Source organism: Bos javanicus, chromosome 7, assembly GCF_032452875.1.
Source record: "Bos javanicus breed banteng chromosome 7, ARS-OSU_banteng_1.0, whole genome shotgun sequence".
Taxonomy (NCBI): Eukaryota; Metazoa; Chordata; class Mammalia; order Artiodactyla; family Bovidae; genus Bos; species Bos javanicus.
Window position 1 is genome coordinate 19,254,727 of NC_083874.1, and position 59,429 is coordinate 19,314,155.

The window sequence follows — 59,429 nt, forward strand, 5'->3', positions numbered from 1 at the left end:
CTTGATTTAAATTAGTGATAGATGTAATGAAGGAAGGGGCTTCCCAAGTGGCTCAACGGGTAAAGAATCCACCTATAATGCAAGAGTCGTGGGTTCAGTCCCTGGGTGGGGAAGATCCCCTGGAGGAGGGCATGACAACCCACTCTAATATTCTTGCCTGGAGAATCCCATGGACAGAGGAGCCTGGCAGGTGACAGTCCATGGGGTCGCAAAGAGTCAGATATGACTGAGCCACTGACCACAGTTGCAGGTAATAAAGGAAAAATCAGATAATGTGTTGGGGGGGGCGGGGCTTCTGGAGGATCTGAGATGCGATGGGCTAGAAGGAGCACCTATGAGAACATGTGCAGAGAGAGTGTTCCTTGCAGAGGGAACAGCCAGTGCAAAGGCCCTGTGGTAGGAACAAGCTTGGAAGAGGGTGGAGGCAATTCGTGTGGGTGCAGCAGCCTGGATAAAAGGGGAGCAGCTGGAGGTGAGAAGGGTGAGGCACAGGGCCTCAGGCAGGCAGGGCCTTGCTAGTGAAGAGTGCAATTAATTTTTAATGTTGCTGCTGCTGCTAAGTCACTTCAGTCGTATCCGACTCTGTGTGACCCCATAGACGGCAGCCCACCAGGCTTCCCTGTCCCTGGGAGTCTCCAGGCAAGAACACTGGAGTGGGTTGCCATTTCCTTCTCTAATGCATGAAAGTGAAAAGTGAAAGTGAAGTCGCTCAGTCGTGTCCGACTCCTCGAGACCCCATGGACTTTTAATGTTAGCTCCCTTTTAAAAAATGTATTATTATTATTATTTTTTGGCTGCACAGGAAGCATGTGGGATCTTAGTTCCCTAACCAGGGATTGAATCCATGCACCTGCATTGGAAGAAGGGGTCTTAACCACCAAGGAAGTCCCTAAATTTTTTTAAACTGTGGTAAATAACATATACAATCAAATTTACCACTTGAACCATTTTTAAGTGTTCTGTTCAGTGGCATTAAGCACATTCACATTGTTGTTCAGTCAACCATCCATCTCCAGGATTTATCCGTCTTCCCAAATTGAAACTCTGTCCCCATTAAACCCTCCCTCCCCACTCCCCCCTCCCTCCAGCCTTCTGAATTTTAAGTGGGACAGGGAGCCATCAGAGACTTTTAAACAGGGGACATGATCTGATTTCATTTTAAGAAATTGCTTTAGCATTACATCGCTACAGTTCACAGCTCTTCCTTCCAGCCTGAGTCGATTAAGCACCTATTGTATGCTGGGCTCTGGGGACAGAGTCATAAACAGGACAGACATACCCCTGAACCCCACCATCCTCCCTTTTCATGGGAAGACTGATTTAAACAAAGACATACACAACAGCAAGACAGTATCCTGGCGGCTCCTTATGAACCTGTGTTTTCAGCTTGATTGAAATATATTTGACATATAATATTGTATAGGTTTCCAGTGAGTATCTTGATGATTTGATATATTTTATATGCATTGTTAAGATGATTATCACAATAAGGTTGACACATCCTTTACCTCACATACTAACTGTGTGTGTGTGTGTGTAGTAAGAACATTTAAGATATATTCTTAGCATCTTTCAAGTATACAGTACAGGGACTTCCCTGGTGGTCCAGTGGTTAAGACTCTGCCTTCCAATGCAGTGGGAGCAAGTTCCATCCCTGGTGGGAAGCTAAGATCCCACATGCCTCTCAGCCAAAAAACCAAAATATAAATAATAAAAGCAATATTGTAACAAATTCAATGAAGACTATAAAAAAGACTAAATGGGGGGGGGGGAACTCAAGTGTAACAGTGCAGTCTTGTTAACTCACTACCATGCAGTACATTACATTCCTGGAACGTATGCATCTCATAGCTGGAATTCTCTACCCTTCGACTAACATCTCTCCCTTTCCTTCACCTCTCCACCAGCCCCTGACAACCACCATTCTACACTTGGGGTTCAATGAATGTGGTTATTTTACATAACTGAGATCATTCAGCATTTGTCTTTTTCTGCCTGAGATGGTAAAGAATCTGCCTGCAATGCGGGAGACCTGAGTTTGATCCCTGAATCAGGAAGATCCCCTGGAGAAGTGAATGGCTACTCACTCCAGCATTCTTGCCTGGAAAATCCCATGGACGAAGGAACTTGGTGGGCTACAGTCCATGGGGTCACAAAGAGTTGGACACAACTGAGCGACTAACACTTTTACTTTACTTGGCATAACGCCCTCAAGTTTCATCCATGTTGTCCCAGTTGGCAGGACTGGCCTGCTTGTAGTGACTGAGTCATACTCCATCATATATATGCACCACGTCTTTATCCTCGCATCTGCGGATGGACACTAAGGTTGTCTCCCTGTCTTGGCTATTGTAATGAACTCTGTAATGAATATGGGAGGTCAGATATCTGTTCCAAGATACTGATTTCATTTCCTTTGGACACATACCCAGAAGTGAGATTGCCAGATCATATGGCAGCTCTATTTTTAATTCTTTGGAGGAACCGCTATACTATTTTCCCTAGTGGCTACATCAATTTACATTCCCACCAGCGGCATACAAGGGTTCCCCTTTATCTGCATCCTCACCAACACTTGTTATCTCTAGTCTTTTTTATGAAGTCATTCTAACAGGCATGGGTGACATCTTGTGGGTTTCTTTAAATTATTAGTATTTTATAATTTATATGTTTTGGATTGTGCTGGGCCTTCACTGCTGCACAGGCTTTTCTCTAGTTGTGCCAAGTGGGGGCTACTCTCTACTTGGAGTGCATCGTGGACTTCTCCTCACAGTAGCTTCTCTTTGTTGCAGAGCACAGGCTCTAGGGCACACAGGCTTCAGTAGTTGAGATATGTGGGCTCTGTATTTTCAGCTTCCGGGCTTTAGAGCACAGGCTCAATAGCTGTGGCACACAGGCTTAGTTTCTCCATGGCATGTGGGATCTTCCTGGATCAGGGATTGAATCTGTGTTTCCTGTATGAGCAGGCAGATTCTTTACCACTGAGCCACCAGGGAAGCCCCTCATTTTAGTTTTGATTTGCATTCTCCTGATGATTAGTGGTGTTGAGTACCTTTTCGTGTGCCTGTTTGGCCATTTGTATATCTTCTTTGGAAAGACATCTGTTCAGGTCCTTTGCCTGTTTTTGTGTGTCCATCTCTGCATATCTGTTGTTCTCTGCTCTGTGTCTTGTTCTGTCCATGTTTCTGGTTCTATGTATTTTCCCTGTCACTTTGTCACTGTCTGTCTCTGTGTATTTATGTAGGTGGTGATCTGTCCTTCTTTATCTGTGCCTGTCTATGCCACCCTGCCTGTTTCCCTCTCAGCCTCTGTGTCCACTTCATCATCCTCACAACCAAACAGGAACTAAAGACTGGGCTGGAGAAGAGAAGCCATGGCCAGGCATACAGATAAAGATAATAGATCACCAGCTCTCCCTGGCATTCCAGTGGTTAAGACTTGACCTCCCAATGCAGAGAGTGTGGGTTCGATGCCTGGTTGGAGAGCTAGGATCCCATATGCCTCGGGGCCAAAAAAACCCCCATAAAACAGAAGCAGTGCTGTAACAAATTCAATAAAGTTCTTTTAAAAAATAGGTACTACATCACACCTGAGTGCTTAGAACCTAGTGGGAATTAAAACACTGAATAGCCAAACCTGTGAGATGCAGCCAAAACAGTTCTTAAAGGGAAATTCGTAGCCTCCAGATGCATTTATTAGGAAAGGAGAAAGAGTCAAAGCAAATGTCACATCAGCATCAGCTGAAGAAATAAAGAAGAGAAGGGGCCCTCAGAGACTGAGTTCATCTTCACAGGTGGGGAAACTATGGCCAGGGAAATTTAAGCCACTTGCCCAAGTTCACAACACAAAGTGGTTACAGTGGAGCTGGAATTCAGAGCCAGGTTTAGTCCCTCCCAGACCATTGTGCTTCCCCAGTGGCTCAGTGGTAAAGAATTTGCCTGCTAATGCAGGAGATCTGGGTTCAATCCCTGGGTTGGGAAGATCCCCTGGAGGAGGACATGGCAACCCACTCTGTTATACCGAAACGCTCCGGGAAACAAACTCACTCAGAAGGACAGCATGGATTGTGGAATGTAGGACACCGGTGGGTCCTAGACAGTTTCCTCTTTAGCTAGGGACCCTGACTGACTTTTGTGAAAACCGTATATACTTGAAGTGTACATGCTCAAGCCCACATCCCCAGATTCCTTAAACTTAGCCTGGAAAATGTTAAAGGGAGATACAATCAGGTTATAGCCATGATTCATAATCAGAAGGGTCAGCTGGTTATTCATTGTAACCTACACCAATGGGTGCCATAAAGATTACAAAGTTGATTGACTACATACGGGATTATTACATTCTTTCTGGCGAACGGAAATCTTGGTATGGAATCTGGTGTCTACCAGTCTGGGAGGGCCATAGGTATGTGATCTCCATGGCTACCAGGCACATAGTCCAAAATTCACTATGAATATAAGATGGATTTTACTTCTTTTTCAAGATGGAGTCAGCTCAGCCTATTCCTTTCCTCCTTCATTACCCCCTTTTGATGCTCTCAACTTCCAGTGTGAGTATCACTCATAAGAATGTACTGCATTTTAGATTTCCTGGTATATATTTGGGTAAATGAAGTCAGCCTCTGTGATACAAAGTTAACAACACATTGGAGAATACACAGTCCACATAACAGAATCAACAGAACAACTATAACAATGGTTAAGAGAGTTTTCCACCAATCACCCTTTACCCATGATAGAACAGAAGTCCAAAAAGGAAGATTATCATCAGTCATAGCTTTTACCTGACCTTTCATGTCATCTAGGGTGGCTGATATATTGCCAGATAAATCAGGAATTTATACACCACATTCAACTTTAATTATAGCACAGGTCCCTCCTTGTGCTGAAACTATGGTTAGTCTCAAGATGATACCGGCAAGTCCTTGTAGCAGCAGGTGATTGTAGAGCTTCACCTCTTCTTCTTTAAGATGATCTTGGGTTCACGGGGATCAGCGGGGTCCTTTTGCACAGTCCACTCGGCGTCCTCCAGGCCTGTGTGGTATGCTCTCTTCACCCTCGTATGGCGGATCCAGGGAGTGATACCTGTACCTTTAACTACTGTAGGTGTGGTTAGAACAACAGTATATGGACCTTTCCAATGTGGGGCCAAGGAGTCATGTTTCCAGTCCTTGACCCACACCTGATCACCAGGCACGAACTCGTGAATCTGTTCCCCAAGGGGGAACGGCACTCTTGCTTGCACACACTTAGTCACCTGATTTATTACCTTAGCCAGTAGTTCCATCTGTGTGAAATCTCACCTCCCCTTATCTGTGCCAAGTTTGTCGTCACCTGTCTCTCTATAGGGGGGGACCTCCCGTAGATAATTTCATAAGGAGAATAACCGTGGGAACGCAGGGTTACTCTTAATTTGAGTAAGGCTGCCGGAAGCAAATCCATCCGTGAACAGTCTTTGTGATCCATTTTGAAAGTGACTCTTTAAGAGTTCGGTTGGTTCTTTCCACCATTCTGGAACTCTGGGGCCTAGATGCTATATGTAATTTCCACTTGATATTTAGAGCTTTACACACCTGTTGAATTAAGTCGGCTACAAAGGCAGGGCCATTGTCTGATCCTATACTGGTTGGGAACCCAAATCTGGGGATTATTTCCCAAAGCAGATTTATTTCTCAAAGAGCCACTTCATTTACTTTTTCAGTTCGGGTGGTGAAGGCCTCCACCCATCCTGAGAAGGTACATACCATGACCAGTAAATAACAATAGTGTCAGCAGGGTTTCATCTCAGTAAAGTACACTTCTAAATGGTCAAAGGGTAGAGTGCCTTTTAACTGTATTCCTAGAGGTTTTTATCTCCAGGGGCAGCATTGACCTGTCAGCAAGCAGAACATTTCCAGGATTCCATTCTACATAAGGAGGAAAGTCGTGGAATTAAGAAATATTTCGAATTAATTCTGGATTCGAGCATATAGTTCAGCCTGTTGAGCAAACCAGTGTGACGGCAGAGAGCTAGCCTCAGCAATGGTTTCTTCCGTGACTACTGCATATCCCGACAGTCGTTGCCCTTATTTCGCCAGGCTGGTGCCATTGGTGTACAGGACTCAATCTGGGTCTGGGATTGGCTGGTCTCTCAAGTCAGGTCTGCTGGCATAAACTTCTTCTAGGATTTCCTTGCAATCATGTGAGGGCCCACCTTCTCCCACAGGAAGGAGAGTGGCCGGATTTAGGGCCTGACAAGGCTCAATAGTAACATGGGATTTCTCACATAACAGTCCCTGGCATTGAGTAATCCAGAATGTCGACAGCCATTTATGGGAGTCCCCTCGCAGGAGAGTGTTGACCTCATGGGGGGTTTTTACGATCAAATCTTGGCCCAAAGTCAACTTGGTTGCCTCCCAGACCAGTAAGGCAACCGCAGCAACTGCCTGTCAGCATCCCGGCCACCCGGTAGCAACATTGTCCAGCCATTTTGAGAGATAAGCCATGGGTCTGCCCCATGTCCCCATGGTCTGGGTCAACATTCCCATAGCCACCTTGTCCTTTTCAGTCATGTAAACAGCTTAGCAAGGTCTGGCATGCCCAAGGCTGGTGCTGATGTAATTGTACCGGGTTTGAGTTATATTACCACTGGGGCTTGTTGTTTTGCAAGCCCGGGGCGGGGCGGGGTGGGGGTGGGGGGGTGGGGGAGGGGGTTGTCTTCTGCCTAGACCTCAGGGAATTGTGAACTCTCTCTCTCTCTCTCTCTCTCTCTCTCTCTCTCTCTCTCTCTCGACTGTTTAGCCCATCTGGTTTCCCTTCTGGGAGATGGTGCAACCTCCATTCATCTTGAGGGGTTACCGAGAGGGAGAGTAAATAGGTGGTAGAGCCCACTCAAAGAGTGGGTCTTTCGTGGGGGGAAAAGGCCACTTGTGCCCCCAGTTTAGACAGTAAGTCTCTTCCCAACAAAGGTACTAAGCATTCAGGGATGTATAAAAATTCATAAGTCACTTGGTGTCCCCTCATCTGACATTTTCGGGATAGGCTTGAGACACAAAGCCTGCATTTATTACCATCTGAGACCCAGTGGCCTCTGGATCTATTGGTGTATAAAGTCTATAGGCCTCGCACGGTCTTTAGTAGAACTCAGAGGGTGATTTGGTTTCCCTTTGAATCACTTTGGAGGGTTTTGCCACGTTCATAGGTTTTCCGGCCCCCTTCTTGAGGCCTTGTAAAATAGCCGCCCCATATCTCTCCAGGTGGCCCCTCCCTTCCTCTGTGTTACAGTCCAAGTTGGGCCTCTCATCCGGGCGGCTTGTTCTGCCCACTGCTGTGGGTTTACAGTACCCTCAGGTGCCATTTCTCCTAGCCATTTTCTAGCCTCAGTTAGGATCCTGTGTCTTTCTTCAGTGCTGAAACGGGAGACTAGTAGCTGGACTATGTCATCCCATGTAGGGCGGTAGGTTTGAAAAAAATAGTCTCCATTAGTCTAATCATACCGTGTGGCTCCCCTGAGTATGGTGGAGTGTGTCTGTGCCAGTTTAATATATCCATAGAGCAAAATGGTTGGTAATAATAAGCTACAGGAAGCTGGTGGTGGTGTCTGTTTGCGTCCTGGACCGGGGGCTGTTGTACCTCTGTGAGGGGCAGCTGCAGGGGGTGGTTTTAACCCCGTGTTCCTGAGCAGAACGCAGCCTCTGTCTAATTTCTGTGTTTCCTTCCCTCTTCTCGTCTGTACTCATCGGGATGGGCGGGTACAGCCTGGGAGGTCCGGCCGAGGCGGAATCCTGGGGCCATTGACCAGAGGCTCCTACCACCCAGACCGGAGCCTGCCAAATGGCGGCGCTGCGATCTCCGGGGAAGCTGGCGGAGGAGCAGGGGCTGCAGCAGGAACTTCACCTGGCCCTGGGTAGGGCATTAAGACGTGTCCGGTCCTGGTGGAGCACTCGGCGGCGGGCGGGGCAGGTCATCCCCATCCAAATCCTATAGAATTTCTTTTTTATCACCAGTTAATTTTTGTGTCATTAATATTTTTCCCTTTCCCTTCTGGATACAGACCCTCGTCCAAGGAGGAGGGTCTTGAACTAACCCTAGCCATGAGTCAATATATGGATATTGATTCGGGTGTCCCGGCTCTCCTGTGACTATTGCATAGACTGCTTCCACTATTTTTAAGTTCATGGTGTCCTCTGGTGGCCATCCTACTCCCATAGGGGCCATTCAACCTCACAGAGTATGTGGAGGTGGTTAGGTGTCACCTTCACCCCATCAGTTCAGTTCGGTCGCTCAGTCGTGTCCGACTCTTTGTGACCCCATGAATCACAGCACACCAGGCCTCCCTGTCCATCACCAACTCCCGGAGTTCACTCAGACTCACGTCCATCGAGTCAGTGATGCCATCCAGCCATCTCATCCTCTGTCGTCCCCTTCTCCTCCTGCCCCCAATCCCTCCCAGCATCAGAATCTTTTCCAATGAGTCAACTCTTCGCATGAGGCGGCCAAAGTACTGGAGTTTCAGCTTTAGCATCATTCCTTCCAAAGAAATCCCAGGGCTGATCTCCTTCACCCCATAGTCTCCTCCAAATCCCTTCTTTAAATGTTTAATCATGCACTCCAATACAGTTGCCTTAGATTCACTTCCCCCCATCTTGCTTACCCTCTCGGACCTTCTACTTTTCCTGTTCGTTCCGTCTACAAAGTTCTCGGTACCCTAAGTACTTCTGTTATTTCCACTCAATGAAACAATTAAATTGCCATTCCGCCTCCTTCCTGATTGGGGTGAGAAGAGCCTTACCTGCCAAATCCCAGAGGGAGATCTTCACCTGCTGGTCTGTGTGGCCAAACCAGAACACCACGTGGTCCAGGATTGTTTCTCCATTAACTTTTAAAGTCTATTCTGCCTTGGTGGGCTTGATTAGGTGCAGATGAAAACACAGATGGGTTAAATATCCCACATCCCAGGCTGTCTCCTGAAAAGCCAATTAGTACTCACTTATGTATCCCCCTCCTTCTAGCCTGACAATTCTGAGGGAGTCAAGAATTTCACAGCAGATGGGACACCTCCTCAGGGAGGGCAGAATATGAGCACACAAAGACCAAGTTTCTTCCCCCTAAATCCCTCTCGCAATCGCCTATTAATAATTTACCTCAAGACGACGCAGACATCATCTCCTTTGTAACATTCACGGTCAGTGTGCTTCCCGTTCCCTCCCAGGGGGTTTGATCATGCCCCCTCTTCTACCCTGCTGAGTGGGAACCTCCTTACCTGAGTGCTCAACTTCCCTGCTGCCATCCACTACCCGCTAATGTGAAAGATCCAGGCTTCGAGGAACGGAATCTTTCCAGAAGGGCAAGGCACCTTCTCCCCTCTAGAAGATCCGAGCGTGAGGCCTCGGAGTAGCCCCAAATGGGACTTGTCTCCTCAAAGTGAGGAGTTCCCCAGGTCAACTGCTTGGAGGGCAGCTATGCTTACCACTATACCACCAACACACTAAATGTTATAGCCAAACGCTCCGGGAAACAAACTCACTCAGGACACGTGGATTGTGGAATGCAGTTTACTACACTGGCGGGTCCTAGGCACGGTTTCCTCTTTAGACAGGGACCCTGACTGACTTTGTGAAAACCTTATGTACCTTAAGTGCACGTGCTCAAGCCCACACCCCCAAATTCCTAAAAGAAGGGAAATCTTGGTATGGAATCTGGTGTCTACCAGTCTGGGAGGCCTATTGGCCATAGGTATGTGATCTCCATGGGTACCAGGCACATAGTCCAAAGTTCACTAGGAATGTAAGGTGGAGTTTCCTTCTTTTTCAAGATGGAGTCAGTTTGGCCTGTTCTTTTCCTCCTTCAACTCCAGTATTATTGCCCAAGAAATCCCATGGACAGAGGAGCCTGGTGGGCTACAGTCCATGGGGTCACAAAGAGTCAGACACGACTGAAGCAACTTAGCACACAGCACAGGTTCAAAGACTGTGGGGACTTTTGTTTTGTTTTTGAGGGGACTTTTGGCATCACTTGCTTTTGAATTCTATTTTTAAAAATGATTTTATTTAAAATATGTCATGAATTTAAGACAAGTGTTTTGTTGTTGTTGTTATTCTCTCCACTGAGCTTCCAGGTTGCTCAAATTTATTGTAAATAGTACCTCTTGCTCAAAGAGATGTCCCCATCCCCCAGGACAGACTGGCACCTTGCAAACCTGACCCTTGATTCCTAGGTTAGGAGATGTGGGAACTCAGCCCCAGAGACCCTTCGGTACCCACTCTCCAAAAGCAGGACTCGGGGGAAAGAAAAACTAGGTAGAAACAGGATCAAGAAAGGGGTGGGCAGCCCCCTCCCTTCCTGTCCTTCCCTTGCCAGGAAGCAATTTTGCAATCCTGACCCCTCCCCTGCCACCGCCCCCCACCCCGCCCCCCACCTCTGCCTGGCTCAGGTCAGCCCCTATCAGGAATAGGATGTGGGTGGAGACTTCCCTACAGTTGCTGCTCCTGCCCTGAGCTTAGGCCGGTATAAGGCCACCTTGCCAGACCAAGGGAACCTGGATGAAAAAGAGAGAGGCCACCATGTCCTCTCAGAACCCAGAGCGAAAACAGAGGTAGGTCCCCACCCGACCCGTCCTGGGCAGAACGGACACCTGTTCCAGGTCCAGACATTGGCCTGCAGGCTGGAGCAGACTGACACTCAGGCTGCTCCAAAGGACAGACTCACTCCCGTATGTCGACATAGAAAATGCATAATGTGAGAGTTGCAAGTTAGTTTTATTTAGGGCAAAATGAGGACGGCAACCTGGGAAACAGCACCTCAGATAGCTCTGAGAGACTGCTCCAAAGAGGCAGGGGTGGGAGGTCAGTATAGAGGGAGTACATGCAGTCAAGCCTATATATATATATATTTTTTTTTTTTTCTGGTAGAAGCTTTCTGCTAGTCACAGGGAGCACTCATCACTAGGAAGGATTTTAGTGCTTTTCTAGATATAAGGAGATACAAGGACTGGGCTCATAAAACTAGCTCTCAAAATAAGTACCTGAAGACCTGTCCTGCCAGTCGCCCCCGCCCACTGCCACCTCACCCTTCACCCCCGAGCACAGAGCGCCTCATTTCTGCTCTCCACCCTGAACTCCTTTCAGGGGGTGTTGAAAATCAGCAGCTGCAGCAGCACGAGATTTAATCCTTGTAGTGGTAGATGGTAGGTGTCAATTTGTAGTTGACACATACACACAGCACAGGAACCCCAAGTGGTCCATGGCTTGTAGCAACCAAGGGTGTTCAGGTGGTCTCTAATGCTGCTGGGCTTGGGGCATCACTGTTGGAGGGCCCATGAGGAGCAGAAGCCCCAACTGTTTCCCAAGAGGAAACAGTTTTCTGCTTGGGAGAGTCAAGAAAGCTTTGTGGAAAGGAGGGGGCATTGGAGCTGACGGTTTGCAGGATGAATAAAAGTTTGTGGGCTCTGCCTTCAAAACACGGAACCAGGGAGATAAGAAATGACCCAGAAAACAAGTGAGAGCAGAAGAAATTAGCAAGTTAAACTGCAAATAATAGCGCATTGAGGTTGGACTGGCAATAGGAAAGGGTAGTATTTAAGGATCAGACTAAGAAACTCAGGCTTTTGTAGAATTATAATTCTTCCTGGAACAGGAGTTACTTCTGGCAGCTCTGGGGGGCGGGGGGAGCGAGGGTGGAACCTAATAGAGGAAGTGACTCCATTATTCCAGCCCAGCAAAGCAGTGGCAGGGTCCGGGTTGGTGAGAGTAGAGATGGTAAGAAGCAGGCAGATTCTGGGTGTATTTTTATCTTGCTGGGTATCTAATATCTTAGTTTTGACTTATTAAGCTCTTTTTTGTCATTGCCTGCAGCCTGGTGGGCTGGGACTCCCATCTTTCTAGAATCTTCCTATTGCTGCTATTTGTAGTCTCAGCCCAGGGGCTCACCCCAAATCCTGAAGCCTGTCTGGTGTTCTCCTCGGTCAATGGCAGCTCCATCTCCTGCCAGCCACCTGCCCAAATCCCCCACAGCCTCCCAGCTGACACCATCTTTCTGGCTGTGGAGTTCTTCAACCTGACTCAGCTGCCTGCCGACTTCCTCCAGGGCGTCCCTAACCTCCAGGAACTCCACCTTTCCAGCAACCGACTGGAGGACTTCTCCCCCAAGTTCCTGCTGCCCGTGCCCCAGCTAAAGGTGCTCGACCTGACCCGCAATTCCCTGACCGGGCTGTTCCCTGGCTTCTTCCGGGTCTCGGCTGCCCTCTGCACCCTGGTGCTGAAGGGAAACCAGCTGAAGTTTCTGGAAGCCTCATGGCTGCACGGCCTGAAAGCCCTACGACATCTAGACCTGTCTGAGAACCAGCTCCACTCTCTGCCCCCTGGGCTCCTGGAGAATTTCACCGACCTGCTCACCCTTGACCTTAGCAATAACCAGCTGCAGACATTGCCCCCTGACCTTCTGAGGGGCCCCTTGAACTTGGAACGGCTACATCTGGAGGGCAATAGACTGCAGGTGCTCGGAGAGGGCCTTCTGGCACCCCAGCCAAAACTGCGCTACCTCTTCCTGAATGACAACAGGCTGGCCTCGGTGGCAGCCGGCGCCTTCCGAGGTCTGCAGAAACTGGACATGCTGGACCTCTCCAACAACTTGCTGACCACGGTGCCCACAGGCCTCTGGACCTCCCTGGGGAAGGCTGCCAGGAACCTCAAGGATGGCTTTGACATCTCTAATAACCCCTGGATCTGTGACCAGAACCTGGCCGACCTCTATCGTTGGCTGGTAGCCAATGAAAACAAGATGTTCTTCCGGAATCACACACGCTGTGCCGGCCCTGAGGCCTTGAAGGGCCAGACGCTCCTGGCTGCGGCTGAGTCCCATTGAAGCCTGGGGCGGGGTCTGGGGCTGGGGTGGGGAGACAAGTCTTCATAGGCCAGTGCACCCCACTTAGCAAATACTCCCCCCTTCTAAGGGTGAGACTGGGCTTCCCATAGTTTCTGGAATCTGTTTCGTCCAGGCTTCCAGAAACACGCCTTGAACCTTCCTTCTTTATTGCCTTTGCTCATGCTGTATCCTCTTCCAGAAATTTCTTTCCCCCTGTCTCTCAGACCTCTTGGTCTCTGGCTCCTCCAGCCTGCCCTGGCCCCACACTGAAGTTGTGTCAATCTGGCTCTGTCTCCCCTCTTTGTGTGTGGTTTTCTGAGTGCAGGACCTCGGACTGGATTTCCTTTTATCCAGCATCACTCAGCTTGGAGTCAGACTGTATTGTTGTTGTTAAGCCCTGTCTGACTCTTTGCGATCCATGGGCCAGGCTTCTCTGTCTTCCACAATCTCCTGGAGTTTGCTCAAATTCATGTCTATTGAGTCAGTGATGCTATCTAATAACCAGATCATCCTCTGCTTCCGCCTTCTTCTCTTGCCCTCAATCTTTCCTAGTATCAGGGTCTTTTCCAAAGAGTTGGCTCTTTGCATCAGGTGGAGCTTCACTAATAAATAATTGTTGAACAGAAGTGGATGGTTTCATTGTGCTCCTTGCATCTCTCAAGTAAAATTTCTAGGTCTCCAGGATACAGAAGGAGGAAAGGAGAGGTATGCCATGAAATCCCAAATGGATAGCCATTGGGATTTGTTCTCCTCCTCCCCTCCCCATCCCTGGATTTAACTGGAAATAAAACCTTGACCATTGCCCAGGGTGTCATTTTACCAGTGGATTCCTGCCAGAGCTTGTGTCCTGGGGAAGGTTTAAATTAAACCTGATTGCTTCAGGGCTCCAAACAATTTTTCACGCTGGCCTGTGATAACCAGGGAAGGGTAGCTGCCCAGGGCAAGCGTGGGAAGGCTGGATGGGGCTGAACAAATGGGCAGGGGCCCAGGAGACTGTGTTTTCACAGCTCTGGAACCTCAGGGCCACCTGTCAACACAATGTTGTGTTTGGTGGGGCTCAAGGTCAGACTGGGGGGGTCCTTGGGATGTTTGGGGCATGCTCTTCTTTTGCATTTCCTTGGAAGGAGGGTCATGCCCACGTGGGTGGTCCTTCCAGGTGTGGGTGGTCATTCCAACTGTGGCAATGAACCCAAGGGTTCTGGAGTCTGGCAGAGCTGGGTTTGAATCAGATCCCCCAATCGCTGGGTGAGCCAAGGCAAGTGGTTTAAACATTTTTATTTTTTATTTTTTTGGCAGCGCTGTGTGGCTTACCAGGGATTGAACTCAGGCACTCTGCAGTGAGAGTGTGGAGTCTTAACCCCCGGACTGCTAGGGAATTTCCTGATTTAAGCATTCTGATCCTCACTTTGCTCATCTGTAAAATGGGGATGGAAAGGAATGAGCCAATCTCTCTCCTGGCTTAGTTAAGTGGCAGATTTTTAAAAGCAAAAAGAAAGACCTTGAGGACTTGCCCAAGGTCACTGGGTGAAGAGTTTAGGGGGCTGTGATGGCCCTCCACCGTCTCTGTAGCAACAGCAGTGAGGGCCAAGGAAAGTAGCTCAATTCTTGTGTAGCCAGCGTCCCCAAGTTGCTATGACAACTGCGGGGCGCTCTGGGAGCCCCTGGATAGAGCTGGGGGCCTGGAGGCCCGCCCAGGGCACGCCCCCTCATGGCCTCTCTCCATTGGTCAGTCCCCCGAGGCCCCGCCCCCAAGTCGCTATAAGGCAGGCGGGGCAGCCTGGGGGCGGAGACTGGAGTCCGAGTCTAGGGTCTGTGGCTGAACCTGGGGGCTGAAGCTGAACGCGCCCAGGTGAGTGCCGCGCGGGCGGCATCCAGGACGGCCCAGTAGATCCCCGGGGACCCCAGTGAGTGGGTGGACGGGCTAGCGTCCAGCGGCTTGGTAGGAGGTCGGGTGTGATAGGCCGCAGCAGGTGGCTGAGACCCTTGTCCCAGTTGGCAAAAGCTCAGGACCCTGTTGGGCGAGGACTAGGGCTCTGAGGATGCAGGGGTGGGGACAGGGGGAGAACTGCAGGCGGGGAGTCTTAGGTCGAACTCTCCCTCTGAGTCTACTTAGCTGAGTGACCTTGGGACCAGCATGGATCTGTTGTGTGCCTCAGTTTCCCTGTGTGTCAGACTGGACTGTGAGTTTACTGGTATTCTGTGGCTCCCACTCCACCTGCATCCCGGCGGGGGGCTGCTTGTACGATTCCATCCCTGGGCTGGGGGTAACAGAGATCTCCTTCACTTTGCAGAGGAGAAACCAGCCCACACAGGTGAAGGCATTTGCCCAAAGTCACACAACAGGTAATGGCAGGAAGGACTCGATCTTAGGTGTCTCTCCCCACAGAGCCCATGCTTTGAATCACTAACATGCCCCCATCCTGCCAGAGGTTTTCTGAAGTGAAAGTGTTAGTCGTTCAGTCGTGTCCGACTCTTTGCAACCCCATGGACTACAGCCCGCCAGGCTCCTCTGTCCATGGAATTCTCCAGGCAAGAATGCTGGAGTGGGTAGCCATTCCCTTCTCCAGGGGATCTTCCCAACCCAGCAGGTCTCCTGAATTGTGGGTAGATTCTCTACCATTTGAGTCACCTGGGAAGTACGCACCTACTGTGTGCAGTGCCCTGTGCATGCATTGTCCCTGCCCAGGATGCTCTGAGGTAGGTATCATCATTTTCGCATCTTGTAGATGAGGAAGCTGAGACCCCAAGAGGAGATGAGACTTGCCTGGGTCACCGAGCCCAGCCGGACAGAACCCAGGGCCTGGGCGGGAGCTGGGAGGGCTGGCATGCAAGGGCCTGTCACTCTGTCCTGCCCCCCAGGGTGAACCTGTTTGCAGTAGGCATGTCAGAAGACGAGGCGGCTCAGGCCCCCGAACCCAGCTTGTGGGAGCAGGATCAGCAGGTGAGGGGCTGTGTCTCCCACGGAGCTCAGCTCAGGAGAGGGTAGGGGGACAGCCCCTCAGGGGACAGTTTCAGACTGGGTCACCCCCCTCGCTTTGAGCACCTTGCTCTGAGGGCATTTTGGACCATAGCTGGGGGAGGGCCATTCTACCCATTTCCCAGAGGGGCAAAGTGAGGCCCAGGGAGGAGAGTCTCTCCAGACACTCCCAGCCAGCTTACCTGGCCTCTGCTCAACTCTCTCCCTCTCTCTGCCTGTACCTCTCTGTTTCTGTGTCCACCATCATGGCACTCTCCACAAAACAATAACAACAATAATAGCATCAATCACAGCATACAGTCTGCATCATTCACTGCTCCAAGCGCTTCATGTACAATGAGTCCTTGAATCCCCTTCACAGCCCTAGAAGCCCCTTTCACAGATAAGGAGACTGAGGCACAGAGCAGTTCACATAGTTGCCCAAGTCCATACAGCTCGAAAGCGTTGGAACCAGAACTGAACTCAGATGGTCCAGTGGCTATGCCCTTTGTGTGTGTGTGTGTGTGTGCGCGCACACATGCACATATGTGTTCAGTTGTGTCCAACTTTTTGTGACACCATGGACTATAGCCTTCCAGGCTTCTGGAGCAGACCAGTTCCTTCAGAACTAGCCCTGCTGTGTGTCTGCTGTTGGGAACTAGAGCCCTAAACCCCTGCATGAGGGTCTCCATTGTCTGTAGGCAGCTGCGCTCAATACACTTCCTCTCCCCCTCATCCTGGCCCAGAGAGGATGAGCGGGCTCTCCAGCTGGTGGCTGAGCCCCCCACCTCCACCTGGGACCCCTCTGATGCCACCCTTTCCTGCAGAGCGTGGTGCAGCGCGTGGCTGCCCTTCCCCTGATCAGGGCCACGTGCAGCGCAGTCTCTGAGGCTTACAGCGCCGCCAAGGACAGACACCCGCTGCTGGGCTCTGCCTGCCGCCTGGCTGAGCACTGCGTGTGTGACCTGACCACCCGAGCCCTGGACCATGCCCAGCCACTGCTCAGCCACCTGCAGCCCCAGCGTGAGTTCCCCCGGCTAGCGTCCTGAGTCCTCTGCTTTTCCCACTGCCCTGCCCTCTCAGGCTCCACTACAAGGAGCCCCCTGAGTTGAATGTGCCTCTGCAGTCCTTTTATCTTTTTGCCCACGCCCCTTATCATGTGAGGTCTTAGTTCCCTGACCAGGGATCAGACTTGCACGCCCTGCAATGGAGGGATAGTCTTAACCACTGGACTTGCCCAGGGAAGTCCTGCAGCACAGTATTGCCTAAACTGTGTGCCTTTCGTCTGCCTGCCTGTCTGTCCCCACCCACCTGCGTCACCCTCTCTGGGTCGTTCTGCCTGCGCCATCTTCCCCTGTTTGTTTCCCATCTTCCCCTCTGTTCCCCTCTTATTTGTCCCTCTGTGGTTTGATCACCTGCCCACCTGCCCTTAGCTGTTTCTGTGTCTGCCCCTTTGGTTCCCATGTGTCTGTCTCACTGTCCTCCTCCCTTTGACTAGCCTGATGTGCCTTGGGTCCCTCTGCCTGTCCTGTCTCCCTCCCCTGTCTGCCCCTCTGTCCCGGCCCCCACCCATCCTGAGCCTGTAACCAGCTCAGGGGTCCAACCCAGGGGTGTGGTGGCGGGCAGAGAGACCCCTGGTCTTACATCTGACTGAGGAAAGGGATCACCTGAGGGTCCCAGCCCGGGGCCTCCCTCTCCCTTCTTCTCAGCTGGTTTGTGTGATCTTGAACCTACTTGCTGAGGTGTCTGAGCTGGACATGGGTGAGGAGTCACTTTGGTGCTGGCAGCACTGATGGGAGAGCAGAAGCGGGAAGGGCAGAGAGGCAGGGTCCCGCCTGGTGGCCCACCCACAGCCTCAGGGCCCCCAGCCCCTTGCAGGGGACCAGCCAGGTGCCCTCTCCCTATTTCTTTCCCCCTGTGTGTGTGTCTCTCTCTTTTTTCCTGTCTCTCCCTCCAGCATCCCCTCCCTCCATGACTCTCTGTGTGTCCCTAGTTCCCTTGACATCTTCCTGATTCTCACTCCCTGCCTCTCTGTCTCCAGTGGCCACAGTGAATGATCTTGCCTGCAGGGGCCTGGACAAGCTGGAAGAGAAACTGCCCTTTCTCCAGCAACCTTCGGAGACGGTAACCCCCCCAGCACCGCCAGATCATGTGGGAACCTATGTGGGGGTGGTGGAGGTGGGAGTGAGAAATGCAGCCTCCTCCCAGACCCGACTTTGATACCTGGGCCAGGACCCAGTCAAGCTTCAGTCAATTTGAGACACCACCAGCCAGATGAAAATTAGATGTCAATTAGAGACCCATGTTAACTGAGCACTTAATATGCGCCAGCTGGTGCTAAGCCTCCCTTCAATAACGCCATGAGGGACAGACCTGATTTTCTCCCATTTTATAAAAGGGGTGGGACTTCCCTGGTGGCCCAGTAATTAAGACTTCTCCTTCCAATGCAGGGGGTGTGGGTTCGATCCTGGATTGGGGACCTGAGATCCTACATGCCTCCTGACCAAAAAACCAAACCATAAACAGAAGCAGTACTATATAACACATTCAATAAAAACTTTAAAAATGCTCCACATTAAAAAAAAAAGAAAAGAAAAATCTTAAAGGGGGGGAAATAGTGGCCCAGAGCCAGGCAAGGGCCAGGGGTCCTTGCCTCACAGCCCGCTGGAGCTGGGGGCAAGGGAAGGGAAACCAAGGCTGACAGCACCTGGAGCTCGGCTCCTCCTGCCAGGTGGTGACCTCGGCCAAGGGTGTGGTGGCCAGCGGCGTGACAGGCATGGTGGGCCTGGCCCGGCAGGGCCGCCGCTGGAGTGTGGAGCTGAAGCGATCTGTGAGCCATGCCATGGATGTCGTGCTGGAAAAGTCAGAGGAGCTGGTGGACCACTTCCTGCCCATGACTGAGGAGGAGCTCGGTAAGGCCAGCAGCCTCCCCATTCGCCCCTGAATCCTCCTGCCCAGGGCCCACCTCTAGAGGCTACAGATCAGAGAGGTCCCAGACTCACCCAAGGCCACACAGCACATCAGCAGGGAACACAGGGTTCCAGTCCACTTCCATGGCTCCTGGCCCACATCCTAGTAGAAATCTGACTGCCCAGACCCTCAAGAGTGTACTGGACTTGCAGACTGGAGGGCCACAGTCTCAAACTGGTGACCCTCCAGACCGTGGCGCTCCATATTGCAGTATTTGCCCTGTGCAGTGCCTTTAAAATGGTTTAATTCATCACATTCATTTAAAAATCAGGTTTCTAGGGACTTCCCCTGGTGGTCCAGTGGTTAAGAATCTGCCTTGCAATGCAGGGGACGCAGGTTTGATCCCTGGTCAGGGACTAAGATCCCCCACGCCTCAGGGCAACTGAGCCCACATGATGCAACTAAGACCCAAGGCAGCTAAATAAATAAATATACATAAAAATTAAAATCATATTTTGGGGATTTCCCCAGTGGTCCAGTGGTTAAGACTCTGCCTTCCAATGCAGGGGGCTCGGATTCGATCCCTGGTCAGGGAGATGAGATCCCACATGCTGTATGCTATGACAAAAAAGAAAAATCAGATTTTTGCCCTACAAAACCTGATTTCTGGTATGCCTTGGGGGGGGGGAGGAACTTGGGTTGAATAGCGTCCTCCCCTTTACATGGTTTCCTTAAACCCCACCATTCTTCAAGATTCTACATCTTGTCTTCTGGCCCTGGACACAATCTGACTTCTCAGGCCTGCTTCATAGCGCTAGAGGTACATGGAGCCGTACTCCCTCCTTGGCAGAAAGGCTGTGAAGCGTTATTTTTAAAGTTTACTTTATTTTTTGGCCATGGGGTGCAGCATACGGGATCCTAGTTCCCCAATAGGGATTGAACGTCCCTGCAATAGAAGCACGGGATCTTAACCACTGAACCACCGAGGAAGTCCCTTTGAGGCATTTTTGAAGCACCTATTGTGTGCCACGCACTCGTAATCAATTCTTTAATGTTATTAGCTCCATTTACAGATGAGGAAAACCGAGGTAAAGAGACGTGGTATTCGAGTAGACTAGTTCTGGTTGCCTCTGTTCGAATCCCAGGTCAGCCTCTTATACTCTGTGGGACTTCACCTCTCTGTACCTTGGTTTTCCTCGTCTGTAAATAGAACTACTAATCTTGTCTACATCGTAGGGTTTGGGGATGGTCAAATGAGTTGATATTGTAGAAGGGAACTATAAATTTGGGAGTACCCACCCCCACCCCCGTGTCCTGGCCTGCTAATCCACCCAGGAGCAGAGGGCGTGGCCACCGTGACTCCCTTCCCTCTTCTGTCCTCCAGCGGCGCTGGCGGCGGAGGCTGAGGGCCCGGAAGTGGGCTCGGTGGAAGAGCAGCGGAAACATCAGGGTTACTTCGTGCGCCTGGGTTCCCTGTCCACGCGGCTCCGCCACCTGGCCTATGAGCACTCTCTGGGGAAACTTAGGCAGAAGAAACACCATGCCCAGGACATGCTGGCCCAGCTGCAGGAGACCCTGGAGCTGGTGAGAGCTCTCTTCCCCACCCTGTGATGCAGGCCAGCACGCGTGGACTGAGTGCCAGCCGAGTCTTGTGCTAGTCTGAAGGTGGAGGTGGAAGCGTGTATGTGCAGGGCTGGGGCAGAGGAGGGCCCCCGGGGCTGGAGGCAGTCGGTGGGGCTCAAGGCTCAGCCTGGAGAGGCTTGGAGGGGCTTTGTGGAGGAGGGGAAGTAGGACCTGGAATTTACAGGTGGTTAAGGTAGACCATTACTTTGCCAACAAAGGTCCGTCTAGTCAAGGCTATGGTTTTTCCAGTGGTCATGTATGGATATGAGTTGGACTGTGAAGAAAGCTGAGCGCCGAAGAATTGATGCTTTTGAACTGTGGTGTTGGAGAAGACTCTTGAGAGTCCCTTGGACTGCAAGGAGATCCAACCAGTCCATTCTAAAGGAGATCAGCCCTGGGATTTCTTTGGAAGGAATGATGCTAAAGCTGAAACTCCAGTACTTTGGCCACCTCATATGAAGAGTTGACTCATTGGAAAAGACTCTGATGCTGCGAGGGATTGGGGGCAGGAGGAGAAGGGGACGACAGAGGATGAGATGGCTGGATGGCATCACCGACTTGATGGACGTGAGTCTGAGTGAATTCCGGGAGTTGGTGATGGACAGGGAGGCCTGGTGTGCTGTGATTCATGGGGTCGCAAAGAGTCGGACACGACTGAGCAACTGAACTGAACTGAACTGAAGGTAGGCGAAGGGCTTCCCAGCTGCTGCTGGTGATAAAGAACCCACCTACCAATGCAGGATATGTAAGAGATTTTAGTTCGATCCCTGGGTTGGGAAGATTCCCCTAGTGAAGGGAATGGCTACCCACCCTAGTTTTCTTGCCTGGAGAATTCCACGGACAGAGTACAGAGGAGCCTGGCAGGCTACAGTCCTCGGCGATGCGAAGAGTCAGATACAACTTTCATTTTTACTTTTCAGGGTAGATGGGAAAAGTGATGAAGGTACCTCAGGTTCTCTCATCACCAACCCCAGTCTTCCCCAGAATTTAGGTTCAAGTTCATAACCCAGCTTCTCCCCTCATTGTGCATCCTTCCCTCTCCAGAGGAACATGTTCTCTGGGCTTGATAGGTTCAGATGCCCCCAACCTGCTCCTCCTGCATCCTTCTCCTCATCTCAATTGATGGCAACCCTGTCCTAACAAGGGCTCAAGCCAAAACCTGGGAATCACCCTCAACTCCCCTCTTCTCCACCTCCTCTCCCACATCCGACACATCGGCCAGTACTGTTAACTCTGCCTTCAAAGTCTACCCTAAACCCGCGCACATCCTCCCCTTCCTCCACCTGGGTGCAGCCCCGGTGATGACTCACCTGGTCTTGGTTTCCCATCCTGGATCCCACAGTCTGTCCTTCCTGAAGTAGCCACCAGAGGGCACCTGTGAGCACCAGAGTCGGCCAGTTTCGTTGCACATAATGTCCTCAACAATGGACTGGGAAAGACTAGAGATCTCTTCAAGAAAATTAGAGATACCAAGGGGGAATTTCATGCAAAGATGGACACAATAAAGGAAAGAAATGGTATGGACCTAACAGAATTAGAAGGTATTAAGAAGAGGTGGCAAGAATACACAAAAGAACTATACAAAAAAGATCTTCATGATGCAGATAACCACCATGGTGTGATCACTCACCCAGAGCCAAACATCCTGGAATGTGAAGTCAAGTGGGTCTTAGGAAGCATCACTACAAACAAAGCTAGTGGAGGTGATGGAATTCCAGCTGAGCTATTTCACATCCTAAAAGATGATGCTATGAAAGTGTTGCACTCAATATGCCAGCAAATTTGGAAAACTCAGCAGTGGCCACAGGACTGGAAAAGGTCAGTTTTCATTCCAATCCCAAAGAAAGGCAATGCCAAAGAATGTTCAAACTACTGCAAATTGCACTCATCTCACATGCTAGCAAAGGAATGCTGAAAATTCTTCAAGCTAGGCTTCAACAGTACGTGAACAGAGAACTTCCAGATGGTCAAGCTGGATTTAGAAAAGTCAGAGGAACCAGAGATCAAATTGCCAACATCTGTTGGGTCATAGAAAAAGCAAGAGAATTCCAGAAAAACATCTGCTTTATTGACTACGCTAAAGCCTTTGACTGTGTGGATCACAACAAACTGGAAAATTCTTCAGGAGATGGGACTACCAGACCACCTTACCTGCCTCCCTGAGAAATCTGTATGCAGGTCAAGAAACAACAGTTATAACTGGACATGGAACAACGGACTCATTCAAAATTGGGAAAGGAGTACGTCAAGGCTGTATATTGTTACCCTGCTTACTTATATGCAGAGTGAAGTGAAAATGAAAGTCACTCAGTCGTGTCCAACTCTTTGTGACCCCATGGACTATACAGTCCATGGAATTCTCCAGGCCAGCATACTGGAGTAGGTGGCTGTTCCTTTCTCCAGGGGATCTTCCCAACCCAGGGATTGAACCCAGGTCTCCCATTTTGTAGGCAGATTCTTTACCGGATGAGCCATTGGGGAAGCCCCAGAATACTAGAGTGGGTAGCCTATCTCTTCTCCAGTGGATCTTCCCAACCCAGGAATCAAACTGGGGTCTCCTGCATTGCAGGTGGATTCTCTACCAACTGAGCTATTAGGGAAGCCCCTAGTAGTGAGTACATCATGCAAAATGTGGGCTGGATGAAGCACAAGCTGGAATCAAGATTGCTGGGAGAAATATCAATAATCTCAGATATGCAGGTGACACCACCCTTATGGCAGAAAACGAAGAGGAACTACAGAGCCTCTTGATGAAAGTGAAAGAGAGGAGTGAAAAAGCTGGCTTAAAATTCAGCATTCAAAAAACCAAGATCATGGAAGCCAGTCCCATCACTTCATGGCAAATAGATGGGGGAAACAATGGAAATAGTGACAGACTTTATTTTCTTGGGTTCCAAAATCATGGCAGATGGTGACTGCAGCCATGAAATTAAAATATGCTTGCTCCATGGAAGAAAAGCTATGACCAACCTAGACAGCATATTAAAAAGCAAAGACATTACTTTGCCAACAAAGGTCCATATAGTTAAAGCTATGGTTTTTCCAATAGTTATGTATATATATGAGACCTGGGCCATAAAGAATGCTCAGTGACGAAGAATTGATGCTTTTGAACTGTGGTGTTGGAGAAAACTCTTGGAGAGTCCCTGGACAGCAAGGAGATCAAACCCGTTAATCCTAAAGGAAATCAGTCCTGAATATTCATTGGAAAGTCTGATGCTGAACCTGAAGCTCCAATACTTGGGCCACCTGATGTGAAGAACTGACTCATTGGAAAAAACCCTGATGTTGGGAGAGATTGAAGGCGGGAGGAGAAGGGAATGACAAAAGATGAGGTGGTTGGATGGCATCACTCACTTGATGGACTTAAGTTTGACCAAGCTCCAGGAGTTGGTGATGGATAGGGAAGCCTGGTATGGGGCAGTCCATGGGGTTGCAAAGAGTCAGACACGACTGAGTTATTGAACTGACTGAATGTCCTCAAGGTTCAGCCCTGTTTTAGCCTGTCAGCACTTCCTTCCTCTTTAAGGTGACATAATACATTCATCCCTTGGAATCTGTGAGAGATTTGTTCTGGGACCACCCCCCCACGGATACGGATACCAAAATCCACAAATGCTGAAATCACTTCTGTAAAATGGCCTAGTGTGGTTTGCCCTCTGTATCCCCTGGGTCTGCATCTGTGGGTTCAAGCAACCCCAAATCGTGGTTCCATCCACAGATGGAGGACCCACAAATATGGAGGTAGACTGTGTTCTGTTGTATGGATGGATCACAGTTTATTTCTATTAATCATCTCATACCTGCCCTGTCCTGTGAACTAAAGGCACAGTGCCCCCCCCCCCAACCAGGACATTCACAGGGGGACAAGGGTCATGACAAGAGAGCATGCTGGATGCTGTGAGACCCAGAGGAGGGGTCCAAGAAGGCTTGGGGGGCGGCAGGGCTTCTTGGAGGAGGCAACCTTTACAATGAACTGGAGTGAACCTGGCGGGGAGGTGGGTGGCGGGGAGCGTGTACCTGAGACACCAGCCTGGGCAGAGGGCCGGCAGTGAGTCTGAGCTTCAAAACTTTCAGGTCACAGGTTTTGGCTAAGGTCAGGGAAGAGAATAGATGGGTCAGCCAAGCTGGATCAGCAGGCCATGAAGATTTGCATCCAGTGCTTTTTGAGGCCAGATCCAGACTGGGGCCCTGGTTCCCCCAACTCTCCAGCCCCTCCAGCTCTGACTATCATGGTCCTGGTTCGCACAGATCCACCGCATGCAGTGCGGGGTGACCCCCATCACCCCCGCCCGCCCCGGGAAGGTGCACGAGCTGTGGGAGGACTGGAGCCAGCGCCCCCTAGAGAACGGCCGGAGGCGTCACAGCCAGGTAGGATGGCGTGGGGGATGGGTGGGGGATGGGAGGAGGAGGGGAGGGAAGAGTGGGCTCTGGGTAGGTCCAGGGCTGCCAGGCTCCAACCAAGTGCTGAGGTCAGCTGGCAGCTGGTTGGAGTGTCTGCGGGGAAACTGAGGCAGACGGGGGTCCCGGCAGGGGTCCATCCGGGACACTGAGGCCCCGCCCCTCCGCTCACCACCCATCCCCACCCGCGCCCCCCGCAGGCGGAGCTGGAGACCCTGGTACTGTCCCGCAGTCTGATGGAGGAGCTGCAGAGTACCGTGGATGCGCTGGAGACCAGCGTGCGGGGCCTGCCCCCCAGTGCCCAGGAGAAGGTGGCCGAAGTGCGGCGCAGCGTGGACGCCCTGCAGGCCGCCTTTGCCGACGCTCGCCGCTTCGGAGACGTGCCGGCGGCCGTGTTGGCAGAGGGCCGGGGCAGCATGGCCCGGGCCCACGCGTGCGTGGACGAGCTGCTGGAGCTAGTGGTGCAGGCCGTGCCCCTGCCCTGGCTGGTGGGGCCCTTCGCACCCATCCTCGTGGAGCGGCCCGAACCCCCGCCTGACCTGGAGGCCCTGGTGGACGAGGTCGTCGGGGGGCCTGACCCCCGCTGGGCGCACCTGGACTGGCCGGCCCAGCAGAGAGCCTGGCAGGCCCAGCACGGGGAGGGAACAGTCCTCTCGGGGAACATTCCCGAGGAGGAACCTGAGCCCCCCAGCCGCCCCAAGCACACTCTGATGCCTGAGCTGGACTTTTGACCCGATGGGACCGCGTAGGCAGCTGGAGGCCCTCCTGCACCCCGAGATCCCTGCTGTCCCCTAGCGGCTATGCGTCAGCACTACTAGCCGAAGCCTTGGTCTTGGCTATTGCGTGGAGTTGGAGACTGAGCTCTGATGTCAGATCGCCCCCAGTCTTTCCCATATGAGGACTTGAATGTAACTAGCCCCAAGCTGGTTTCACTGGCTGTGGTTCCCATTGCTCCACTCTAAGAAGCTGATCAAAACTCCCCAGAGGATCACATGTTTTGCCCATGTGATAGAAGCATCTAGAGGCACATGCTTCTGTCTGGAGCTTTGAAAAGTAAGTGAGTGTCCTTTTCCTCCCCCAGCTTTTCTATCTCGGACTGAGGGGTCCTCAGCTGGACTTGCTGCCCCCACTTGCTTAGCCATTTGGCATTTACTCTCCAGAATAAAGACTATTGGTGTTGTCCAGAGGCCAGTGTTGCCTGCTTGCTGTTGTCCAGAGACCAGTGCCCTCTGTTCCAGCCGAGGTGGGTCTCAGTGGTGGGGTGCTGGGGGCTTCGGAGGTGTGCAACCATATGGCACGAGCCGGGGTTCAAGACTTGAATGATGCCACCCTGATGAGCTAGACCTCCTCCTGTCTGGAGTTCCACTGTGTGTGCCCCACCCACCTGGGTGAAGCATTCAGATGTCGTTTCCTGGAATGGAAGTCATTGACACTTTAGTATAAATGAATGTTTGGGAAACTGCAAGGAGCAGGATCAAGAGGAGGAGGGATCAGAGGAAGCAGCCGCTCCTATGCCCATCTCCCTGTGGCTTCTCTGGCTGCACTGGTCAGGATGGGGGAGACAGAGGCAGGGCAAGGGCCACAGGCTAGTCTCGTGGGGGCCCTCCTGTCCTCTGACCGCATTCTTGGCTGGCCCTGAGGTCCCCCCTGAGGCCACTCAGGGTGTTGGGAAACCGCAGTCTGATGTGGTAAGGTCAGGGTGGCCCCTGGCTTCCCTGGGATCTGGCCCAGGGGTGACTGTGGGAGTCCCAGCCGCTTTGCACCAGCTAGATTCACCTCCCTGCCACTCCTCAGGAACATCCCTGTTGCCCTCAGACCAACTATCCTCACTCCTCACCCTGGCATTTGAGGACTTCCAGTTTCATCCTTGGGATGACTCAGACACTGCTGTGGTCCCAAGGAGCTGTGCACATCTCCCCACCTCAGGGCCTTTGTTCAGGCTGTGCCTGGAACACCTTCCCACCCTCCCGTCTTTCTCTTGGCTACATCTCATCCATCCTCAAGCCCAGCCCCAGTGCCACCTCCTCCAGGAAGCCTTCCCTGACTCTACTCCTGTGGGATATCTCCAACCCTCTATAGCCTACCTTCTTGGAGCTCCAAGTCCTTTCTATCTGGATATAAACCACAGGCAGCCTTGGCTTCTCTTTCCCTGAGAGGCTGGGGGCTCCTGGAGGGCCAAGCTCGGTGAGAATGAGCAGAATGACACATGGAAAGGGCGTGTGGCAGAGGCTTGGCTGTGGGGCATCAGTTTGACTAGAACTGAGGGGAGAGAAAGAGCCTGAGGTAAGTCCTGGAATCTGGGGGAAGGGCACAGTAGTGAAGACCCTGGGGCTGAGTCCCTGCCTTGCCTACAAATGGATGGGTCAGCAAGTGAGCCTCTCTGAACCTCAGTTTTCTCCTCTGTGAAATGGGTATGAAAATAGGAGTAAGGCAGCAGTGCTCATGCCTGCGCAAAGGCCCTGGGGCAGGACAGTGCCTGGTGTCCCGAAGGAGCAGTGAGGAGGCCTGTGTGGAGCAGAGTGAGGAGGGGGAGAGAGAGGGAGGAGGGGAGGACAGGGAGGGGATGGGGCAGGAGTTGTGCAGTCTTGTGGGTGGTGGGTAGACTTGGGTTTTTACCCCCCAGGGAGGTGGGGAGGAGGGCTGTGGGCAGAGGAGGGACGGGACCTGACTCAGTGTTTATGATCATTTTTGTTATTTTTGCTGGGTTGCTCCCCGTTTGCTGCATTGCAGCAGTCCTGTGGGGAGGGGGAGGGGCTCACCCTGGTTTCCCACCCCCACTTCCCTGCCACCTTTGGGAAGCATTGGCTGGAGAGAGTTTGGGAGATGCCCTTGTTTTGCTCCCCAGCTGTTTGGCAAACACAGTGATGGCTCCAAGGAAACAACCCAGTGGTCATCAGGCCACCACTGGGTCTGTCTCCCCACCCCCACCAGCACACAGCTGGGATCCCTGTCCCAGGGGCAGACAGGGGCGTTCAAAGGGGGCTTGGCCATCATTTCTCTGCTTGCCTACCCACCCACCTGCTTCACAGACAACCAACCTGAAGGTCTAGGTTCAAATCTTGTCTTTGCCACTTCCCAGCTCTATAGCCTCAGGCACAGGATGCCTTTTCCAGAAGCCACCCTGGGTTGACCCAAGCCCACCAGGCCCAGATCTCACTCTTGGGGTACCCCCCAGTTCAGTTGGTGCCCTGTCTGGGTCTGTATTTAGGCCCTTTCTCAAGGGAAGTCCTTTCTGGAGAGTGACACATCCCCTCCCTGCCCCAGACAGACCCTGCTCCTCTCTTTCTCCCTGGACAATGCTAAGCTGATGTCTGTTGAACACCTGCTATGTACCAGACTCTGGGATCAACAGGTTACATGCATGACCTCATTTCATGCTCACAACCACCCTCTGAGTTGGCCCATTTAGCCAAACATTCCTTAAGTGCCACCTGTGTGCTGGGTGCCATCCTGTTGCAGGGAACAAAAGACAGCCCTGATGGATGTGAGGGTGGAAGCCATGGGGGTGTCTGGGGAAGATGCTCCAGGCAGAAGGAATAATAATAGCAGGTGCAAAGGTCCTGGAGCAGGACCAGGCCTAGCAATCTGGAGGAACAGAGAGGAGCCCTGGGTCGTTGAAGTGTGATGAGGGAGGGGGAAAGAGGGAGGAAGCAAGACCCTGTGGGCCATGGTGAGGTGTCTGGAGGGGCAGCTGAAGCACACAGACGGTAACTGGCCAAGGCAAGGTGGCCCCGCAAAGCAACTGGAACACACCCATCACCCAGGTGGACACCAGAGGCTGAGAGGGTAAGCAGGCTGTGCCTCGAGGGTATGGGACGACCCGTGAATCACTCAGCCTGGTGGGGGCAGGTGCTGTGGGCAGAGGCTGCCGGGCACTGGGAGCAGGGGAAAGGTGCTGGGCACTGGGCCCACGCTGGGCCGGTCGGGCAGGCGGGCAGTCACGTGACCACCCAGAGCCCTCCCCCAACCCACTGGCTGCCTGCCTCAGCCAGCCCGGCCCGCACCACCCCAGACCCTATAAGGCCTGGGAGCTGAGAGCCCAGCTGCCGGCTGCACCGCCTGTCACTCCAAGGGACCCCCACACGGTCCAGGTGAGCAATGCCAGGGGTGAGGCCAGCCTCCGGGCAGGAGCTGGGGGACTGCTCGGGGTTATGGGTGTTGGGCAGGAGGCCCAGGAGCCCCCATTCATGCCCCTCCCCCATCTCTACCTCCTTCCAGCTGCCTAGAGTGTTACCATGTCTGCTCGAGATGGAGGCCAGGATCCCCCCAAACCCAAGGGCAAGGTGAGGGCAGGCATGGGAGGAAACGACCCCAGCTGGGCCCTGAGAAGCCCCTGGAACCTTAGGGAGGTGAACTCCATAGTCTTGGGGTCTGCAGGGGCTTCCCAGGTTGGTTGGGAGGGCTCTGAGAGCCACCATGCCAGTCTTCCATCTGGTCCCCAGCTGGAGGGTGAGGGGTGGAAGGATGCACTCAAACCTCAGTTCTTCCCCTGCTATGTGACCTTGGGCCAGCCTCAGCCCCTCTCTGAGCCTCAGTTTCCCCATTTGTGAGATGTGGGCCCTGAAAGGAAAAGGTCTTTAGAGACCCAGAGGATTATTTCCTCTGTCCCCGGGAGGTAGACTGAACCTGCGCATTGCTCAGGTGAGGAAACTGAGGCTCAGAGAGGCTGGGACACTTTCCTGAGGTCACCTAGGAGGAAGGGTCTGGGGCGGTCTGGGAACCCAGGGCTGTCTGATGTGCCCCTTGCCCCACCCAACCACACTTGGCTCTACTCACACACCCCCTACCCCATGTAGACCCTGGGCAGCTTCTTTGGGTCCCTGCCTGGCTTCAGTGCTGCCCGGAACCTGGTGGCCAATGCCCACAGCTCAGCAAGAGAGGCCCAGCCAGCTGCCGAGCCTGCAGGCGCTCCAGCCGAGGAGGCCGCCCAGCCCCAGGCTCAGGGTGAGTGGACAGCTCCATGGACGAGGCAGGGGCTCAGGAGGTGCACCCCAGAAGGGACTTCTGCCAAACTTGGGGGTGCTTATGTGCCTGTGTCGCCTCAATAGACCCTGTGAGACTGGCATGCTCATTTAGTGCCAGGTGGGGACTCAGAGCATCAATACGAGTGACACGATGGGGCACAAGTCAGCCAGAATAGGGGCATGGACACAGCCGTGCTCCCATATTCTCAACGCCCCCTCCGCCTTCCATCACCCCATTTCTGATGTATCATGGACATTCCACGGGTCTAAGCTCATCTGAGATTTTGATCCTGGTTCCAGATGGGGACAGCGGCTTCCCTGGGGTCACACAGCCTCCAGTTGCTCAGCCAGAGTGCTCAGGGCGGCCCTAGCCCCAAGGCCCAAAGAGGGGCTGGAGCAGGGGAGTGCAGGCTGAGGTGGCAGCTCTGGGCCCAGAGCCCCAAGCAGCTGACTTCTGCTCTGTATATCCAAGCTGGGTGGGCAGCTGCCAGCTGTAGTCAGGCGCGGCAAGGCAGGGCCCCAACTCCTTTCCCTGCGGCCACCGCCCCCCTCCTCGATGGGCATTCAGCACCCAGAACCCCAGCAGAGAGAACTCTAGGGAACCCCTGTGCCAGGAAGCCAGTCCTGGGGGTTGAGGGAGCCCCCAGTGAGGTCAGTGACTGAGCTAGGCCCATGGTCATGGATATCACCTTCTGTTGTCCCCGGCAGGGTTGCTGGGACATTCCTGACCTTTCAGGCTGTGCCCGCTGATTGTGCAATGGGCTCCAGGGTGGTTGATGCTAGCCCGCGTCCCTCCCTGGGTTGCCTCACTGGCTTTTGTCCCCCCAGCACCCGCTGACCTGGAGCAGACGGCCAGGGGGTTAGAGAAGACACTGCTGCCTTCAGACAAGGTGAGAGGGGCTAGCTGAGCCTGGTCTGATGGCCTTGCCTCCCTCTGGGATACCTCTTCCCTGGATGTTTCGGTTCCTGCCATCCGGAGGGTTGTCATAGGCCAAGGAAAAAGCAGACACCCCTGTGTGTACCGCTGTGGGGTAACAGGCCAGTCTTCCCCTTGGAGCCTCTATTTCTGCATCTGTGAAATGGGTGCAGTACTCCCTGGCACCATCCGGTCTACAGACACCCCACTCCCCGCCAACTCCCACCCTGGTGCTGTACCCAGCACAATATGACCAAAACAGTGGCAATGCACTCACCACAGGTCAGGCTCTGGGCTAAGTGCTTTACATGTGCTGTTTAATAGTTAATCCTCCCCACTGCAACAGGGAGGGAGCAATAGCACCCCACATAAAAGCTGAAGCACGGAGAAGCCAAGCCATTTGTCAAAAGTCACACAGGAAGACAAGGTAGCTTGGGATGTGAACCTTGGGCAGTCGGAAGCTGAACAATGGCCAGCACTGCATCCACCCTCGGTCCTGGATGAATGGGAACCACCCACGCAACCTTGTCCCCAAGGTCAGGGCAGAGTGGCTGATGTCAGACCACTGAGGGCCACAGCAGGGTGGCAGAGCTCCAATCCAACCCTTGCACTCAGCACACACCCCACTCTAGAGTCTTCTTTGACTCCCCTCTGCCCTCAGCTTGGCCATATCTGAGCTCCTCGGAGGGCAAAGTACTGCTTGGTTTGCCCTCTGGCCCAAATTAAAGCAGACTCTAGCAGCTTAGGGCCCCTCTCCCCATTTTTTCACTCCTCCCCCTCCATCCCTCTTCACTTCATTAGTGGAGTGTCTGCTACCTGCAAAGTTGGTCAGGGACCTTGACTCCTTTTTTTACCAGTCTTTGAAGGAGGTGCTGTCTTAATCACCATTTCTGAGATGAGGCTCAGAGAGGGGGTGTGGCTTGCCAGAGGTCACACAGCAAGTACGGGAGAGAGCTGGGATTTGAACCCAGGGCTCTGCGGGCAAGGTACCCACTTGAGATGATGTTGGGCAGAAGGGCAGGTGGTGAGACTATTTCCGGGCTTCTCAACTTCGCTATCATGGCCAATTCAGATTCAGATCATCCTCTGTGGGGGGCTGTCCTGGGCATTGTGGGGTGTTTAGCAGCATTCCTGACACCCACCCACTCTATGCCAGGAGCATGCTCTCTTTGAAGTCATGACTACCACAGATGTCCCGAGACATTGCCCAGTGTTAGGATCATCGGGGCAGGATCACTCAGGTTTAGGAACACCTGAATTGGAAACAGCACACTCCTGGTTGAAGCTGAGTGGTAGCCATCTTGAGGCCATCACAACCCTTCAGCAGTTTGGAAGAACTAGCAGAAACTGCCCTGTGCTACCAGGTTTCCCTGGTGGCTCAGTGGCAAAGAATCTGCCTGCCAATGCAGGAGACCAGGGTTCGATCCCTGATTTGGGAAGATCCCACATGCCTTGGAGCAACTGAGTCCATACTCCACAATTATTGAGCCTGTGCTCCAAAGCCCGCTCCACAATAAAAGAAGCCACCACAATGAGAAGCCCACACCACAACTAGAATGTAGCCTCCACTTGCCACAACTAGAGAAAAACCCACTCAGCGACAAAGACCCAGCACAGCCAAAAATAAATAAATTAAAAAAAAATGACATACCAAGTTATCAACTTGGTTCCTATGGCTCAGACCCAATACTTGGCCCTGTACTTTTCTGGTTATTACTTTAAAAGATAATATTTATTTGGCTGCACCAGGTCTTAGTTGCTGCACAAGGGGTCTTTGATCTTTGTTGTAGCATTGGGGATCTAGTTCCCTGATGAGGGATCGAACCTGGGCCATCTGCATTGGGAGTGCGGAGTCTTAGCCACTGGACCACAAGGGAAATCCCCAGTTATCACTTTTCTAAACCTGGATCCCCTTCTTTTACTTGAATATATTCATGTTAACGAGCATTTGGTCACCCCAAATTTCTCCCTGTGATGGGGACAACAGGCTCAAAATTTTATGTAAACCGAGATTAGGCAAGATGAACAAAACATGTAATTCTAAGACTTGCTGAGCCCAGACTAAGGGATATTGGGCAAAGAGGGTGCTGCGGCATAGCTGTCAACAGTCAGGGTCTACCACATCTGGGCACCACAGGGCTCTGCGATGGAGCTTGATGGACTGTGTCCTGGGAGCCAGAGTAGGGGGTGTGTTGGGGTGAGAGGTGAGCTGGCCGGGTCTCCAGGGAGCAGGTCCCACTCCCCAGGGTATGTCAAGAATTGGGGGGAGGAGGAGATCTAGGGTAGGGAGGAGAGGTGTCTTTCAACTCTGCTTCATCACGAGTCTCTTGCCTCATCAGATGATCTCCGGGGCAAAGGAGCTGGTGTCCTCCCAGATGGCCAGGACCAAGGATGCTCTCTCCACAGGAATGGCTAGTATCGTGGACACGGCTAAAGGTGTGGTCCAGGGAGGCCTGGGGATGAGCCAATCCACACTAACAGTCACCAAGGATGCTGTGGCCAGTGGGGCAACTGGGGCAGTGGGTGTGGCCAAAGGGGCCCTACAGACCGGTATAGACACCGCCAAGACAGTAGTAACAGGCACCAAAGATGTAGTGTCCACTGGGCTCACTGGGGCAGTGAACATGGCCAAGGGCACAGTCCAGACTGGCATGGACACCACCAAGACCGTGTTGACTGGCACCAAAGACACTGTGTCCACTGGGCTCACTGGAGCCATGGGTATGGCTAAGGGGGCCATCCAGACTGGCATGGACACCACCAAAACCGTCCTGACTGGCACCAAAGACACCGTGTCCACTGGGCTCACTGGAGCAGTGAGCATGGCCAAGGGCACAGTCCAGACTGGCATGGACACCACCAAGACCGTGTTGACTGGCACCAAAGACACTGTGTCCACTGGGCTCACTGGAGCCATGGGTATGGCTAAGGGGGCCATCCAGACTGGCATGGACACCACCAAGACAGTCCTGACTGGCACCAAAGACACTGTGTCCACTGGGCTCACTGGGGCCATGGGAGTGGCCAAGGGGGCTGTCCAAACTGGCATGGACACCACCAAGACTGTCTTGACTGGCACCAAAGACGCTGTCTCCTCTGGGCTCACTGGAGCCATGGGTATGGCCAAGGGGGCTGTCCAGACTGGCATGGACACCACCAAGACTGTCTTGACTGGCACCAAAGAGACTGTGTCCACTGGGCTAACTGGGGCCATGGGAGTGGCCAAGGGGGCGGTCCAGACTGGCATGGACACCACCAAGACTGTCCTGACTGGCACCAAAGACACCATGTCCACTGGGCTCACTGCCGCAGTGAGCATGGCCAAGGGGGCTGTCCAGACTGGCATGGACACCACCAAGACCGTCTTGACTGGCGCCAAAGACACTATGTCCACTGGACTCACTGGAGCCATGGGAGTGGCCAAGGGGGCTGTCCAGACTGGCATGGACACCACCAAGACCGTCTTGACTGGCGCCAAAGACACCATGTCCACTGGACTCACTGGAGCCATGGGAGTGGCCAAGGGGGCGGTCCAGACTGGCATGGACACCACCAAGACCGTCTTGACTGGCACCAAAGACACCGTGTCCACTGGACTCACTGGAGCCATGGGAGTGGCCAAGGGGGCTGTCCAGACTGGCATGGACACCACCAAGACTGTCCTGACTGGCACCAAAGACACCATGTCCACTGGGCTCACTGGAGCCATGGGAGTGGCCAAGGGGGCTGTCCAGACTGGCATGGACACCACCAAGACTGTCCTGACTGGCACCAAAGACACCGTGTCCACTGGGCTCACTGGAGCCATGGGTATGGCCAAGGGGGCTGTCCAGACTGGCATGGACACCACCAAGACTGTCTTGACTGGCACCAAAGACACTGTGTCCACTGGACTCACTGGGGCCATGGGTATGGCCAAGGGGGCTGTTCAGACTGGCATGGACACCACCAAGACCATCTTGACTGGCACCAAAGACACTGTGTCCACTGGACTCACTGGAGCCATGGGAGTGGCCAAGGGGGCGGTCCAGACTGGCATGGACACCACCAAGACTGTCTTGACTGGCGCCAAAGACACCGTGTCCACTGGACTCACTGGAGCCATGGGAGTGGCCAAGGGGGCTGTCCAGACTGGCATGGACACCACCAAGACCGTCCTGACTGGCACCAAAGACACCGTGTCCACTGGACTCACTGGAGCCATGGGAGTGGCCAAGGGAGCGGTCCAGACTGGCATGGACACCACCAAGACTGTCCTGACTGGCACCAAAGACACCGTGTCCACTGGACTCACTGGAGCCATGGGAGTGGCCAAGGGGGCTGTCCAGACTGGCATGAACACCACCAAGACTGTCTTGACTGGCACCAAAGACACCGTGTCCACTGGACTCACTGGAGCCATGGGAGTGGCCAAGGGGGCTGTCCAGACTGGCATGGACACCACCAAGACTGTCCTGACTGGCACCAAAGACACCGTGTCCACTGGACTCACTGGAGCCATGGGTATGGCCAAGGGGGCTGTCCAGACTGGCATGGACACCACCAAGACCGTCTTGACTGGCACCAAAGACACCGTGTCCACTGGACTCACTGGAGCCATGGGAGTGGCCAAGGGGGCTGTCCAGACTGGCATGGACACCACCAAGACCGTCTTGACTGGCACCAAAGACACCGTGTCCACTGGACTCACTGGAGCCATGGGAGTGGCCAAGGGGGCTGTCCAGACTGGCATGGACACCACCAAGACTGTCCTGACTGGCACCAAAGACACCATGTCCACTGGGCTCACTGGAGCCATGGGAGTGGCCAAGGGGGCTGTCCAGACTGGCATGGACACCACCAAGACTATGTTGACTGGCGCCAAAGACACTATGTCCACTGGGCTCACTGGAGCCATGGGAGTGGCCAAGGGGGCTGTCCAGACTGGCATGGACACCACCAAGACTATGTTGACTGGCGCCAAAGACACTGTGTCCACTGGGCTCACTGGAGCCATGGGTGTGGCCAAGGGCACAGTCCAGACTGGCATGGACACTACCAAAACCATCTTGACTGGCACCAAAGACACCGTGTCCACTGGGCTCACTGGAGCAATGGGTGTGGCCCAAGGGGCTGTCCAGACTGGCATGGACACCACTAAGACTGTCCTGACTAGCACCAAAGATATTGTGTCTACTTCAATCACTGGGGCAATGGGAGTGGCCAAGGGGGCTGTTCAGGTTGGCATGGACACCACCACATCCATCTTGACTGGCACCAAAGATGTTCTGTCTACTGCAATTACTGGGGCAATGGGTGTGGCCAAGGAGGCTGTTCAGGTTGGCATGGACACCACCAAGTCCGTCTTGACTGGCACCAAAGATGTTCTGTCTACTTCAATCAGTGGAGCAATGGATGTGGCCAGGGAGGCAGTCCAGATTGGCGTGGACACCACCACGTCCATCTTGACTGGCACCAAAGATGTTCTGTCTACTTCAATCACTGGAGCAATGGATGTGGGCAATGAGGCCATCCAGACTGGCATGGACACTACCATGACCATCTTGACTGGCACCAAAGGTGCCATGTCCTCTGGGCTCAGCAGCGTAGGGCATGTGGCCGAAGAAGGTATGCACACTGGGGTGGGCATCATCCCAAACTGGTTACCTGATTCCAAGGCTGCCACCTCAGTTGGACTTGCCAGTTCCAGGGCCCCAGATGAAGGAGAACAAACCATCCCAAGCTCCCCTCAGGCTCAGCTCAGCAACCATGGACCTCTGTCAGCTGAGGCCGTGTTCAGCCAAGAGGCCACCCTGGGCAAGGTGGATGCTGCTCCCGGGGCCACCACCCATAGCCAGGAAGGAGCCCAAGGCTTTGCAGCACTCCGGGACGAGCTGGAGGAGCTGGGAGAGATCTTCCAGCCCATGAGCGCCGAGGAACAAGGTAAGGACAGCCCGGTCCCAGCTCCCAGGGCCACGGTTGTCTGTACACCCCCAGGCCCCTGACGGCCTAGGGGCCTCTCGTGAGGACTGAGCAACCCCGTCCTCCCTTTCAGCTCAGCTGGTTGCTACGCAGCCCAGGCGGAGGGAGGTCACGGCTGACCAGGGCAGCTACTTCGTGCGTCTGGGTGACGTGGCCCCTGGCTTCCGCCAGCGGGCTTTCGAGCACGCCCTCAGCCACCTGCAGCACAGCGAGTTCCAGGCACGGGACGCGCTGGCCCAGCTTGAGGACATCTTCAGGGAGGTAAGAGCCTTGCCCCTTCCCAGGCATGCTCCTCAGCTTCGGGTTGGGGACTGGACAGACACGCACTGAGCACCCAATACGTGCCCATCACCCACTTGGTCATGGGCCTGCTCTCAAGGAGCTTGCCTCCTGGGATGGGGTGGGGGAGATGGACACGTGACCCAACGCTCGCAGCCAGTGAGGCTGCAGAGAAGGAGACCTGACAGTCATGCAGAAATGCACACCAGGGCTGGGGCATGTCCATTTGGGTCACATCCTGTGCAAAGTGTTCTAAGTGGCCTGAGAACAAGCTAGGTGTGTTCTGAGGAGCAGAAGGGTGCCCGGGGTGGGGAGGGTAAAGTGAAGGGAGGGGCGGATGGGGTAGAAGGAACCCATGCAATCTGGCTGGAGTTTAGTGATGCAAGAAAGGGGGCCCAATCAAGGAGGACTTGTTTTTTTAATTTGGCATTATTGCTGCAAGCAGCCTTTCTCTAGTTGTGGTGTTCGGGCTTCTCACTGTGGTGGCTTCTCTTGTCGCAGAGCACAGGCTCAGTAGTTGCAGCATGTGGGCTCAGTAGTTGTGGCCTGCGGACTCTAGAGCCTGGTCTCATTAGTTGTAGCGCACAGGTTTAGTTGCTCCAAGGCGTGTGGCATCTTCCAGGGTCAGGAGTTGAACCTGTGTCCCCTGCATTGGCAGGCAGATTCTTAACCACTGGACCACCAGTGAAGTTCCTCAAAGGTGACTTGAATGCCCCTGTGGAGACAGGCACCAGCCAGCAGGGTTGTGCTGTCTCGCCGGCTCCACTCACTCCCCAGCCCCAGGCTTTCTCCCCTGCATCACTGCCAACACTCACGCCAACTCCTCATGGGCGGTGGGGCTGACCTGCTGTAGTAGGAAGTTAAGTGGCATCCAATCCATGGTTGATGTAGACGGTGATGGAGCCCCAGCTCTGAGGACCTCCAGGTTCTCAAGCTCACGGGTCTTAAATGTTGAGCAGCCCCACCTACTCAGGTGGCAAGGAACCCAGCCAAGCTGTTCAAGTCAGGATCCCTAAGATGCACTCGGGCGCCTGTATTTTCAATCAGCACCCAGGGGTCTGTGGTGAACCACATCTAAGGACCACTGCTCCAGCCCAGAGGGTCTCAACTGGGCAGTCCTGTCCCCAGGGAACACTGGGCCAAGCCTGGAAACGTCAGTGGTGGTCACTCGGCAGGACTCTTGGCATTGAGAGGCTGGGGGTGAGGGAGGCTGCTCCATACCCCACAGTGCCCAGGACTGTAAAGTGAAGATGGCCTGATCCAACAGAGGCTTTACTGAGGTGGATCGCTCTGGCTCCTGTGGGGAGGACAAGCCACAGGAGTCCAGGAATGGAGATGGGAGATGAGAGAGGAGGTTTGAGGAGCTGAGTTCTAGATATATTTCCAGAGCAAAGCATCCAGGTTAGACGCAGGAATTGAGAGAGCCAAGACCCTCTAAGGCCTTGGAGACTTTCAGCAGGAGATACTTCGGATTGCCCTGGGTATGTGGGTGGTGGACATTATGGCCTAAGTCTTCGACAGGGTAACCTGCAGATGAGCAGGAGCCCCCTGATGGAGTCGACTGCTGGGGCAAGGGCTGGGAGGGCGAGGGAAAGTTGAAGTGCATATTTGGTCCACTTGCTGAGGTCTCAGGATGACAAGAAAGATTAGTCAATGGGGATGGGGGGTTCCTATGTACCAGGGACCCAAAATACAAGGAGCAAACGGTCATGACAGAGCTCCAACCCAAGAGGGGAAATCAACACAGAAATTCATAACTGGACAGTGATAGCCTCTGAGGAGGGAAACAGAGATCTGATGCAGAGGGCCTGGGGCCTCCCGCACTGGGCCAGAGGAAGCACATTCCAGGCTGAGTGGGTGGCATGTGCAAAGGCCCTTGGGGCAGCAGCACACCGGACATGCTCGGGGACAAGAAGGGGCCAGTGTGGCCGGAACAGAACACTATGGGAGGTTAGCAGGAGGGGAGGTCACAGGCAGCCATGGTGAGGAGCTTGGTTCCAAGGCCTCTGGGAGATGTTGGGGGTGGGGGTGGGGGGTGCTGAGCTGGGGTGACGGTGCCGCTGCCATCCTGCTCTCTGAATGCCTGATGACCTCACAAGGCACCAGGATTACTGCCTCTTGACGCACCACCCTCTGGCTCCAAAGCACTCCCCCATGCCATGGGAAGGGTAGACATGAGACACTGGGCCAGGGAAGGCCACCCTGAGTGTGTCAGAGGCGGTCCCCGCTGAGAAGCCATCACGTTTGTGCTGGGCTCTTTTTTTCCTAGATTGAGGAGGCCCAGCAGGCTCCGGCTGGGGATGCGAGCAGCCAAGCAGAGGAAGCCGCTGCTGGGGAGGTGAGTACATACCAGCGAGGGGCTAGTGGGCCTGCCCCTTGCCTCCAGCCCCTTACCTCACTCCTTCTGTGCACAGGTGCTGGCCACCGGGGCTCTGTCCAGGGCCTGCGACCTCGTCCAGCAGCTCCATGTGGCCTACAGCCGCCTGGCCTCTGGCCTCCAGGGCCTCCCCACGGAGCTTCAGTGGCAGCTCCAGCAGGCTCGGCACAGCATTTGTGAGCTCTATGGCCTGGTCTCCTCAGCCGCCACGGTGGCGGAGCTGCCAGTCAAGCGGCTGGCTGAGAGCCGCCAGGGTGTGGGCCAGGCATGGCAGGGCCTGGAGCAGGTGCTGCGGAGCGTGCAGCAAGGCCCTCCGCTTGGCTGGCTGGTGGGGCCCTTCGCCCTGCCCGCCGATGGGCAGCCGCTGTAGGAGCTCCTCCCCTGCCCGCAACCAGCTCCAAGCCCCGGAAGCTCTGGGTCCTGGAGTTCCACCACACCATACACCCGGCGCCAGGCCTGTCTGTACCGCCCACCTGCCTCCCTGGGCACGAGCTCGGCTGGTCCTTCTGGCTGAGGAACCCCAGGCAGCTAAGACCCCTGGTGGTGGGCCTTAGCCTGAAGATCTCGAGCAAGCGCTCAAGAAAGGGTATGGTGCCTGCCTAGAAAGTTCTCCACTCTGCACCCTGACGAGGGCCATTTTATCTTTTATAAACTCTGGGGGTCTTCCACCCCAGCCAGGGTCCTCTAGCCACCAGTTAGCAGGCACTCCTGCTCCTCCGTCCTGGGTTCCAGGCAGCTCCATCCTTGTTCTGAAAGCACACGTCCAGCAGCTAACAGCGCACACCCCCGAACATACCAGAATGCTGTCGTCCTGGGGCAGGTGGGCTCCCGCTGCCTCTGCTGACCTGCCGCCTCTGCTGACCTTTGGGGGAGGCCACAGGGCTTTGTGAAGGCAAAGCTGAAGTAACTGCCACAACTGAGGGCCAGATGGTGCAGGTGGTGGGGGGGAGTGAGTACATGTCCCCTCCTGATGCACCCCCCCAGCCAGCAGCACCCCGGGTCATGGCTGATCACAGGGGTCCAGAGCTGATGTTCTGAGGCCCTGGGCCCAGAAGCTGCCAATGAAGGAATAAAGGGAGGGACCCCAGGGAACTCATGACAGAAGGTGCTCGAGGGACTTCCCTTGAGGTCCTGCAGTTTAGGTCTCTGGGCTTTCACTGCTGACGGTATGGGTTTGATCCCTGGACAGGGAACTAAGACCCCACAGCTACGTGGTGTGGCCAACCCCCTACCCACAAAACAAAAACATGTTTGATGTGTTCAGGTCCTGGTCACATGCTCCAGGCTGGAGACCAGGGGCTGGGTTGGCAGCTACTGGACACGCTTCCTTTCCAGCCATGCTTTCCTTGAGTCCTCAAGGCACCCTGGGAGGTGGGCTGCACACGGGAAGGTGGGGCCGTGGAGGTCCAGTCCCCCTGATCCTGCTCCCTGGGGCCCAGGAGATGCTGGGAGAGCTGCTGACCGCCAGTAGCCTAATAAGCCTTGTCAAGTGCCCCCCTCGCAGAACCCATCACACCTGCACCCCTCAGCTGGCCACCTCCCTGACAGAGGGCTCGAGATGCCCCCTCTTCTCAGAAATGATCAAGTGCTCTGAGCCCCCGACGAATGCACAAGCTGTCCCCAGAGGATCACGTCTGCCAGGGGAGCTGGCCAAGGCCGGACACCGGGACCAGTCTGGGACCTTCCCCAAGCCTTTCTTGCCTTTTTGCCCATCCCAGATGGTTAGCAGAGGGGGTGACGCTGGAAACGGTGGTTCACAGAATCCGAGTTCAGTGACGGTCTCAAGTCCAATCAAACCACAGTGGGGGGTGCCAGGCCCAGAAAGCAGAACCACACCCGGCCTCTAATCCACCAGGACAGAGAGGCTGGGCCACCAGCAGGACACACAACAGAGGCAACTGTTTAAACAACTGCCTGCAGGTGCTTGGTTGGGCAACACACACACAAACACACCACACACACACACCACCCACTACCCCCCCTTCCCTGGCCTAGAGAAACATACACACACACACCCCACCCACTACACCCTTCCCTGGTCTAGAGAAACACACACACACACACACACCACCCACTAGAGAAACACACACACACACACACACCACCCACTACCCCCTTCCCTGGTCTAGAGAAGCTCAGAATGGAGGTGCCACTCACCCCACGTCCACAATGAGGCCTGCCCCCCAGGCCTTCGCCCTCCGAATGTCAAGGACAACAGCCCGCAGCACCCCTCCTGGTATTTCGGGAAAGACCTCACTTACCCCATCTCCCTGCCCCTCATCAGCCCTGCAGGGCCATGGGCACCGTCAGAACCAAGTTCATATCCGCAACTAACAGTGACCTTGTGCTTTAAAACCCTCTGTCCCCGGACTGGCCCTTGACCACTACTTAGAAAACAAAGCCAATAAAAGTGACTTTTTTTTCATTATAAAAACCCTTTATAGTCATTTCATGTGGGTTGGAAACCACAGAAATTAGGCAAAAAAAAAAAACCCAGGGGGACAAATACAAACGAACAGCACAGCGTCTCCCCAACAGTTCTCTGCTCTCTGGGCACCAGGAAGGAGCCAGGCTGGCCACTGGGCAGCTGCTCAGGATGGCAGGGCCTGGCCGCAGGCTGCCCGGCTCAGCTCTCCTCCTCATCCAGGGACTCCGAGTCCATCCGCAGCCGTTCTCGGTCTAGCCACTCCTTCCCGGGCCCATCCAGGTTGGGGCCCTCCCTCACGGTGCTGGGGGAGGATGGTAGGGGCAGGGTAAGCAGGACGCCTGTCTGTCTGCCCCCGCCTACAGAGCCCAACTCGCTCCCCTTGCAGCCCCGCCACACACAGGCAGGCACCATTGCTCCCCACGGTGGGCATCAGGAGGAAGCCAGCCCACCCCCAACCCCAAGCCCAGGCTCAGGGCAGCTCTGAATTCAGAGCTCCCTCCATGGGGCTGGGGGGTCAGCATGTGGCACAGAAGTCCCTTTGGCCTGGACCCCACTGAGAGTGGCTCAGACTTGGGTGCCATCTCCGGAAATGGACCCTGTGGCTGGGGTGACACTTACTCATTGTGTAACAGGTCTTCGGAGGAGCCACCCCCCAGCCCCTCCTCCGAGTTCTGTACTTGCTCTTGCTCCTTGTCCTCGGTGCTCTCCCCCTTCTGGGACGCAGCCTCGCCGTTCACGGGAGCTGAGAGGTCTGTGGGAGAGAGGCTCATGGGTCACAGCAGGGGGCTACCATTGGGGACCCTGCAACCCTGTCTGAAGAGCATGAGCAACATGCAAACCTCAAGAGCCCTCAACCCGTTTGTATCTCTGCTTTCACCATTCCACCTGAGCCACCAGACACACGGGGACAGCAGGCTGCGTGTGGGTCCTTCTCCAGCCAGCCCCAACCATGCAGCCTAAAGATGGGACGGGCCGGTCAACTAACGGCCGACAACACCAGGAAAAACCCTGCCACGGCCAGATCCAAGAGACACAGGAAAAACACGGCCTCTACTGTTCCTGGGCAGCCTCGGCTCTGTTGACTCCCTGCCAATGCCCACCTGCCAGGCTGCTCCAAACATCTCACCAGGACCACATGACCCCTCTGCTCCCGGAAGACACGCCCTCCTGGCCCAACAGCCACGGCCCTTGCTCCTCTCGGCTCATCCGTGGCCCTCCCTCCTCCTAGACCTCCATGACCGCCTGATCCAGTAACACTCGCACACCTGGCAGCACACACATGGCCTCTCAGACTACCTGACTCTGAGGGTAGCGCCTGTGAGCAGCACAGGGGTGTGTGGCCCAAGCACCGGCCACCTTGTGGACACAGCGAGCCTGCACGGCCAGAGCCAATGGATCATGTCCCCAGGCAGTCTGGGGGGAGCACTGGCCCCTGCTCAGGGCCCTGCTGGCCACCTTGGTCCCTCCCTTGAGCTCCTCACCAGTGCTCGCTTCATCCTCCACCCTCTCTGTGGGGGCCTCCTCTCCAGCCAGCACTTCCTCGGCCTTTTCCGCCTCGGCCCTCTCCTTCTCTGAACCGGTTTTGGTCGCCTTCTGGATGGCCTCGATCTTTGGTCCCAGGACCCGAGACTTGAGCCGGGTGTAGACCTCTGCCGCCTTCTCCATCACCTCCTTGTTAGCCTTGTAGCGGCGGATCTGGCTCACCAAGAGGCCTGTCTCAGGAGGTGCAGCCGCCTCACCCCGGTCCTGAGACCCTCCCTCATCACCACCACCCCTGGCGGTGCCTCCCATGAGCACGGCTTCCTCCTCGCTGACCACAGGCAGCCCAGCTCCCAGAGCAGGCCCATGCCCCCAGCCCCTTCGATCCCTTGGCCCTGCCATACCTTTTTCAAAGTGGCCACAACATCCGTATTCTTCTGAAGGATCTGTGAGGTCACCTGCAGGGTCCCTAGTTCCTCCAAGGCATTCAGACACCTCTTCACATCCTGCAGGCGAAGAGAGCAGTCAGCAGCGTCAGCATCTAGTTGAGGGGGCTCTTGGGGCCCAAGAGGGTGGGGAGGGAGACCCTGGGGCTCCCCCTCTGGGGGAGGGCCAAGTTACAGGAAGCCCAGGACAGTGGGAAGGACCAGGACTCACGTGGCACCACCTGGTGGAGGTGCAGAGAACTACGCCCAATAGGCCAGGCTGGCCCTCATCTGGGGGGCACCCACCCCGGGTAGCCTGGTTTTGCCTCAGGGTTCTGAGACCTCTCAGGAAGCTCCAGCAGTCAGAGGATGGGGGACCTAGCTGTGACCTCTGTACCCCAAGGAAGGTCTCACCGGATTGTCAACCTTCAGGGCGAACTTGATCTCGCTGTGCAGCTTCTGTAGCTTCTCCTCCACGGAGGGCTCTGCAGGTAGGAGAGCAGGCAGCGCTGGGCCTGAGTAGAGTCTCCGCTGACAGGAGCCACTTGCTCTTCCGGGGCCGCCCCTCGTCCCTCCCGAAGACCCCAGGCTGCAGCCAGCGCTGTGCAGCCCCTCCTCACCTTTCTTCTTCTCAACCTTCCGGTCTGGCGGGAACCCTTCTGACCGCTTCCGGGTCCGCTCCACTTTCACAGGCCTGTGGAGAATCAGCCATGCCTTTAGCGGGCCCCTGATCCATGTCCCCGCCAGGGACCAGGGCACACCCGATCCAGTTGAGGGCAGCACCCGAGGGGACCAGAGAGAGCAATCCTTCCTCCAGGAAGCAGATAACATTTCTTTTTTCAACAGGTGACTAACGGTCAGAGGCTAGTTACATAAACCCCAGCACATGAGTTACTAGAGGCTCTGATGTGACACTAGGAAATGGCAGCAGACACATTACTGCAGCTCCAATTCCACGTCCTGCTCGGCGGTCTGGGCCGGGTCATCCTCTGCTGGCTGATCTTGGCGTTGTGGGATAGGAGCAGCCTCTGTGGCCCCCACCCATCAGATGCCAGGAGCCCCCCAGTGTGACAACCACAGGTGCCCCAGATACAGCTTGGTGCCCCGGGGATAGGGTCACCCAGGGGAAGGCTCCTGCACAACCTGATGGGGTCCTGAGAACCAGATACTTCAACTGCTGCAGTCTCCAAGACTGACTGTGGACCCCAGGGCCCTCCCCTGAGTTGTGGGGACCAGAGGAGCCTTGGGGGGGGGGGGCAGCATGGCACCAGACCTGGCGCGTGGCTTTTCCTCAGAACGCCCCCTCTTCTCCTTCTGGCTGGATCTCCTCGCAGGCTCTGTACTCTGTGGCTGCAGCTTCTTAGCTGATTTCTTCACCTGCAGCAACCAGGGAACGAAAGGGGCTGGAGCAGCGGGCAAAGGGAACTCGCTGGACTCCAAGCTGTACCCTTACAGATACAATTCATCACACCCTGCCACCATCTCCACCTGGATGGGAGCTGCTAGACCAGGTGGAATGGACCTTGTGTCCAGCCCATCCCCATGCAGAAGCTTCTCAGCCCTGAAAAGACTACCCAGCAGTGGGGGGCCCCACTGCATTCCTCTGGCTGAGCAGGACACTTCCTATGCCAGGGCACATGGCCCCCCCCCCCCACTTTGTGACAGAGTGGTGGGGAGAGAACAGGGCATTGTTCCCCTCCACTGTCCCTAGAGGGGGTTCCTAGGCTCACACCAAAAGGCAGTGGGCCCGGGAGCTCTGATTCCTGGGCTCAGGCTGGCCTGTGAGAGCCATGAGGCAGGGAGCTGACAGTCACAAGAGGCCTCATTGCTCCCTCACCCACCCACAAGCCATCCCCCAACTCGGCAGCCAGAGGGCACCTGTGCGCACCCACCCCATCTCTGCTCAGTCTTCCAGGGCTCCCACATAAACAACCAAGTCCTCCAGAGGGCTACCAGGCCCTGCGTGAGCTGCCCCATCCCCTGGCTGCCCTCCCTCTCTCTCCCTGGCTCACTCTGCTCCAGACACACGGGTCTCACTGTCCCTCCAGCACACCAGGTGCAGTCCTGCCCCAGGGCCTTTGCATGTGCTGTGCCTCTCTGCCTGAAAGCCCCTCCCCCAAGTGAGAGACCCTTCCCATATCTCTCACTTCACTCACCTCCTTACTTAATGTCAGCTGCCCACCTGCAGCCCACGAGGTCCATCCTATTTGAGATGGAAGCCCTGTCGCCCCAATTGTCACTCTGCCCGCCCCTCAAGGCACTGACCCCTCCGGTGTCAGCTCATCAGCAGGGGGTTCCTGCATTTCCGGGCCGGCCTTTGCTGCCCCGTCTCTGGTCCGGGCGCTCAGCCGGTGCTACACAGACATACCTCTCTGTCCAACTCGGCCTCGGGCTCCGAGTCGGAGGACGACTGCGGGCCCCGACCCCGGCCCTTGCGGCCACGCTTCTTGACCGGCTCGTCGTCGTCCTTGAGCTCGTCGCCGCTGCTGCCCGCGCTGCCCCCAGGCACCGCCTCCCCACGCTCGCGCTCGCGCCGCCGCTCCTTCTCCTCCTTCTCCTGCTCTCTCAGCCGCCGCAGCTCCTCTTCCTGTTCCCGGCGCCGCCGCGCCTCCAGCTCGCGCCGCCGCTCCTCGTCCCGGCGCTTCCACTCGCTGATGCGGTCCACCTCGTCGCTATCGCTGAGGGCGCGGGCCAGTGAGCACGCCATCATGGGGCCTCAAGCCACACCCGCCCGCCGCCTGCGCCCCCCCGGGGCCCTGCACCCACCTAGTGCTCTCTATCCCGGGCCCCGCACCCACCCGCCGCCTGCACCCCTGCCAAGTCCCTGCACCCACCTGTCGCTGCTGGAGCTGGTGGGCGGCCGCTCAGGCTTAGGTTTCCGCCCGCGGGGCTTGGGCGGAGGTTTCTCGGCTGCAGAAGAAAAGAGGGGTAAGCTCGCCCGCATCTGGGGCGGGAGGTTCATCTCTTGGAGGGCCTCTCCCAGCCCCACCCAGCCCCACCAGGCCAGACCCAGGCCCAGGCCCCGCGCGGCACCCCCAGCAAACCCACCTGGCTTCCGGCCCCGCGGAGGCTTCTTGACTGACACTTCCGAGTCCGAGGAGGAAGAGGAGGAGGAGGCGGAGGACGATGACGGCGACCTCACTGGGGGCACTGGCTCAGCCTTGGCCGCGTCCGATTCTGCTTTGGAGTCCGAGTCTGATGCAGACGGCGCCTTCTGGAGGAGGCCGGGCACGGTGAGAGTTGCGGGGAGGGGGGTGCACCCCTCCCCCAACTGGAGACCTTTCCTTCTGGCCCAGAACCAGGAAGCCCAGGCAGCGCGATTCACCCGGTGAGGATGTCGGCACCCCCCTGGACCACCCCCTCCTCTGCAGGAGACACAGTGATTGAGACATGCTGACACACACAGGTACATGCACACACAGGTACATGCACACACAGCCCACGCTCACACACTGACACACACACTTGTACAGACACACAACGTACTTGTACACATGCAGACAGGACACATGCTTTCACACACGTATGCATATTGTACATGTAAAACAACACACTCCAACATACACGCACACACTATATCATGTCCACACACGTACACACACACACTGGTACATGTGCACACCCATACACCATGCTTATATACACATGCTTGTACACACACAGGCCCTTGCACATGTGAGAACACAAACTGCTACATACACACTCATGCACACACCATACCCATGTACACATATTCAGGCACACACACACACACATTCTCCCTCCTCTCTCTCTCTCTCTCTCTCTCTCTCCGGGCCCCTAATAGCACCCTGGCTGGTCCCTTCCGACCCTAGCATCTCGTTTCCCAAATGGGCTTCTAAGTACCTCTCCAGGGAGCAGAGTAGCCTCCTCCAGGGAGGTGCTCTGTGCACACTGTGCTTGGAAACCAGAGCAAAGCTAGGAGTGAAGGCAGATGTCAGTGGGCTCTGGGGTCACCCTGGGGCTATGGCCTCCTCTCCTCCAAAATCAGACCACCCCTAACAGAGGGCCGTGGCTGCTGACCATGGAGAGATGTGCAAGGAACTTTCCCAGGCCACCATGTGGGAAGGAAACCAAACCAAACCTCTGTACCTTTTTCTTCCGTCCTGGAAGGGGGCCCCGCCGTGGGGCCCGGACAACAGCTTTCTTCTCAGGGGTGAAGTCCTGGGTGGAGAGGAGGGAGCTGGACATGGGGCCCACAGGCAGCAGGCCCACACGCGGCCCCGCCCGAGCATCCCTCCCCTGTGCTCTCGCTCTAGCCACCTGCTCACCTGGTCACTGGTCTTCTCTGACTCGGAGGAGCTTTCTGAGTTCTCCTCCTCAGATGGAGACATGCTGGCTTGATCCAGGTCGCTGGAGGCCTTTCGGGTTCGTTTTGAGACCGACATCTAAAAGGGGAGCAGCCCAAATGGATCAGCAACTGAGAAAGGTCTTGTGCTTGATGAAGTACCCACAGCCTAAGAAGCTTTCGGAGGGGGAGGAACCCCTTTGAGAATCTGATAAAAACCAGGTATACTGAACCTAGACATTATGCTCAGTGAGAGAAGCCAGTCACAGAAGACAAATACGACCCGATTCCACTCATGAAAAATTCCTAAAGGACTTAAACACACAGAGACCTGGCAGAAAGACACAGACCATCCCCCTCCCTGCCCCTGCCAACCATGGGGAAAGGAACACCAAAAATGAGCTAGGGTGCTGGGTAACAATGAAAGAGGCTGTCTAAGTGTCTCCCTAGTATGGGGGAAAAGGAACTGTAATAATGACATTCACTTAACGCAAAGATAAAAGCAAAAAATAAAACCTGAATACATGTTAACCTACAAATTCTGGTTTCTCTCTAAGGGGTAGGATGGGAGGAGAACATTTGACGTATTTCTGTTAACTCCTCCAACAACTGTCAACAGAAACAACTGAGACTTGTAAAAAACAGTGCCACGCGGAGAAGCCAAAGGTCCAATACTCTTAACAATACGTTGGTCAGAATTCATCCATATCAGAGATTACTTCTCAACCACTGAAAACTGAACCTTCAAGTAATAGTTAAGGACAAGGAAATGATTGTCTATTAGGTGGAAAACCAGCAAGACACATACTGTGTGCATGATTGCCAGTCTGTGCTTTACACACACATACACACACACACACACACACACTTGATCACACTCGAGAGCGCACAGAAACACAGCAGAATGCTTCCAGTCCTTTGGCACAAAAACCCCCTCAGAGAATTTGGGTGTTTTTCACTCACTGCTTTATGCTTTTCATACCTTTTAATTTATCTACAATGATCATGGTTTATTGTTATAACTGGAACCAAATATTTTTTTAAAAATCATAAAAAAGGGCCTTCCCTGGCAGTCCAGTGGTTAAGACTCTGCACTTCCACCGCAGGAGGCACGGGTTTGATCCCTGGTTGCAGAACTAAGATCCCACATGCTATGTGGCAAGGGCAATAAATAAATAAAAGAATGCCTCCCTCCATCAAAAGAATTTGCTGTTAGATCCTAATCCTTTCACTCTGCACCCGAATACTCAGAAGCAGTCACAAGGCAGAGGAAGGGGTTGGGAGGAAGCAGGAAAGAGAATACATCCAAAAGAATTTCAAACTCACGTCCATGCAAAACTTGTACGTGAATGAATGTTCACAGCTGTGTTATCTGTGATGGTTCCCCCACTGGAAACATCCCAAATGGCCAGAAACAGATGATGGATAAACAATTGTGGTCCCTCCACACCTGGGAGCATCTCTCAGCCATGCAAAGGAGAGAAGCCCTGGCATTCGTTACCATGTGGATGGACTCTTAGAACACAATGCTCAGTGAGAGAAGCAGACACAGGACACACAGGGTGTGATTCCACTGATGGAAACGTCCAGAACAGGCAGATCCACAGACACACACAGTGGGGTCGTGGTTACTAGGGGCTGTGGGTAGGGACATGGGGGACTGCCAAAGGGGATGGGCTTTCTTTTGGGGGTGATGGAAAGTTCTGGAACTGACAGAGGTGACGCTGCCACAACTTTGTGAATGTACTAAAAACCACAAGAAGGAAAGGCCGGGGAGGGAGAGTAGGCGGCCAGATGGGGCCTCTGAGGAAGAGGAAGGGCCCAGCCCCCACAGGACAGGCATGCCCCGTCCCTACCTTCAAGGCCACAGCCTTCCGCTTGAGGCCGCTGTTGTCGCTGCTCTTGTCAGAGTCAGAGTCGCTCTCCATCCTGTCACCGGTGGCTGCAGCGGTCACAGCTGTGACGGCCATGACCCCCCGGTCCTCATCATCCTCGCTGCCACCTGCCCTGTCTGCTTCAGCGGCCTCGCTGTCGGAGGAGCTCACCGGCTGGGGAGTGGGGGACAGAGACAGCAGGTCACCACAGAGCTTGTCGCACAGATGCACCCACAGGCTGGGTCTCGAGTATCAGGATCCGGTCTGCTTGCTCTCCAAATGAGGGAACTGAGGCCCAGGGAGCTCCAAGGGCTAAGGCAGAGGGCAAGATGGACCCATGAGTGCTGGGCACTGCGGGATCTGAGGGCAAACCCTGGGCCAGTGACTTAAGCCTCTGGGCCTCAGTTCCCACATCTGAGCAGTGGGGACAAGACTGCTTTGGTCTCACAGGGCTGTGGTCGGGTGAGACAGAGTGGCGTACTTAGGCCAATGCCCAGACTGGTAGGAGGTCCATGGAGGTCTGACTTTTGTAAAAAGTATTATTATTCCAAGTACTGAGGAGGAGGCCGACCTAGGACAGGACCTCTGAGTGTGAACTTCAAGGCACTCCTATTTCTGTTTTACCCAAAACATCAGTTCAGGCAGTAACAGCCAAGGAAACAGCAAACACAGCCAGCACTGCCCCTATGCTCAGTGAGTGCTGGGCTCGTCTGTGAGCAGAGGCCAGGTGCCAGGCACTGTGCCAGGTGGATGGTACCACCCAGAGAACAGGGTGTGGGCCCTGCCCCCGGGGAGCTTACAATCCAGTGGGAGACCAGCCATGGCCATTTCAAGAGACCCTTTCAACACTGCTGGTGGGAATGTAAACTGGTGCAGCCCACTATGGGAAACAGTAAGGAGGATCCTCAAAAAAACTAAAAATAGAGTTGCCATATGATCTAGCAATCCCACTCCTGGGCTTATATCAAGAGGAAATTATAATTCGAAAATATACATGTGCCCCAATGTTCACTGCAGCACTATTCACAACAATAACCAAGACGTGGAAAACAACCTGTCCATTGACAGATGAGTGGATAACCATGTGGCATATGTATACAAAGGAATACTACTGAGCCATAAAAAGAAGGAAATAATGCTATTTGCAGCAAGATGGATAAACCTAGAGATGATCACACTAAGTGAAGCAAGTCAGGAAAAAAAGACAAGTACTGTATGATATTGCTTATATGTGAAATCCATAAAATGGTGCAAAGGAACTTATTTATAAAAGAGAAATATAATCACAGATGTTAAAAATGGACTTACGATAATCATGGGGGAGGGGAAGAGGAGGGATAAATTGGAAGACTGTGGCTGACATGTACACACTGCTATATATAAAAGAGGCAACTAATGAAGGCCTACTGCACAGCACAGCGAACTCTACACAACACTCTATAATGACTTACATGGGAAAAGAATCTAAAAGAGGAGATACATGTGTATGTATAACCGATTCACTTTTCTGTACACCTGAAACACAACACTGTGAGTCAAATATACTCCAATAAAAACTTTTTTAAAATAATGAAATATGACACAAATGAACACACCTATGAAACAGAAACAGACTCACAGGCATAGAGAACAGGCTTGTTTGTCCAGGGGTGGGGGGATGAGAGAGGATTGGGAGGCTGGGATTACAGATGCAAACTACTATATATAGAATGGATTAATAACAAGGTCTTACTGGACTTCCCTGGCAATCCAGTGGTTAGGACTCCATGCTTCCCCTGCAGGGGTCATGGGTTCAATCCCTGGTCAGGGATCTAAGATCCCACATGCCTCAAACAAAACAGCATACCAACAACAATAAGGTCCTACTGTATAGCACAGGCATGAATGAAGTGCTCCTTAGGAACCAAAGAGGTGGGTGTGGCTGGGGTGCAGGGAAGAGAAGAAAGTGGCAGGAGAGGGGGCTTCCCTGGTGCTCCAGTGCCTAAGACTCCGAGCTCCCAATGCAGGGGGCCCAGGCTCGATCCCTGGTCAGGGAACTAGCCCCATATGCAACAACTAAAGATCCCACATGCCAAAATGCAGATTGAAGATCCCATGTGTGGCAACTAAGACCCAATGCAGCCAAATAAGTATTACAAAAAAAAAAAAAAGAACATTGGGGGAAAAAACTAAAAAAGGCCACATTTCCTCGGTGTCATTACAGTCAGGGGCCACGCTAGTTGAGAAAAAAGCAAGAAGTGAAAGAGTATGAGGGTGTGTGTGTGTGGTGGAGGCTCCAGGGTGATGGGAAACACCATAGAAGCTAGGAGTTGGAGCCAGAAGCAGTGAGGGTGTGCAGCTGGGTGGCCAGAGGAAGGTGGAGGGCCCAGGTCAGGGCTGGACAGAGGCTGGTCAGTCTCCGGGCCTGCCTGCCTTGCCAGGACCCCACCCACCTTGCACTGGCCAGAAAAGCATTTCAGCCTAGGAGACGTGAGGCCTGGGTTTGAGTCCCAGCACAGCACGAACCGGCTAGTGGGACAGGTCCCTTCACCTCCTCTTCTGCCAGGTCACAAAGAGGTATCAACTGGGATCCTAGGTCAGTGGTTCTCAGCCAGGGGTGATTCTATCCCCTGGGGGGCATCTAGCAATGTCTAGAGACATTCAGATTATCAAGATGGGGGGGGGGTCCCTAGCATCAAGTGGATGGGACCAGAGATGCTGCTCCATAGCCCACAGTACCCAGGATGCCCCACAGGGTGACTGGTTGCAAAAGTGTAAAAGCCCCTGGTCCCAGTCTCACATTCTAGCTAGGTCCCTCTGGGCAGTCAAGTGAATGCTCCAGGCTTCAGTGTGCTCAGCTGTAAAGTGCAGAAAAGGCTGCCAACCTCCCACCCCCACAGCCCACCTCAGCTGGGACACAGCTAGAACCACTCTGAGACACTGTTTCCTACTTCCTGGCTTGGGGGGGGGACGTGGGAACAGGTCCAGCCGCACGCTCCTGCTGGAAGCACACCAAGTGAAGGCTATCAAAAAGAATGAAGCTGTTCTCTGCATGACAAGGGGGACCAGTCGTGGGGAATAAAGCCAAGTGGAGCATTCAGTTCAGTTCAGTTGCTCAGTCATGTCCGACTCTTTGGGACCCCATGAATCGCAGCACGTCAGGCCTCCCTGTCCATCACCAACTCCTGGAGTTCACTCAGACTCACGTCCATCGAGTCAGTGATGCCATCCAGCCATCTCATCCTCTGTCGTCCCCTTCTCCTCTTGCCCCCAATCCCTCCCAGCATCAAAGTCTTTTCCAATGAGTCAACTCTTCGCATGAGGTGGCCAAAGTACTGGAGTTTCAGCTTTAGCATAATTCCGTCCACAGAAATCCCAGGGCTGATCTCCTTCAGAATGGACTGGTTGGATCTCCTTGCAGTCCAAGGGACTCTCAAGAGTCTTCTCCAACACCACAGTTCAAAAGCATCAATTCTTCGGCACTCAGCCTTCTTCACAGTCCAACTCTCACATCCATACATGACCACAGGAAAAACCATAGCCTTGACTAGACGAACAAAGTAATGTCTCTGCTTTTGAATATGCTATCTAGGTTGGTCATAACTTTCCTTCCAAGGAGTGAGCGTCTTTTAATCTCATGGCTGCAGTCACCATCTGTAGTGATTTTGGAGCACAGAAAAATAAAGTCTGACACTGTTTCCACTGTTTCCCCATCTATTTCCCATGAAGTGGTGGGACCGGATGCCATGATCTTCGTTTTCTGAATGTTGAGCTTTAAACTAACTTTTTCACTCTCCTCTTTCATCAAGAGGCTTTTGAGTTCCTCTTCACTTTCTGCATAAGGGTGGTGTCATCTGCATATCTGAAGTTATTGATATTTCTCCCGGCAATCTTGATTCCAGCTTGTGCTTCTTCCAGTCCAGTGTTTCTCATGATGTACTCTGCATAGAAGTTAAATAAGCAGGGTGACAATATACAGCCTTGACGTACTCCTTTTCCTATTTGCAACCAGTCTGTTGTTCCACGTCCAGTTCTAACTGTTGCTTCCTGACCTGCATACAGATTTCTCAAGAGGCAGGTCAGGTGGTCTGGTATTCCATCTCTTTCAGAATTTTCCACAGTTGATTGTGATCCACAGAGTCAAAGGCTTTGGCATAGTCAATAAAGCAGAAATAGATGTTTTTCTGGAACTCTCTTGCTTTTTCCATGAGGGTTTCCAAAAAGGCAGCTATGCGGGGTGTTAAGTGAACAGAGAATTTTCGAAGGAAACACAAGACACTGGAGGCTTGGGCTACCTTAAGAAGAAAGGGAGACAGAGCGGCCGCCCTTTTGCACTTTTCAGTCTTGTACAGGAGTCTGTACTCCCACCTGAAATGTAAAAATAAACTAAAAACATATAGGATGAAAAGACAGACTGCTGGGGCACCCTCAAAAAGCAGCACTTTCAGAAGACTGCTGTGGATGGGCCCCGGGAGAAGTGACAATGAGGGAGGCGAAATGCCTCGAGGTGCCCAGGCCTCAGCCCTAAATCACCACACCTAAACCTCTCGGGGTGGGGCCCTAGGATCCATGTTTTGAAACCAATGTTTGCTTTGGAAGCACTGACAGGTCCGAGAACCAGACAGCAGTAATATGTTACAGCAACTTCTCAACTTGGGGAGTCTGTGCGGAGATGACTGAGTATCAGAGCCACACTGTTTTCGCGTTTCATTTCCTCGAGGGCAGGCATCAATCTATTCTGTACTTTACAGGCTGTGGGTGTATAATAAATACTAAACGGTGCGATGATTCACCAGGAGGCGAGAAGCTTAAGACAAGACGAACTAGAACTTGGGTTGGGGCCAGAAAAGGATCTTGTCAACTACCTTAAAGGATGTCCAACCCCTTTACCCAAGTTGGGAACGTGCAAAGCCCGGAGAAAGGCTGGCACCAACACAAGGGGAACATCCATCTCCCAGACTCTTCGCAGGAGGCGCAAGTAAGACAGCACACACATGCAGGAAGGGTGGGCCTGCCAAACCTTCAGCAGAGGAGAGATCCGCTGAATGGACTCCTGAGCTCTGGACAGTGAGCTCCCAGAAGACAGGAGGTGTGTTGGTTTCACCTGGGATTCCTGATCCCCAGCCTAGTGCGTGGCCCTCACGCCCCAGGGGTCTGTCTATACAAGAGGGCGGGCCAGGTTGGTGGGTGGACAGAGCCACAGGAGAGGTGCATGAAGACCATCTCGAGACCTTGTGTTTTCAAGCAGGACCAGATGCTGCAGAGCTACACAGACCTTCATTCACAGAAACCAGAAAGATCCTCTGACTCCCGTTTCCCTGCCCACAGACCACGCCGAATGTCCATTTCTTCCCTAACAGCTGAGCTCTGAGCCCTGCAGTCAATTTGCTTAGTCTCTCGGCCAACCTGCAGCCCACAACTCCTGAGGCCAGGCCACCCTGACACCCCCTCTGCATCACAACCCCAAACACCCAGAGCGAGGCACCCATCCCCCACTTCATCCTCAGCTTCCCATGGCTTTTTTTTGGTTTTTTTTGAACAAATTTAACTTCAGCTTCTCTAAATTCCCTTTTTCCCCTGAATGTTCAGATGGTAATCTGGCACTCAGATGTTGTCTCTGTGACTCTTAGGGTTTCTTTCCCACCTCAGCAAGTGTTCTCATTACACCCTTTTCCCATGTCTGAAAACCTGGCAGTAAGGGGGGAAGGAAACGGTGTTATTGAAAGAAAAATATTTTTTTCCTTAGAAAACAAAAGGTTTCTTAGGAGCTCTCACAACACTGCTATACATTCAGGTTAATTCTAGAGCTGTGGGTCTGGGGGGAAGCAGGGTGGGACCCTGCACCCCTCCACCTGACTCAGGGGACAGTTGGCAAGGCATGCAGATATGTTTGGTTGGCACAACTGGGTAAAGGAGAAGCTACTGGCATCAAGAGGGTGACGGGCTGTGGAGGCATCCCCCTCCCCAACAGTACCCAGGGCAGCCCCCTCCTACAGAAAGCGACTGGGCCCCCAAATGTCAGCGGTGCCCAGTGGGAGGAGCCCTGGTCCAGAGGCCGCTCCTTTTTGATGGGACAAGCTAAGACGACCTCTGGTCCCCCATGCGTGAGTGCCCGCTGCCCTCTCCTGCACGGACTCACCAGAGGCGCGCTAAGACCACCTCTGGTTCCAGGTGCGCGCGCCTGCAGCCTCCCCTGCCCCGACTCACCAGAGGTGCGCTAAGACAACCTCTCTTCCCCGGTGCACCTGTGCCCGCCCCCGCCCCCGCCCCGACTCACCAAAGGCGCGCTAAGACCACCTCTGTTTCCGGGTGCGCCCGCGTGCCCACCACCTCCCCAGGCAAGGACTCACTAGAGGTGCGCTGTAGCTGGCGTGGGGGTTGTTCTGGATCTCCCACAGGCCCTCATTGAAGCCTTTCCTCTTGTTGGGCTTCCCGTACTTGTCTTTACACTTGTCGTAGGGGAACAGGTCCTTGGGTCCCAGGAAGGCTCTGGAGAAAGGAAACGCAGGGCCGGGCCCTGTGAGCCAGGCCACCTTGGAGGCACCAGGTGGCAAGAAGCCGCCCCCAGCGGGGGACACTTACGTTTCGTGTGTACCAAAGAAGAAGATGGGGTACTTGTTGGGTGGGGGCTTCACGGCACCGTCGGCGATGTCATCGATCTGTAGGAAGAGGCCAGTGAGGGGCCTGCTAGGGGGTTGGGAGCTGTTTCATCCAGTGACCCAGGAAACCCGTTAAGAAATCGGCTGTTACTTGGAGAGAAGCATGATGGGTGGAGGGGCCCTTTCAGGGAGGAAGACGCATCACCTTCTAATTAGGCCTCTGCCTTCTTCTGAGCAGCGCTTCCCGCCCCCCAACCACTGCATACCTGTGTCGTCGTCGTCCCCCCGCCCCCGCCCGCCCCCCCGCTTTCCCCAAGGTAGGTGTTTCACCTGGGCAAAACCAAAAGCTCTAAGCAGCCAGGAGGTGGGGCCAAGCCCTGCTTCTGTGAACTCCCAGGACCCTCCCACGGGACCCCCTCCCGCAAAGAGGCGATCGGTGATCCGGCTCCCAGAGGCTGCAGCTGGCAGCTCCAAGGAGGCAGAGGGTGGGGGGTGGGCTGCAGGAGACAGGCCCCGAGCATCCAGGAAGTCCCACCCTCTCCCTGCAGGCCCATGGGCTCCAGCAGTTGTCAGTCATCTCCCCACAGGAGGCTAGCAGCCCCTTCCCTTCCAATCAGGTGCTTGGAAGCTCTCTGGGCTTCGAGAGCTAGCAGAGGCGGGAGGGGGCAGAGGAGAGGGAGAAGCTGGTACTCTGGGAGGAAGGGAAGTGTCGGTAAAGTTTCATCACTCTGGTGCCCCCAAGAAAGTAAGCCCCAGCAAATCAGGTTAGAATGGGTTCTCTGGTCCTCAATAATTCCTTCCTGTCCTCTTCACAGTCTGGGGGCAGTTGGAACCTTCCCTGTCCTCTACCCCAAACGTCCTTCCTCAGTTCTCTGGGCTACTCTTCGAAGTCCTTGGGGCCCAGATGTCCATCGCAAGCATCACCAAACTGCATCACCCTGAAGACCAGCTGGCCAGGGCTTCCAGGCCTGCTTCTGCTCTGACCTCACCCAGGACCTGCCTCTGAGCCTGAAGCCCAGACATCCTGGCAGCAGCACCACCAGCTGTGGACCACTCTCAGCGCTGCCTGGTTAGTGGTCCTTGAGCCCACTCTTGGCATCTTATGGTGGCCTCTCTGCAATCAAACCCCCAGCCCTGGGCAATGCCCTTCTGCTTACTTCCACCCAGAGGCAGGCAGAGTTTGGCAGGAAGCAAGGCTGGAGTCTCCAGGCATCCCAGAGTATCTCCCAGGCCACTCCTGAGCTCCTCCTGTTCCTGACGAAACTTCAGCTTCATCCTTCACCTGCTTCCCCCTCCAAACTCCTTCAGTCCTACAGTGCATATTCCACCAACTCCGGTCCTGGGGTGACTTTGACTCGGGGATGACAACCACCTCTGGACCTCTCCTCCACACCGGGCTGCCCCACACACAGTGCCTGAAACTTCACTCTGGAAATCTGGGACTCCTGCCCAAGACTCCGTCAGACCTGGGCCCTTCGAATCACCTCTGGATATCAGCTTCCTCCAAAGGGGATCCCCAGAATCCTCTCAGCCCAACCCCCTCCTCTAGCACTCTCTTTCCAGCCTGAGTACCAGAGGCTGGTCTCTGATTCAGGCCTCTCTCTATCCCAAGCCCTCCTCCCCACCCCGTACCCCCTACTCCATGCCCCAAACAGACTCCTCCACCAGGGTCTGGCAGGGGTTTCCTCCCAGGGCACAAGTGCCGAGGTCCCCCAAACAAGTCTTACTCCAATCTCTGGTCTCTGATGCCTCATATTTTCAAATCAAGTCCCCCACAGCTCCAGCGACTTTGTAAACACAAGCCCCCAGCCCTATCTCCAAGCACCAGGCCTCCTGAGCACGTCTCAACCTTGACCTTCAGCTCTTCTCCCTTACTGGAACCCTTATCCCTAGACCCCTTCACACATTTCTCCAGGAGCCCCCTCAGAACTTGGCTTCTTGTTGTCCCCTCAAAGATATCCTTCTCTCTGGGATACCTCCTTCCCTTAGTTTGGGCTCTCTCCTCAAATCCCAAATTCCTCAGCTCCCTTCACCGCCTTCAAACTTGAACTCTGGTCCGTCAGCCCCAGGTCCCTCAACAACCATGTCCCTAGGCTCTGGGACCCCAAGAGCGAGTACCCCAGGTTCAGGACACTCCACATCCCCGGAGCTAGGGTTCCTCAGGCCCAAGTTCCCCCCACAGCCCAAGCGGGCGAATTCTTCCAAGTCCAGGACGCTCACACCTCCGAGCTCAGGTTCGCCCACAACCACTGCGCAAGGGTCCTACAGGCTGGGGACCCCCACACCTCGAGGCAAGCGGATCCCCCAGGCTCAGGTCCCCCCAAACTCCGGGCGCGCGGGTTCCTCAGGCCCAGAGCCCCCCAGACCTCCAGTGTGCAAGTCTTTCAGGCCGTGGCCCCTACTGCCCCACCCCCCACCCCCACTCTCCGTCGACTGGCCCATATCCCTCGCGGCCTCACCCGGGCCGGCCAGTGCGGGTAGCCCTTCATCTTGGCGAACACCAGGTCCCCGGGCTTGAAGGCGTGCGGCATACTGGCGGCGGGAGGCCCAGGCCGCGGAAAGCGGCAGCAGCGGCAGCGGCTGCGGCTGAGGCGGCGGCAGCGGGAGGCAAAGCCGGGGGCGGGAGCAGGGCGTCGAGGGGGCGGGGGCGGTGGCCGGGGTAGCGGGTCGGAGCGTGTTTATTGGCCAGCGCCCCGCAGGAAGTCCCGCCTTCCAGTCGTCACGGGCGGGCGACGACGTCGCTCAGAACCACGTGCGGGGATAGAGGCACAACGGGACCAATGAGAAGAGGGGTTGGAGCAGAGCAAGTTAACGGGATTGGATAACGGGTAGATCCAAGGGGGCGTGACCAAGATGCCTAATGGGTGGGGAAGGAGGTTATGGGAGGTGAAAGAGGAAAGGTGGGTGGAGGGAAACAGGGGCTCTCAAAGAGTGAAGAGGCGGGCAGCCAGGGCAGAGGGGCGGGCCATAGACCGCCATGGGAGGCGGGACCTTAAGTAGGAAACATGCCATTGGATAGTACAGGAAAGAAGACCCAATCACTGTAGGGGGCGCGTCGTTGATAGCCTCCCGCGCCTCTGAGGGGGGACAGAATATGGAGTTAAAGGCCATTG

The 59,429-nt window shown here is 54.4% G+C and overlaps 4 protein-coding genes across 7 annotated transcripts; 3 read left to right on the top strand and 1 right to left on the bottom strand.

The window, feature by feature from the left end:
* Positions 1-10,429: 10,429 nt before the first annotated feature.
* Positions 10,430-13,465, top strand: LRG1 (leucine rich alpha-2-glycoprotein 1). The gene is made up of 2 exons (XM_061422598.1): positions 10,430-10,572; positions 11,831-13,465. Exons 1-2 carry the CDS (start codon positions 10,520-10,522, stop codon positions 12,837-12,839), a joined length of 1,062 nt encoding a protein of 353 aa, XP_061278582.1. The 5' UTR covers positions 10,430-10,519; the 3' UTR covers positions 12,840-13,465.
* Positions 13,466-14,580: 1,115 nt separating this feature from the next.
* PLIN5 (perilipin 5) lies at positions 14,581-25,916 on the top strand. Its single transcript, XM_061422597.1, has 8 exons — positions 14,581-14,688; positions 15,699-15,780; positions 16,623-16,818; positions 17,837-17,919; positions 18,527-18,707; positions 20,090-20,289; positions 24,580-24,699; positions 24,930-25,916. Exons 2-8 carry the CDS (start codon positions 15,721-15,723, stop codon positions 25,458-25,460), a joined length of 1,371 nt encoding a protein of 456 aa, XP_061278581.1. The 5' UTR covers positions 14,581-14,688; positions 15,699-15,720; the 3' UTR covers positions 25,461-25,916.
* Positions 25,917-28,708: 2,792 nt separating this feature from the next.
* On the top strand, positions 28,709-41,660 carry PLIN4 (perilipin 4). Of its 2 annotated transcripts, XM_061422599.1 has the most exons (8): positions 28,709-28,820; positions 28,948-29,012; positions 29,526-29,673; positions 30,522-30,583; positions 32,949-36,531; positions 36,644-36,831; positions 39,119-39,187; positions 39,264-41,660. In XM_061422599.1, the coding sequence occupies exons 2-8, from the start codon at positions 28,965-28,967 to the stop codon at positions 39,594-39,596; spliced, it is 4,431 nt and encodes a 1,476-aa protein (XP_061278583.1). In that variant the 5' UTR covers positions 28,709-28,820; positions 28,948-28,964; the 3' UTR covers positions 39,597-41,660. The 2 variants fall into 2 exon arrangements, with proteins under 2 accessions (XP_061278583.1, XP_061278584.1); XM_061422600.1 differs by lacking the exons at positions 28,948-29,012; positions 29,526-29,673 and having other exon boundaries at positions 28,712-28,820.
* Positions 41,656-58,968, bottom strand: HDGFL2 (HDGF like 2). 3 transcript variants are annotated; one of them, XM_061422602.1, is made up of 16 exons: positions 58,776-58,967; positions 56,300-56,376; positions 56,068-56,206; positions 49,721-49,912; positions 47,848-47,964; positions 47,669-47,740; positions 46,607-46,772; positions 46,393-46,468; positions 45,927-46,236; positions 44,832-44,935; positions 44,179-44,252; positions 43,973-44,043; positions 43,538-43,639; positions 43,136-43,349; positions 42,273-42,405; positions 41,656-41,955 (listed from the first exon to the last, which is right to left on the bottom strand). In XM_061422602.1, the coding sequence occupies exons 1-16, from the start codon at positions 58,845-58,847 to the stop codon at positions 41,853-41,855; spliced, it is 2,022 nt and encodes a 673-aa protein (XP_061278586.1). In that variant the 5' UTR covers positions 58,848-58,967; the 3' UTR covers positions 41,656-41,852. The 3 variants fall into 3 exon arrangements, with proteins under 3 accessions (XP_061278586.1, XP_061278588.1, XP_061278587.1); XM_061422604.1 differs by lacking the exon at positions 58,776-58,967 and adding an exon at positions 56,647-56,795; XM_061422603.1 differs by having other exon boundaries at positions 41,659-41,955; positions 46,607-46,769; positions 58,776-58,968.
* Between the last annotated feature and the right edge of the window lie 461 nt (positions 58,969-59,429).

Bases quoted from the DNA above. Each gene is read 5' to 3' on its own strand.
- LRG1 (XM_061422598.1), top strand. From the start codon at position 10,520: ATGAAAAAGAGAGAGGCCACCATGTCCTCTCAGAACCCAGAGCGAAAA. The intron at 10,573-11,830 runs GTAGGTCCCCAC...CATTGCCTGCAG, and splicing joins AACCCAGAGCGAAAACAGAG to CCTGGTGGGCTGGGACTCCC.
- PLIN5 (XM_061422597.1), top strand. From the start codon at position 15,721: ATGTCAGAAGACGAGGCGGCTCAGGCCCCCGAACCCAGCTTGTGGGAG. The intron at 15,781-16,622 runs GTGAGGGGCTGT...CCTTTCCTGCAG, and splicing joins TGTGGGAGCAGGATCAGCAG to AGCGTGGTGCAGCGCGTGGC. The intron at 16,819-17,836 runs GTGAGTTCCCCC...CTCTGTCTCCAG, and splicing joins CAGCCACCTGCAGCCCCAGC to TGGCCACAGTGAATGATCTT.
- PLIN4 (XM_061422599.1), top strand. From the start codon at position 28,965: ATGTCTGCTCGAGATGGAGGCCAGGATCCCCCCAAACCCAAGGGCAAG. The intron at 36,532-36,643 runs GTAAGGACAGCC...CCTCCCTTTCAG, and splicing joins CATGAGCGCCGAGGAACAAG to CTCAGCTGGTTGCTACGCAG. The intron at 39,188-39,263 runs GTGAGTACATAC...TTCTGTGCACAG, and splicing joins AGGAAGCCGCTGCTGGGGAG to GTGCTGGCCACCGGGGCTCT.
- HDGFL2 (XM_061422602.1), bottom strand. From the start codon at position 58,847: ATGCCGCACGCCTTCAAGCCCGGGGACCTGGTGTTCGCCAAGATGAAG. The intron at 47,741-47,847 runs GTGAGCAGGTGG...CTCTCCACCCAG, and splicing joins CAGAGAAGACCAGTGACCAG to GACTTCACCCCTGAGAAGAA. The intron at 44,936-45,926 runs GTATGTCTGTGT...TGGTTGCTGCAG, and splicing joins AGGCCGAGTTGGACAGAGAG to GTGAAGAAATCAGCTAAGAA.